The 69875-nt window shown below is 41.8% G+C and overlaps 1 protein-coding gene across 1 annotated transcript; it reads left to right on the forward strand.

Annotated features, from left to right (window-relative positions):
- The first annotated feature begins 29598 nt into the window (after positions 1 to 29598).
- On the forward strand, positions 29599 to 53303 carry synj2bp (synaptojanin 2 binding protein). The gene is made up of 4 exons (XM_078406258.1): positions 29599 to 29756; positions 41011 to 41147; positions 45796 to 45891; positions 48943 to 53303. Exons 1-4 carry the CDS (start codon positions 29696 to 29698, stop codon positions 49057 to 49059), a joined length of 411 nt encoding a protein of 136 aa, XP_078262384.1. The 5' UTR covers positions 29599 to 29695; the 3' UTR covers positions 49060 to 53303.
- The last annotated feature ends 16572 nt before the right edge of the window (positions 53304 to 69875 follow it).

Raw genomic sequence — 69875 nt, forward strand, 5'->3', positions numbered from 1 at the left:
CCTGAAGCCAATTCTACTGTGTGAAAAAGTCTGCAAGTGGAGGCTCGGTTTTAAATGTGACAGTGTGTAGACTGAGACTGCACATTGCTGAGGACAACTGGGCTAGGAATGCATTGTGAGCTTTGGCCCTTTAAATTGCTCCATTTCAGAAAGAATTGAGTCGGTCAAAGTTGATTCTTCTGTGTGAGCAAGGAATGTCATTTTGTACGCCACTGAGGTAATATAAAAGTGCCGAAATTGTACATTATATGAACAATGAGGTAATGTTGGGCGAGTTTTCCACCAGGAAAATGACAACCAGGAAAATGCTGTCGGGGAGGATTTAAACTAATGTGGCAGGGGGATGGGAGCAGGAGCAGAGAGACAGAGGGGTGTAAAACGAGGGTAGAAGCAACAGGTAGCAAGGTGAAAAGTAAAAGTGGTAAGCAGACAAATCCAGGGCAAAAATCAAAAAGGGCCACTTTTCAACATAATTGTAAAAGGGGTAAGAGAGTTGTAAAAACAAGCCTGAAGGCTTTGTGTCTCAATGCAAGGAGTATACGTAATAAGGTGGATGAATTAAATGTGGAGATAGTTATTAATGATTATGATATAGTTGGGATTACGGAGACATGGCTCCAGGGTGACCAAGGCTGGGAGCTCAACATCCAGGGATATTCTATATTCAGGCGGGATAGACAGAAAGGAAAAGGAGGTGGGGGTAGCGTTACTGGTTAGAGAGGAGATTAAAGCAGTGGAAAGGAAGGACATTAGCTTGGAGGAAGTGGAATCGATATGGGTAGAGCTACGAAACACTAAGGGGCAGAAAACGCTAGTGGGAGTTGTGTACAGGCCACCTAACAGCAGTAGTGAGGTTGGGGATGGCATCAAGCAGGAAATTAGAAATGCATGCACTAAAGGTGCAGCAGTTATAATGGGTGACTTCAATCTACATATAGATTGGGTGAACCAAACTGGCAGGGGTGCTGAGGAAGAGGATTTCTTGGAATGTTTGAGAGATGGTTTTCTAAACCAACATGTCGAGGAACCAACGAGAGAACAGGCCATTCTAGACTGGGTATTGAGTAATGAGGAAGGGTTAGTTAGCAGTCTTGTTGTGCGAGGCCCCTTGGGCAAGAGTGATCATAATATGGTAGAGTTCTTCATTAGGATGGAGAGTGACAAAGTCGATTCAGAAACAAGTGTTCTGAACTTAAAGAAAGGTAACTTTGAGGGTATGAGGCGTGAATTGTCCAAGATAGACTGGCGATTGATGCTGAAAGGGTTGACGGTGGACATGCAATGGAAGGCATTTAAAGGTCGCATGGTCAATAGTCAATAGTCGTTTATTTGTCACATACACATAAATGTGTAGTGAAATGAAACATTACCCGCAGTTGAACAATAAGACCAATAAGATTAATCAATAAAAATGCAATAACACATACAATCACAACTAACACCAAACAAAAAGAAACATCCATCAGTGAGTCTCCTCCAGTCCCTCCTCACTGTGATGGAAGGCCAGAATGTATTTTTCTCTTCCCCTGCCGTCTTGTCCCGCGGTCAGGCTGTTGGAGTTGCCACGTCGGGGCGGTCGGGGCTCCCGATATTGAAGCCCCCGCTGGGCGGTGAAAAATCCCGCGGCCTATTTCAGGCCGCGCCGGATGGTGAAAGGTCCGTGGCGGGCCGACCCAAGCCCCGCGATTCGGGGCGGGCGAACACGCTGCCTCTGCCGCTGCCGGAGCTCCCGATGTCGGCCCCCATCCAGGGGCCTGCGGGCTTCCGACGTCCACGCGGCCCGCGCCGGAGCCTCCGGAGACGAGTCGCAGCCGTTCCCGCAGCATCCGCAGGCAGCCAGCGCCGCAGGTGGTGAGTCCAGGCTGCGGGCTCTGCGAACCAGAGCCCCAGGTGGTCCCAGGTGCATGGCCGATGGTAGGCCGCAACGGGAACGGAGACACGACACAGAACAAAGGTCGCGTCTCCGTTCGGGAGAGAGAATGTTACAGTTCCCGTTCCCTCCCACCCCCCCCCCCCCCCCCAAAACATAACATACAACACTACACCATATTAAAAGTACAATTCAGACAAAAACAACAAAAAACACAAAAGACAGACGGACTGCAGGCAAGCCGCAGCTGCGACGGCAGCGCTGGCTCCTCCTCCTTGATGAACTACAACAAGTGTTCATCCCAGTTTGGCAAAAGAACAAACCAGGAAAGGTAGTGCATCCGTGGCTAACAAGGGAAATCAAGGATAGTATTAAAACAAAAGATGAAGCATACAGATTAGCCAGAAAAAGTAGCATACCAGAGGACTGGGAGAAATTCAGAGTCCAGCAGAGGAGGACAAAGGGCTTAATTAGGAAAGGGAAAATAGACTATGAGGGAAAACTGGCAAGGAACATAAAAACAGACTGCAAAAGCTTTTATAGATATGTCAAGAGAAAAAGATTAGTTAAGGCAAATGTAGGTCCCTTGCAGTCGGAAACAGGTGAATTGATCATAGGGAACAAGGAGATGGCAGACCAATTGAACAAATACTTTGGTTCTGTCTTCACTAAGGAGGACATAAACTGTCTGCCGGAAATAGCGGGGGTCCGGTGGTCTAATGAGATGGAGGAACTGAGGGAAATCCAGGTTAGTCGGGAAGTGGTGTTAGGTAAATTAAATGGATTAAAGGCAGATAAATCCCCAGGGCCAGATAGGATGCATCCCAGAATGCTTAAGGAAGTAGCCTCAGAAATAGTGGATGCATTAGTGATAATTTTTCAAAACTCTTTAGATTCTGGAGTAGTTCCTGAGGACTGGAGGGTAGCTAATGTAACCCCACTTTTTAAAAAGGGAGGGAGAGAGAAAACGGGGAATTATAGACCAGTTAGCCTAACATCGGTAGTGGGGAAAATCCTAGAGTCAGTTATTAAAGATGTGATAGCATCACATTTGGAAAATCATCGGACAAAGTCAGCATGGATTTACCAAAGGCAAATCATGTCTGACGAATCTTATAGAATTTTTCGAGGATGTAACTAGTAGAGTGGATAAGGGAGAACCAGTCGATGTGTTATATCTGGACTTTCAGAAGGCCTTCGACAAGGTCCCACATAGGAGATTGGTGTACAAACTTAAAGCACACGGTATTGAGGGTTCAGTTTTGAGGTGGATAGAAAATTGGTTGGCGGGCAGGAAGCAAAGAGTAGGAATAAACGGGTCCTTTTCGGAATGGCAGGCAGTGACTAGTGGGGTACCGCAAGGCTCAGTGCTGGGACCCCAGTTATTTACAGTGTATATTAATGATTTGGACGAGGGAATTGAATGCAACATCTCTAAGTTTGCGGATGACACGAAGCTGGGTGGCAGTGTTAGCTGCGAGGAGGATGCTAGGAGGCTGCAGAGTGACTTGGATAGATTAGGCGAGTGGGCAAATGCATGGCAGATACAATATAATGTGGATAAATGTGAGGTTATCCACTTTGGCGACAAGAACAGGAAAGCAGAGTATTACCTGAATGGTGACCGATTGGGAGAAGGGGAGATGCAACGTGACCTGGGTGTCATGGTGCACCAGTCATTGAAAGCAAGCATGCAGGTGCAGCAGGCAGTGAAGAAAGCGAATGGTATGTTGGCATTCATAGCAAGAGGATTTGAGTTTAGGAGCAGGGAGGGTCTGCTGCAGTTGTACAGGGCCTTGGTGAGACCGCACCTGGAGTATTTTGTGCAGTTTTGGTCTCCTAACCTGAGGAAAGACGTTCTTGCCTTAGAGGGAGTACAGAGAAGGTTCACCAGATTAATCCCTGGGATGGCGGGACTTGCATATAAGGAAAGACTGGATAGACTGGGCTTGTACTCGCTGGAATTTAGAAGACTGAGGGGGGATCTTATAGAAACATAAAAAATTCTTAAGGGGTTGGAGAGGCTAGATGCGGGAAGATTGTTCCCGATGTTGGGGGAGTCCAGAACCAGGGGTCACAGCTTAAGGATAAGGGGGAAGTCTTTTAGGACCGAGATGAGGAAACATTTCTTCACACAGAGAGTGGTGAGTCTGTGGAATTCTCTGCCACAGAAGGTAGTTGAGGCCAGTTCATTGGCTATATTTAAGAGGGAGTTAGATGTGGCCCTTGTGGCTAAAGGGATCAAGGGGTATGGGAGAAGGCAGGTACGGGATACTGAGTTGGATGATCAGCCATGATCATATTGAATGGCGGTGCAGGCTCGAAGGGCCGAATGGCCTACTCCTGCACCTATTTTCTATGTTTCTATGTAAGAGACCCAGAAACGAGCGCAATGCTGCTCTGCTCTGGAGCGAGCTGATGGTCACATGCACAGTGCGCACAATGTTTCCATGAGAGGTTGCCGTTCCTTGCAGTTATCTGGGGGAGCAATAAAGTCTGACACTGAACTCTCAGCTTATCTAGATAAGGGCCTCATACTTGTATCAGGCAACTCCCCGCAATTACAGCATTGTCAGGAGGCCAGCAGTCAAACCAACACTTACTAAATGGCTTGTTGGGGCTGTCACCAAAAAGATTAAAAATACAATTGCCTTACCAACATAATTAAGAGAGCTGATGTTTTTTGTTGTACAACATATCCCACCAAACTCCTTCCTCCATCTCCTCATTGTTGACCCATACTCCTCAACTCTCAGGGAGAGCAATACTGATGTTCTCCTGGTTTCTTATTGATGAATAGCACAACACCCCTTGAACACTCACCAAGACCTATTGGGCCCTCATGCAAATGCATTTTGCAATTGCCAGTAGGCCTCCATCCAAAGACCCCAAGAGCTGGAGTAACTCATGGGTCAGGCAGCACCTCTGGAGAATATGGACAGGTGATGTTTGGGGTGGGACCCTTCTTTGGACTGATTGTGGTGGAGGAGGAGGGGTGAAAGCTGGAAGAGAGGAGGGGCAGGACAAGCCACCGACTCCTCAGGTACTTTTCCCTGTAACCACAGGAGATGCAACATCTATCTCTGCACCTCCTCCCTCACATCCATCCAAGGACCTCAGTAGTCCTTCCAGGCAAGATAAAGGTTCACGTGCACATGATCTAGTGTCATTTACTGCATTTGCTGCTCTCAAAGAGGCCTCCTATACTTCAGCGAGACCATGCATAGACTCAGTGACCGTTTTGCTGAACAAAAACGCTCAATGACTATTGATTAATTCATGGAGGTCGCTGCAAATTTCTCAGCACCTACCATGGGAATGCACTCCAGAAACCTTATTGGGGTTACACCTGGTTCAGGAAGTAGGGGCGGCACAGTGGTGCAGCGGTAGGGTTGCTGCCTTACAGCTCCAGAGACCTAGGTTCAATCCTGACTACAGGTGCTGTCTGTACAGAGTTTGTACGTTCTCCCTGTAACCGCGTGCGTGGGGTTTCTACGAGTGCTCCGGTTTCCTCCAACTTCCGAAGACATACAGGTTTGTAGGTTAATTGACTTCTGTTAATTTGTAAATTATCTCTCGTGTGTAGGATAGTGCTTATGCACGGCGTTATCATTGGTCAGCATGGTCTCGGTGGGCTGAAGGGCCTGTTCCACGCTGTCTCTCTAAAGTCCACAGTTATCCTCCGTTGATATAACTGAAGGTGAGCAGTGGGATTAATATTTTCTTTTTTTTTAATTGAATTTATTTAAATTATGTTACTTTCTTTTAAGTGGTTAAAAGATTATTTAATCCCTAACATTTGCCTTTTTTAAAGTAATTTGATTTTAATTTTAAAAAAAGATCAGGAACATCAATAGTTTTCTCATGACTGACTAAACCAGGGGCAGTGACTGACCTGGCTGTTAGTGTTTCTGTGCATGGGGTTTTTGTTCTGGTTTCTGCCATGCGGGGGAGTTCTAAGTGTAGACTGCTGTACAGGGCCTGGGCTGTTCAAACCTGGGGCAAGCCCTCAGAAAAAGATTTGTGCTGACCACAAATTCTGGGCCTGATTTTCTAACTGTGTCGCAGATGATGAGAATTTAATTTACTGAATGTGATAATAAAATCTTTATATGTGGTCCATTTACACCAGTCAATTTGCCTGGTCACAAAACCTAAATATCCAACTGTGATGAATTAGGAATTGGGTTATCCATCTGTGTTGAGGTTGCAGCTATTCGTTATTTTTTTAATTATTTAGATGATATTGCATAATCACATATCCTTTTGTTGATAAATCAAGAATAGCCAGGGTTGAGAGCAAGGAAGCATTAAATCACAAAGAAGAGTGAGTAGATTAAACATGCAGGCAAAACAATGATAAAACGATTTCAATATAGATAAATGTGTGCTCATCCATTTCAGGCATTTCAGGCTGTTATCCAGGCTCATTTTTCATTACTAAATGTAAGACATGAAATGACTCTTATTTTGTTGCACGCCAATCAACTTTCTGCATTTATTTATTCTGTCATTTTTTTAGCCACCATCAAGGTGCAAACTATGGTCTTACGTGTAAATCCTTTTCAATTTATTACCTATTAAGTTTAGCTTAGTTTAGTTTAGAAATACAGCGTGGAAACAGGCCCTTCAGCCCACTGAGTCCGCGCCGATCAGCAATCACCCCCCCATACACTACTTCCTACACACTAGCCAATTACAGAAGCCAATTAACCTATAAATCGGCACATCTTTAGTGTGGGAGGAAACCGGAGTACCGGGTGAAAACCCAAGCGATCACAGGGAAAATGGACAAACTCTGTACAGACAACACCTGTAGTCAGGATCGAACCTGGGTCTCTGGCGCTATAATGCAGCAACTCTACCTCTGCACCATCGTGCTGCCCCAAGTCTGTACTGCCTGCTTAGTTATGTTGTAGCCTCTCTCAACACTAAAGTGTTGTTAATTGTAAATAATTGATTACTGAAGCTGTTCTTCCTTTGCTCACATTTCTCGAAATATTTCCAATGGAATTTATTTCCTGGTATAGTTCCTTGTTCTATGGTCTCGTGACAATGTTTCTTGGTTATTGTGGATAGAGAATCAATGTTGTAGCAGTGTATTGCAACGTTACTTTAATCCACCAGCATCGTATCAGTGGTCTTACCCAAGGAATTCTTACCGATAAATTGTCTAGGAACCCTGGTGATATTTGATGCAACCTCCTCATCACTGAGTGTTTCTACAAACTCAGCTTCTTTCCATAAGATCCATGCCAAAAGGATGTGACCATATCTACCGGACACAACAAACCTGTTCGCACTTTTATTTAGCAAATCAACATCAAACTCCAGGCAATCACTGTATTTGCCAAAATATTTAAAATATTTATTGAATTAACAACCAACATTAAAATACCGCTGATCTTTTTAGTTTAGTTTAGAGATGCAGCGTGGAAACAGGCCCTTTGACTGACCGAGTCCACGCCAACCAGTTATTCCTGTACACTAACACTATCCTACACTTCGGAACAAATGACAATTTTTACTGAAGCCAATTAACCTACAAAAGTGTACTTCTTTGGAGTCTGCAAGGAAACCTGGGGAAAACCCACGCAGTCACGGGAAGTACATCCAAACTCTGTACATGCAGCACCCGTAGTCAGGATCAAACCCAGGTCTCTGGTGCTGTAAGGCTGCAACTCTATTGCTGTGCCACCATGCTACCATCTATTTCTGTTTTCTCAGCAACCTTGTATTTTACAACATGATTAAAGGGCAAGAGTTCACAGTTCATTTAATGATTCAAAGAAACTGATACGTTCTACTCAGTATCATTCTCAAAAGCACGCATTGAGTGGGAGACCAAAACAACACACGTCTGGACACAAGATCACCATTTTAACTCCGTGTATTTTTGCAAATGCGCAGGCACAGCTTTACCATATTGTTGCATGTATACATCACAGAAACGACTTTTGCAGAGTAATTATTGTTGTAATTTCAGAAATGCACCAGCCAATCCAAACACTGCAAGCTCACACAAACATGTAATATTACTTTAATCCACAATTTCTTCAGCATTTTATCAGTGGTCTTATCCAAGAATTTCAATGTAATAACCAGTTATCAGTTCTAGTGATGTTCACCAAAGGGTAAATATCCCCCAAAGAATTCCAACAGGTTAGTCAGGCAAGATCTCCCTTTCATAATAGTAATAGCTATTGCACTAACTTCCACCCCCTGACGCTCTTGAATTTCAGGCACGTTGCTGGTGTCTTCCACTGTGAAGAATGATGCAAAAAAGTTATTCAACTCCTCTGCCATTTCTTTTTTCCCCATTATCACTTCTCCAGCATCATTTTCCAGTGGTCCAATGTCCACTCTTGCCTCTTTCTTATGCTTTATATATATCTGAAGAAACCTTTGCTATCCTCTTTTATATTATTGGTTAGCTTACTTTCGTATTTCATCTTTTCTCCCCGTATTGCCTTTTTAGTTAACTTCTGTTGTTTTTATAAAAGCTTCCTAATCCTCTGACTTCCCACTAATCTTTGCAATGTTATATACCAATGTTATAATGTTTAAACGCTACTACAGTGTTGCTGTTCCAAACGTTTGAGGCAGCTCTCTCAATTCTAAATTAATGTGTTCCGCTTAATCTTCTTGATCCCCATTTGTATAATTGGTACTGACAGTTCCTACGAAATGCGGAGATGGTCTGGGACTTCATCTTTCACGTGTGTTGATCAAATACTCACTATCACTGAAAGCAAAAGAAATTGCTATCCAACAACAAAACCTCTGGGAGATAAGTATAATCCTAAATTCCTCAAGGACAAATCATGTTTTTTTGCATCCTTCCTCTGCCATTTATATTCTTATTTTGGTATCAAACAGGAATCTTTGAGGATTTTACATCAAGGATTGAAAGTATTCTTGGTTTCTTCCCCCTCAGGACATTTATTCTGTTACAAGTTCCAAAGAACAAAACAAAAGAACTGGTACTTAGAAATTGTTTATGATATGAACACATGTATAATGCGCCTACCTTTCCGATGGGTGGAGCACTTCAAGGCAATTCAGGCGTTGCCACCACTCAGCTGTGTTTGCTTTCAATCCCGGAAATGGAGTTTCATCCTCCCAAACTAAACTTATTTAATATTCTGCACCAACATCTTTGCCCCAGAATGGAATGCCATATTCCTGGAAAATATTATTAACTATACCAAAGCCAAGGTTTGTGATTGCACAAATTTTCTCGACTGCAAAAAGTGGATGAAACCAAGTCTTGGCCTCTGCTTTCAGATAGTCAAGCGAACAAAGATAATGTAAATCTTGGTCCTGTTTGATTCAGAGATGATTTGAAGGGCAGGCAACAGTGCAATTTCAACAAGTGTGTCAGAATTTAGAATTTGGGGTTTCTGAGAAAGTACAAGCCAGTGTAATTCAGTGAGGACAGTGTCATTAGGATTTGATGCTGGATAAGTTAGGGACTGGAGAGTTTGGGGTGAGCTGGTTTATAGGATACGAAGGATGGAAAGACAGCGCTGCAGTGAAAAGGCGATGATGTGGTGGAAACATAAGGGAAAGTCTATGAATAGGGTGGAGGGCAGGGGAGCTGGAATAATGAACGTGGTGGTGAACCAATCTAAAAGGGTAATAGGATAAATGAATGAAATCACATTTCATTTGTCTTCTATTTACACCTTCCAGACTTATCTTTCGTTATTCAGCTTTATCACCCTATTTTTCTGCCATCACCACTAACACTTGATTCATTCAGTCTCTCCCTCCTTTCACTGACCATTCTGTCCACTTCACAATTTCCCCCCATATAAACACCTTAATTTTTTTTAAATCTCCAACTTGACTTCACTTATCTCCACATTCAGTTAGCTCCACTAAACGTTATTCCATTTATTAGTTTTCTGTACACAGTGGATGGCTCGATTGTAATCATGCATTGTCTTTCCTCTGACTATTTAGCACGCAACAAAAGCTTTTCACTGTATCTCGATATACATAACAATAAACTAATCTAAACTTTTCCCAGTTCTAATTAAGTTCATCGATGAAAAACGTAAACCATGCTTCCCTCTCCACACATGCTACCCGACCCACAGATTTTTTTTAGCTGCTTTTATTTTGTATTTCTTGTAGTATTTTACTTTTAAAGCACTGAACTATCTGTACAGAGGTATTAAGAGCCTAGAAATGGAGTGCAGCAACAAATTTTTTGAGGGAGGGTCACAGATATTGAAAGGCAGGAATACGGGATAGATAATTGCTTCAACCTTCCCCAAGATTAACCAGAAAAGTAATTTGATACTAATAATACATTTTATTCTGCTTCCTTGCTTTGAGATTATATTACTCATTGCTTGTACAAATCTCATGCAATAAAACTTCAGTCTTCTCTGATTTTGGTGCCTTCCTGGACCAACGAAACTAATGTTTGAAAATCATTAGAGAAGGAAAAATCAAACCTGCTCCCTACAGCTGTCCAGCATGACTCATACTGCTCAAAGATATTATTTTGATCAGGCTGTAGGAAATTAATGGTACTTCAATTACTGAATGGCGACTCCATTTTTATAGGTTTACTAGACCAAGTGGACCCGTTAGGCCCAAAGCTCTCTTGCATTGGTGCAGCACCCTCTCCTCCCCCCCCCCCCCCCCTCTCCCCCTTCCCCTCCCCTCTCCCCACTCCATCCCCCTCAACCCCCCATCCCCCCTCCTCCCCCACCCTCTCTCCCTCTCACCCCCCTTCCCCTCCCTTTCCCTTCCCCCTTCCCCTCCCCACACTCCATCCCCCTCAACCCTTCTCTCCTTCTTCCCCCCTTCCCTTCCCCCTCCCTCCCTAGGAGACAGATTTAAACTTTAAAAAGTGAATAACTTAAAAAATATAACACCGATTTCAATGAAACTTCTTCCATTAGCACCAAAGAGAAGATGGTGAGTAAGGTGGGCCTAAAATTGTTGTGCTATCGTGTACCATTTTGCTTGTAGTTCAGGAACAAACAAACAAGAGTTTTAGTATATAGATAATCAAGCTCCTCTGATCTGAATCTAGACACAAAGTGTTGGAGTAACTCCATGGGTCAGGCAGCATCTCTGGAGAAAAAGGATGGGTGACGTTTCGGGTCATCACCCATCCTTTTTCTCCAGAGATGCCGCTTGACCCGCTGAGTTATTCCAGCACTTTGTGTCTATCTACGGTATAAACCAGAATCTGCAGTTCCTTTCTACACTCTCCCCTGATCTGAAAATGTCCTCATTCTAATGCATTCAGTAAATTTCTAGATCTTTTTCCCTTAATGACAATCTTGGTCATCTTTGTCCTTAACTGGTGGGGCACAATTCATCAGTTTTTACATCTGATTAATATTAAGAACGTCATTATATTGTTATTCTTGTAACTTGTTCACAATCGAGAATATTTTGATCATCAACTTATCATTAAAGCAGTATCTTAAATTAATTGTTATTTATTTTACCTGATGAGACTGTCACTGTGACGTGATCAGCTAAAAAGTAATCCCCATCTTCAAACATCTCTCTGGCAGGAAACCGAAACCCATCCTCGGGTACAAAACTGCCATTCCACAGGATCTGTATTTCAGGTGTCCCCACCTACAGCTTCTCTTTCGGGATGACTTCTACCAGGTTTGAAATCAACTTGAGGAATACTCTGGAATAGGACAAGTTTTACTTGTCAGTAAATCCTTAACGAGAATGACACTACATCATTTGGCCATAATTTAAACTATTGCATGTATCCATCAGGCACATTAGAAATCATCCAAATAATTTGATGTTCTTCATTGAAAACTGCTCATTGAGAGTTATAAACTCCATTTAACACAATTAATTTTAGAAAAAATGAATGCTAGGTAATATCTAATTAATATAATGGGGCATATTTAGCAAATTCTCTCATGAAAACAGTCAATGTGATTCAGTATCTTAACTGGTAATTTTGGATTGTATATTTGTCTGATGATGGAATTCTAACTGAAGTTGAGTTCAGACAATGCAAAGTAAAACCAATTCCATCTCTAAAGGACTGCAATTATTTACGACACCTCTATCACACAAATGTCTCCTAACAGAGATTTTTAAATAATTGTGTTAAAATAAAGTAACATTTTCACACCCTAAGAATTTACATATATAGTGGTACATTATAGTAATGGTTCTGATTACTTACATCACTCATTAAAATAATTTTGCATTGGTTATTAAATGAAATAAACTATTAAAGACGAAGGGATCATTTAACTTCATCCACCCCATACGTATATTGAATATAATGGACATTAGTAGAGTTATACATTAAGTGTTATACTAATTAAAACATCTGTATGCAGTTTGATACCTTTTCACATCTCACCAAACTACTTGCTTCTGATCAGTCTACAATAATGATTTTCTTGTACATCATGTACAATAGAGTATCACAAGACAATATTCCACGCTTTGATATGATTGGATGTTCTGACTAGCCTCCTCCAGGGAGTTTACAGATTTTAATTTTGTGCCTGATTCAATCTGTTCTGACGCAATATGCCATGTGCATCCAATAATAAGGCATATGCCTTCCCGATTTACATTCTATCGGTAACGTGTGCCTACATTTTATAGTCTACGTTACAACAATTAATGGCTAAAGCTTTTAGATGATGCCAAGATGGTATTCAATTGTAAGTTGCAACTTAAATGTATGTCATACTGAAAGTAAGCGATTGACACCAGCAAGGTAATATTGAGTAGGAAAGCCGGGTGGAGGAAAGTGCAGAGTTAATGAAGAACGGTCAAGAGTGCTTTATGTCCAGAAACAGAACATTTTTTTTACTTGCAGCAGCATAACAGAACAAACATAGTACTCAGTACTCAGGCACGGTAGCGCAGCGGTAGAGTTGCTGCTTTACAGCGAATGCAGCGCCGGAGACTCAGGTTCGATCCTGACTACGGGTGCTGCACTGTAAGGAGTTTGTACGTTCTCCCCGTGACCTGCGTGGGTTTTCTCCGAGATCTTCGGTTTCCTCCCACACTCCAAAGACGTACAGGTATGTAGGTTAATTGGCGGGTAAATGTAAAAATTGTCCCTAGTGGGTGTAGGATAGTGTTAATGTACGGGGATCACTGGGCGGCACGGACTTGGAGGGCCGAAAAGGCCTGTTTCCGGCTGTATATATATGATATGATATGATATCAGTAGACATCATAATAAACACCAAAAAGTTGCTCTATAATAAAAAAGCTGTAGTGAAAAAACAAAAACTAAACCCCAAGTCCGTAGTGCAATCAAGGCAGTTCATAGACATAAATTGCTGTGGACTGCACACTTGGCAGTCAACAAGATGCATGGCAAAGCTAGAGAGTTTTACTTTCACTGATTCTTTGGAAAGGGTGTTTCTCTCCACTATCTATACTCTGACAGATGACAAGGCATTCACCACCACCAGCTCCTGTCAGTGAGCAATGCTATCTATCTAGTGAGAACCCATTCAATACAAAACTGGGTAACCATTTACTTAAAAAAGATACAAAGAGCTGGAGTAACTCAGTTGGGTCAGACAGCATCCCTGGAGAACATGAATAAGTGGCATTTTGGCTTTGTTTTTAAAGAAAAGTGTTATTTATGGACAATTTGATGTGGTCTGCCACCCCCATGGAGTGATCACAATATGTGCTCCAAGAATTATTTTGTTAAACTCTTAATTTTGATATTGATCTGGTAATGTCTACACATATGGAATGTTATTTATTTATTCACAAAATGCTGGAGTAACTCAGCAAGTCAGGCAGCATCTCGGGAGAGAAGGAATGGGTGACGTTTCGGGTCGAGACCCTTCTTCAGACTGATGTCAGGGGGGCGGGACAAAGGAAGGATATAGGTGGAGACAAGAAGATAGAGGGAGATCTGGGAAGGAGGAGGGGAAGGGAGGGACAGAGGAGCTATCTGAAGTTGGAGAAGTCGACGTTCATACCACCGGGCTGCAAACTGCCCAGGCGAAATATGAGGTGCTGCTCCTCCAATTTCCGGTGGGCCTCACTATGGCACTGGAGGAGGCCCATGACAGAAAGGTCAGACTGGGAATGGGAGGGGGAGTTAAAGTGCTCGGCCACCGGGAGATCAGTTTTGTTAATGCGGACCGAGCGCAGGTGTTCAGCGAAGCGATCGCCGAGCCTGCGCTTGGTTTCGCCGATGTAAATAAGTTGGCATCTAGAGCAGCGGATGCAATAGATGAGGTTGGAGGAGGTGCAGGTGAACCTTTGTCTCACCTGGAAAGACTGTTTGGGTCCTTGGATGGAGTTGAGGGGGGAGGTAAAGGGACAGGTGTTGCATCTCGTGCGGTTGCAGGGGAAAGTGCCCGGGGTTGGGGTGGTTTGGGTAGGAAGGGACGAGTGGACCAGGGAGTTAAGGAGGGAACGGTCTCTGCGGAACGCAGAGAGGGGAGGGGATGGGAAGATATGGCCGGTGGTGGGGTCCCGTTGTAGGTGACGGAAATGTTGGTGGATGATATGTTGGATCCGCTGGCTGGTGGGGTGGAAGGTGAGAACGAGGGGGATTCTGTCCTTGTTGCGAGTGGGGGGAGGGGGAGCAAGAGCAGAGCTGCGGGATGTAGAAGAGACCCTAGTGAGAGCCTCATCTATAATGGAGGAGGGGAAGCCCCGTTTTCTGAAGAACGAGGACATCTCGAAGCCCTAGTGTGAAACACCTCATCCCGGGAGCAGATGCGGCGTAGACGGAGGAATTGGGAGTAGGGGATAGACTTTTTGCAGGGTACCGGGTGGGAAGAAGTGTAGTCCAGATAGCTGTGTGAGTCGGTGGGTTTGTAGTAAATGTCCGTCACTAGTCTGTCTCCTGTGATGGAGATGGTGAGGTCCAGAAACGGGAGGGAGATGTCAGAGATAGTCCAGGTATATTTAAGGGCAGGATGGAAATTGGAGGTGAAGTGTATGAAGTCAGTGAGTTCTGCATGGGTGCAAGAGGTAGCACCAATGCAGTCGTCGATGTAGCGGAGGTAGAGTTCGGGGCTGGGGCCAGTGTACGTCTGGAACAGGGATTGTTCGACGTACCCGACAAAGAGGCAGGCATAGCTAGGGCCCATGCGAGTGCCCATAGCTACGCCTCTGGTTTGGAGGAAGTGGGAGGAGTCAAAGGAGAAGTTGTTGAGGGTAAGAACCAGCTCTGCTAGGCGGAGGAGAGTGTTGGTCGATGGGGATTGGCTGGTTCTACGGTCGAGGAAGAAACGGAGGGCTTCGAGACCATCCTTGTGGGGGATGGAAGTGTAGAGTGACTGGACATCCATGGTGAAGATGAGGGAGTGGGGGCCTGGGAACCGGAAGTTATCCAGGAGATGGAGAGCGTGTGAGGTGTCTTGGACGTAGGTGGGGAGGAATTTAACCAGGGGGGATAGGACGGAGTCGAGGTAGGTAGAGATAGGATTGATGGGGCTTTTGAGCAGGCAGAGACAATGGGTCTGCCGGGACAGTTGTGTTTGTGGATTTTGGGTAGGAGGTAGAATCGGGCCGTGCGGGGCTGGGGAACTATGAGATTGGAGGCACTGGGGGGTAGATCGCCGGAGATGATGAGGTCAGTGATGGTGCTGCTGATAAAGGTCTGGTGTTCATCGGTGGGGTCATTGTCCCGGGATAGGTAGGAAGAGGTGTCTGATAGTTGTCGTCTGGCCTCGGTCCGGTAGAGGTCAACACGCCAGACTACCACAGCCCCTCCCTTGTCAGCGGGTTTAATGATTAAGTCCGGGTTGTTGTGGAGTGAGTGGAGGGCTGCACGTTCAGGTAGGGAGAGGTTGGAGTTAGTCAGGGGAGTGGAGAATTTGAGGCGGCTGATGTCACGCCGGCAGTTTGAGATAAAAAGTTCTAGTGAGGGTAGTTGGCCACACGGGGGGTCCAAGAGGAGGGGGTCCATTGGAGAAGGGAGAAGGGGTCATCAGTGGGGGGACGGGACTCCTTACCATGGTAAAAGGCTCGGAGGCGGAGGCGGCGGAAGAAGAGCTCCACGTCATGGCGGACGCGGAACTCGTTGATGTGGGGGCGGAGGGGAACAAAGGTAAGGCCTCTGCTGGAATGTTATTTAGTTGTTCAAACGATGCTTTGATACAGTTGCACTTGTTAAATGTATATTTTCAATATAAACGATGCTGCTCAAAATATTGAGCAGCGGTAGAGTTGCTGCTTTACAGCGAATGCAGCGCCGGAGACTCAGGTTCGATCCTGACTACGGGTGCTGCACTGTAAGGAGTTTGTACGTTCTCCCCGTGATCTGCGTGGGTTTTCTCCGAGATCTTCGGTTTCCTCCCACACTCCAAAGACGTACAGGTATGTAGGTTAATTGGCTGGGTAAAATGTAAAAAAAATTTTTTTGTCCCTAGTGGGTGTAGGATAGTGTTAATGTGCGGGGATCGCTGGGCGGCACGGACTTGGTGGGCCGAAAAGGCCTGTTTCCGACTGTATATATATGATATGATATGATAAACTATGGAACTGTGCAATTTAGATGGAAAAGACAAATAAGGACAAGTGCAGATTTTTTTTAACTTACTCTGGAGAATTGCTGTCACCACCTTCAATATTTTCAGAACACTGAATTCCTACATCGACACATCATTGAGGCTTTGTGCAGCTTTAATGACGCATTCTTCCTTCATTAGCATTTCAAGCAGGCCCAGCTTCTGACGTCAGAGCCTAGTAGAGTCACCAGTTCAGTTTGCGATGAGGTTCTTTATTTATTCTAAGACGTCATCGCCGATGCTTTTAGATGGTGTGTATCGCTTCTGCTGAGAATGAAGGCAAGACCGCTAAAGTATAGATCTCGATAAATTCATCGTTTGTTCTACAAATGCAGAATCTAGCTGTTCCTGCATGTTGCTGAACACTGTCCATTCAAAGGCAGAGTTATTTTGTCCTTGCTGAAGAAGGCCACATTTTTTGGCCAGTTGAAAAATGGGATTCTTCATGCTTGCACCGTGGATGATCTGAGCTCCCTCATTAACAACAGATTTGCCTAAATGCAAAATGGAAATGAAGAATCTTTAGACTTTAAAGATACAGCACGGAAACAGGCCCTTCGGCCCACCGACTCCGCGCTGACCAACGATCCCCATATGCTATCCCTATCCTACACACTAGGGACAATTTAAAATGTCACCAAAACTAACTAACCTACAAACCTGTACATCTTTGTTTTGGAAAGAGATTAGATTTTCAAATGTTGTTGAGCCACAAATCAAATGGAATGTACAGCATTCCACACTGGAGCAGAAGAAATTATGAGGGAATGCAATTAGTATTGTTCAAAACTTGGAGTTAGGGAAATAGTTCAAGAGGAAATGTTCCATTGGTGAAGGGGTCAAGAACATAACATGAAGGGGATGAGTGAAAGGCCTGGATAGAGTGGATGCGGAGAGGGTGTTTCCACAAGTGGGAAAGTCTAGGTCCAGAGGCCATACCCTCAGAATAAAAGGACGAACTTTTAGAAAGGAGATGAGGAGGAATTTCTTTAGTCAGAGGGTAGTAAATCTGTGGAATTCATTGCCACAGACAGCTGTGGAGGCTGTCAATGGATATTCTTAAGGTGGAGATTGACAGATTCTTGATCAGTATGAGTGTCAGGGGGTTTGGGGAGAAGGCAGCAGAATGGGGTTGCGAGGAAAAGAGAGATCAGCCATGATTGAATGGCGGAGTAAACTTGATGGGCCAAATGACCTAATTCTTTTCCTAGAACCTATGAAAAGGACACGATGGAATTTTGTTTACAATAAGTGATTAAGATGTGGAATTGTCTGCCGGGATTTATGAAAGTAGATTCAATAATGGAACCCAAAAGAGACAGAATAAAAGCATGGAAAGCAAATAGTGAAGGCCTTTTGGGGAAGGCTATGGGAGTGGGGTAATTGGATTGGTAATAATGGTAATATTGCCATGAATAGAGCAATCAGCAAGCTCTTGGAGAAAAAGTCCTCTGGTACACTGTAATCTTTCTATGACTTTGAGTGGATGAAAACTCATGTAAAGCACAGTTCATCAGACCATTTGGCCTAATTCTGTGCTACAAATTCTATATGAGATCTTTCTATGGCCTTCAATGGCATTGGCACCCCCAAATCTACTACCATCAATATCCCAATTCCTGTTGACCAGAAATTCAAATAAGTCAGCCCTATGAATCCATTGCCTACAAAGTCAATCTTGAGGCTGAGTAACTGGCAAACTCGACTCCCTAAAATTTATTTACCATTCACAAGCCACCATCCTACTTCTCTGGATGACTGCAGATGTAACTAAAATCAATGCAATATTCAAGATATTGTACTGATTGGCGTGCCGACTTTCTTGGCCAATCTTCCCTTCATCGGTACTCAATGGTAATAATGCGTGCAATGTAGTAATGCGTGCATGCTATAGGAAAGATGGCGGTAAATCACCAAATGCTTGCTTCTTCTGCAGAATCTCTCCAGAAGGCCAAGAACAGCAGATGCATGGGATCCCATTCACCTCCAGCTTTCCCAAAGCCTCGCATCAATCCAACCTGGATATGAATCACTGCCCCATCAATGGTTTACAAGGTAAGTATCTTGTAACTCCCTACCTTACAAACTGTGGGAATGCATTCAGCAGATGGATTGCTGCAGCTAAAATAAATGGTCTTCCGCAATCTACTCAAGAGGAACGAGATATGGGCAATATAGCATGCATTAGCCAGCAGTACAATTTCCTTTTGAAAGAGTAAAGCATGGCATTTTAATCTTAATTTTGATTTGAATTCCCAGATCGAGGAATGGTAAATTACTCTCTCATCTACTGTTATTGCAATTATCTTGTAGAGGGGGAGCTGGAATCAGCTCCACTTGAGGTATCAATCATTTTCTCTGTTATAGTGGCAAATTACAGCTGGAATGTTAAGTGTCTACATAATGATCCATTCCTCTATTAACTTAATTTCAGTTTATAATTAAACTAATTTGCTTACTTGCATTTCAACAGGCTCCTTGCACATATTCTTAAAAAAGATGCTCAGAACTGAAAGAATGCATATTTTATTTATCGATACTTTTATGCCGATTTTTGTTATTTGTTATTGCTGAATGCTGCTTTGTGTGTTTGTGTAATAACTTGATTTAATTTTGAATTATGCCCTCCTATGTAATTTGTGCCTTCACCAGCAACATTCCTGTGTTGGGAAACCTTAAAGGGCTCATAGCAATTTCAAAAAATTTGATTGGGAATAAAATTCACAAAGTACCAATGCAAAGCAACCAACCAACATATGTAAAAAAACATTAAAAATGGGAGCACGGGTTAACCATATTGCCATTGAATTCCACTCCAGTGGCGCAGCAGTAGAGTGCTGCCTTACAGTGCCAGAAACACGGGTTCGATTGGGTGCTGTCTGCACTGAGTTTGTACGTTCTTGCTCTGACCACCTGGGTTTCCTCCAGGTGCTCCTGTTTCATAGAAACATAGAAAATAGGTGCAGGAGGAGGCAATTTTGCCCTTCGAGTCAGCACCGCCATTCATTGTAATTATGGCTGATCCACAATCAGTAACCCATGCCTGCCTTCTCCCCATATCTCTTGATTCCGCTAGCCCCTAGAGCTCCATCTAACTCTCTTTTAAATTTATCCAGCGTATTGGCCTCCACTGCCTTCCGTGGCAGAGAATTCCACAAATTCACAACTCTCGGGGTGAAAATGTTTTTTCTCATCTCAGTTTTAAATGGCCTCCCCTTTATTTTTTAGATTTTAGATTTTTAAATTTTAGAGATACAGCGCGGAAACAGGCCCTTCAGCCCACTGAGTCCGCGCCGCCCAGCGATCCCCGCACATTAACACTATCCTACACACACTAGGGACAATTTTTACATTTACCCAGTCAATTAACCTACATACCTGTACGTCTTTGTAAGGTAGGGAGTTATTCTTAGATTGTGGCTCCTGGTTTTGGACTCCCCCAACATTGGGAACATTTTTCCTGCATCTAGCTTGTCCAATCCTTTTATAATTTTACACATTTCTATAAAATCCCCTTTCATCCTTCTAAATTCCAGTGAATACAAGCCCAGTCTTTCCAATCTTTCCTCAGATGACAGTCCCGCCATCCCGGTGGTTAACCTCGTGAACCTACGCTGCACTGCCTCAATAGCAAGGATGTCCTTCCTCTAATTGGGGGACCAAAACTGCACACAATACTCCAGATGTGGTCTCACCAGGGCCCTGTACAACTGCAGAAGGACCTCTTTACTCCTATACTCAATTCCTCTCGTTATGAAGGCCAAAATGTCATTAGCTTTCTTCACTGCCTGCTCTACCTGTATGTTTACTTACAGTGACTGGTGTACAAGGACACCCAGGTCTCGTTGCACTTCCCTTTTTCCTAATCTGACACCATTGAGATAATAATCTGCCTCCTTGTTCTTGCCGCCAAAGTGGATAACCTCACATTTATCTACATTATACTACATCTGCCATGCATCTGCCCACTCACTCAACCTGTCCAAGTCACCCTGCAACCTCCTAGCATCCTCTTTGCAGTTCACACTGCCACCCAGCTTTGTGTCATCTGCAAATTTGCTAGTGTTACTTTTAATTCCATCATCTAAATCATTAATATATATTGTAAATAGTTGCGGCCCCAGTACCGAGCCTTGCGGCCTCCACTCGCCACTGCCTGCCATTCTGACAGGGACCTGTTTATTCCTACTCTTTGTTTCCTGTCTGCCAACCAATTCTATATCCATGTCAATCCATGTTTCCTCCCACATTGCAAAGATGTGCAGGTTGGTAGATTAATTAGCTTCTGTAAATTCTCCCTAGTGTGTAAGGTAGAACTAATGTACGGGTGATCGTGGTCGGCGTGGACTCGGTGGGCCAAAGGGCCTGTTTCCACGCTATATCTCTAAATTAAACTAAACTAAAGTCACGTCCAATATTTTATTTACCCTATCTTCATTGTACTTTTTAAAAAAATTTGATCCAAGAGGTAGTGACATCCCAAAATCATTCTCCATAGCTAGTAGTGGGAAGTCAGCATCTTGAAACGCCTCATCCATGTGATGATGGTACTACCATGCTAACATTATGTGGGGGGTTCCAAGTCATAGAGCTGTGCAGCATGAAGTGCTTTGAGAGGCTGGTTATGGAAAGCATTAAATCCAGTCTACTAAGCAACCTTGACCCACTGCAGTTAGCTACCGCCACAACAGATCCACAGCTGATGACATTTCCCTGGCCCTACACACATCCCTGGATAAAAGAGACACATTTGTCAGACATCTATTCATAGATTACAGTTGTGCTTTCAGAACTATTATCCCATCCAAGCTCCTCACCAAGCCCGTGGGACTGGGAGTCAGCACTCATCTCTGCAACTGGATCCTCGACATCCTAACCAACAGCCCACAATCAGTGAGGATAGGGGACAAATTATCCTCTACGATAATTCTCAACACTGGTGCTCCACAGGGATTCTCAGACTCCTTCGTTACTCCTTATAAGCCCAAGATGGTGCAGCCAAGTACAAATCCAACTCAATTTACAAATTCACGTACCACACAACCGTAGTGGGCTAGATATCAAATAATGACAAGATGGAGTACAGGAAGGAGATTAAGAACCTTGTAACCTGGTGTCAAGACAACAACTATTCCCTCAATGTCAACAAGACAAAGGGGAATTATGGACACAGCCCGGACCATCACTCAAATCAACCTCCCTTCCATTGACTCCATCTACATTACACACTGTCTCGGCAAGGTCACCATCATAATCAAGGATGTCTCACCCTGTCCACTCCCTGTTCTCCCCTCTCCCATCAAGCAAGAGGTACAAAAGTGTGAAAACGCCTACCTCCAGATTCAGGGACAGTTTCTTCCCTGCTGTTATCAGGCAACCGAACCATCCTATCATCAACTAGAGAGTGGTCCCGAGATACCATCTACCTCATTGCAGACCCTCGGACTATCTTTATTTGGACTTTATCTTGCACTAAACATTATTCCCTTTATCTTGTATCCTCCTGCACCCATCATCCTCCTGCTCTCCAAGGAATAAAGTCCTAGCCTGCCCAACCTCTCCCTTTAGCTCAGGCCCTCAAATCCTGGCAACATCTTCGTAAATCATCTCTGCACTCTTTAATCAGCTTGATCTACAAAACTTAGTGATTGTTTGCTCACTGAGCAATCGGCTTCTACTGATGCTGACTGGTCACGAACAGCTCTACTTATGAGGCTAATCCAGAGCAGCCAGACTGCTGCACATGCAAACCAACCTCCCTTCCACTGACTCTATCTATACTTCATGCTGCCTCAGCATAATCAACATAATCAAGGAGCAGTCTCACTGTGGTCACTCCCTTTTCTCCCCTCTCCCATCAGGCAAGAGGTACAGAAGTTTGAAAATGCTTACCTCCAAATTCAGGGACAGTTTCTTCCCAGCTGTTATCAGGCAACTGAATCGTCCTCTTTTAACTATCTTTAATCGGACTTAATCAGACTTTATCTTGGATGAATTGTTGTACCCTTTATCCTGTATCTGTGCAATGTGAACAACTTGATTGTAATTATGTATTGTCTTTTCTTTGACTGGATAGCACGCAAACAAATGCTTTTCACTGCACCTCAGTAAACGTGATAGTAATAAACAAAATTAAACTATACTAAATTAAATTAAATGATTTAATAAAGTCTATGAATTACTGTGGTAAAGTTGTTGACAGATCATTTGCATTCAATGATATAAGACTGCTCAAAAAGCATTGAGCTATCTGCTGACTGGCGGATATTGGAACTGAAGATAGACACAAAATGCTGGAGTAACTCAGCAGGACAGACAGCATTTCTGGATTGATGGAATTGGTGACATTAAGGGTCGAGACCCTTCTTCAGACGGAGCCAACTGATCCTGAATCACTGTGAAATGTTTAATAATTTAACTGGAGAGGAGGTGAAAAGAATAATTGCAATGCTATCTGAATTGATATTATGAAAAAGGTATTATTTTGGGAAGGGAAATGTTTTATCCACATTTCATTCATAATTGTTTGACGCTGATAAGTTCCGCTTTGTGAAAATAGAGAAATTGCAACCGTGTCCATCGATCAAACAAACAACTGTCCCATTGATCTTCCAAAGGATGGAGTCAACTATTCACCTCTTCATTTGGAATTTTTAGAAGAGTCTCACCTTGATGAATGGAAATTTGACTAATCATTGATCCAACAATTTAGTACACTGTGCTCAGGTTTCAAGGGATTAATAACGTCAGGGTACGGTAATTAGAATTTAACAAATTAACTAAGTTTATGATAATTGCTTACTCAATTAGGTTCAAGGAAAAATTAATGTAGCTAAACAATTTCTCAGTTCTTGCACCAAATTCCATTTCTCATCTACCTCGTTGTGTTCAAATTTAATGCTATTTTCTCGCATGGACCTATCAGTATCAATTAACTGGTAGATTTATTCATGTTTCACAAAACTATATGTAGCAAACAATAGTACATTAGATGTAACTTCACAAGTGCATTCATGTATTTTCTATCCCCTGGATTTGATTTACTACAAAACAGAATTGTATTTATATTTCACCAAATGCAGCATGAGTTTTCAGTCCCATAATGTAAATATAGAAAAATCGCACTTGTCAGGAGTAAATTCCATCTGCCATTCAATTTATCAGTGGATCAATGTTGTTCTGTAATTTAAGACTATTCTTTTCACTCTGTTTGGTTTCTGCTAACCACATGAAGCAAAACCTTACATGATAAGTGTGGTCTCATTCAAAAAAAAGCTTGAAACACAATATTCTTACATCTAGACACAAACGATCTAAAATAAAGATGTAATAATGTGTTTGATCTACTAAAACTTGTATTTCCCGGATTACGCAACAGAAGAGATTATGTATGATGTTTATATACTGAGGAAAAAGTCCACGGTTCAAGCTTTAAATTCAGTTAACAAACCCACAAAAGTTAATACACTTTAGGATATAGGTCTAAATTAATTGCAAGTTTCCAGTATTCATTGTCCACTTGCAATTCTCAAAAGTTCATAAATCATAGGAGCATAATTAGGCCATTTGGTCCATCGAGTCTTCTACTCCATTCAATTATAACTGGTCTATCTTTCCCTCTCAACCCCATTCTCCTGCCTTCTCCCAATAACCTTTGACATCCTTACCAGTTAAGAACCTGTCAATCTGCACATTAAAAATACCCAATGAATTAGCCCCCAGTCAACTGTGGCAATGAATTCCACAGATTCACCACCCACATCTGTTTTCTAAAGGCATGTCCCTTTATTCTGAGGCTTCCACTCACATAAGTGGAAACATTCTTTTCACATCCACCTTATCCAGGCCTTTCACAACTCAGTAATGCTCATACATTTGGGTGGGGAAAGGTGAACAGGAAAGGGAGAGCATGAAATCCAGCACATGAATAACAATTAAGAGGATGATAGAATCATCTTAGATGATAGAATTTTACAGCAGAGAAACAGGCCCTTTGGCCCAATAGGTCCCTGCCAACCAAGTTGGCACCAGAGCTAGTCTCATTTGTCTGCATTTAACCCATATCCCTCTACACTTTGTCTATCCTTGCACCGGTCCAAATGACTTTTAAATGTAATTACATTTAACTCTACTGATTCCACTGACAGTTTATACCACAGATCCACCATTCTCTGTAAAATGTTGCCCCTCAGATCCCTTTTAAATCTTCCCCTCTCACCTTATGTCTACGCAATCAATTTTTAGACCCAAACCCTAGGATAAAGGTTGTAACTATTCACCTTATCCAGGTCCCTCTTGATTTCATATAGCCTTATAAAGACACTACTTAACTTCCGATGCTCCAGGAAAAAGAATGATGTATGCTCTTTACATAACATGCCGATCATTCTAATTGATTTTTAGATGAGATTAGCCGGGCGTGGACCCGTTGATCCCAAACCTCTCCAGCAACCCTCCGTGCAAACCTCTCCGGCAACCCCAGTTGTGTTCAAACCTCTCCTGCGGGCCCGGCAACCCCCGTTGGGTCCAAACCTCTCCGGTGGGCCCGGCAACCCTCCCCCAACTGACGACCCGTGGACCCGTTGCCGGCCAGGGAGAGGGAGCCACTCACCCCGGCCCCGTGCGGCCAGCAACGGGAGAGCTCTCCTCACACCCCTCCCTTCATTAGCCGCCACTCCCGTAACTCGGGCGGGTTCCGCCCCCCTCCGAGTGGCAACCCTCCCCCAACTGCGCACGCGTGGATCCGGAGGCCATCTTACATAAGTATTACATCAACGGGCCCCAACTGCGTAGCCGCGGACCCGTTTGGTTCTCATTGTGACGTTGAACACGGCTGACGGGCAGGGCAAGTGGAAAAGGGATTTATTAAAGTTTAAAAAGTGATTTCTAGAGTTTAAAAAGTGAATAACTTTTAAAATATAACAACCATTTGAACCGATGGTGAGTAAGGTGGGCCTAATATTGTTGCGCTATCGTGTACTGTTTTAGCTGTATTTCGGGTAGGCACATATTTCAGGTATGCACAAACTGACAAACAAACACACAAGATGAGAGTTTTAGTAATATAATAATATAGATTTGGAGGCCTGTTTCAAGACTACAGCTGTCCCGTATAATTTTGAAGAAAATATTTAATTTTTTACATGCTATTTTTAATACAGATATTAGCCCATTGAAATGCTCTTGAAGAATAGACTGTGATAGAAAAATATGTCCTCTACTTAATATTTATATATTCTGCACACTATGATGGAGTTATCAGAACTTCCATGTTTTTGATCCTATCTTGGGAAGATTAACTTTACTGGCATTTCAGGATACTCTCCTCAAAGGAGAATAATGCATGGTGCATGCTATGAGTTTGTACAAGTGATCAACATTGCAGTGACACAAAGATACCAGTAGATAAAAAACTATAGAGGAATCCCAGAATTACTTGACCCTTCAAGCTTCTATGGCGACAGCTTTCAAATTGTTTATACTGCATACATTGAACCACAAAGGCTGATTAAACATTCTTTTTAACTCCCTCTGTGAGTCATTTGCCATCAACCTGCCATAATCACGGAATCTATTTGAACTATTGATATTAGATGGGGAGCATTTGCTACCTTTACTTTTTTTTTCAAATGAAGTTAGTTCCAAGTTGAGGCCCTCCTTGCTTTTGATGGGGAGAATGTAAAGTGTGCTGATGGAAGAAGGAAAAGATATAATAACATTTACAAAAAAGACAGAAATGCTGCCTGTCCTGTTGAGTTACTCCAGCATTTTGTTTCTTTCTTCGCTATGAATATTGATTTCTGTAACTTCAAATAACCCTTGCTTTCCCTCTCTCCGCATCCCTCCCCACCCTAGTTTTCTGACTAGTTTCACTGCCCACCTGATTAATTTTACTGTTTGTATGCCTCGTTGTCACCTTCCCCTCAGCCAACAATGAACCATTCTACATTTTCTTGATCATCCTCTGCATTGATCTGTCGTTTTTAGACTTTACCCTACCATAAATCCAGTTTCTCTCTCCCCTGACTCTCAGTCTGAAGAAGGGTCTCGACCCGAAACGTCATCCTTCTCTCCTGAGATGTTGCCTTTCCTGCTATTACTCCAGCAGTTTTTGTCTATCATTTTGTTGCTCGTTCAGAGTGTAGGGGTAACATTTATTGCCCATTCCTAACTGGCCTTAAAACAGAGCACAGAAACAAACCCTCCAGTTTACAACGCCAATTCAAGCTAATCCCATGTGCCTACACATCCCTCTATTCTCTTCCTGTTCATGTGCCTAAATACTTATTGAATGTTCTGCCTCTCTAAAAACCCTTACCTCAACACAATGGATACATTACAATATGGTGTTAAAATGGGAGAACTGTTTCTTCTGGGAGGATTGTACCATTTGGAAAACTGGAGTAACTCAATGGGTTCAGCAGGATCTCTGGAGAATACAAATAGGTAGCGTTTCGGGTCAGAACTCTTTTTAACTCTGAAAGAAGTGTTACTCCAGCACGCAGCATCTTCTATTGTACACTAGCATCTGCTGTTCCTTGTGTCTCCATTTGGAAGAACGTGTCGAATCTTAGAGACATAGAGACATGGAGTCATGCAAAATGTGTAGGAAGGAACTGCAGATGCTGGTTTAAACCAAACATAGACACAAAATGCTGGAGTTACTCAGCAGGACAGGCAGTATCTCTGGAGAGAAGGAATGGGTGACATTTAGGGTCTCAACCCGAAACATCACCCAGTCCTTCTATCCAGAAATGCTGCCTGTCCCGCTGAGTTACTCATAAAGTCATAAGGAATAGGAATAGAATCAGGCCATTCGGCACATCAAGTTTACTCCGCCATTCAATCATGGCTAATCTATCTCTCCCTCCTCAACCTCTGACATCTGTACTAATCAAGAATCTAGCTATCTCTGCCTTAGAAATATCCACTGACTTGGGCTCCACATCCTTCTGTGCCAAAGAATTCCACAGATTCACCACCGTCTGACTAAAGAAATTTCTCCTCATCTCCTTCCTAAAAGAACGTCCTTTAATTCTGAGGTTGTGGCCTCTAGTCCTAGACTCTCCCACTAGTGGAAACATCCTCTCTACATCCACTATCCAAGCCTTTCACTATTCTGTATGTTTCAATGAGCTCCCCCCTCATTCTTCTAAACTCCAGCGAGTAGAGGCCCAGTGCTGACAAACGCTCATCATAGGTTAACCTACTCATTCCTTGGATCATTCTTGTAAACCTCCTCTGGACCCTCTCCAGAGCCAGCACATCCTTCCTCAGATATAGTGACCAAAATTGCTCACAATATTCCAAATGCAGCCTTACCAATATTTTGCGTCTATCTTTGAGATATGGAGTCATACACCAGCATGGAAACAGGTCCTGCGGCCCAACTTGCCCATGCCGACCAAGATGTCCCATCAAGTGTACAGTAGGTCCTCCTGCTCGCGTTTGGCCCCTATCCCTCTAAATCTATCCTACCCATGCATGTACCTGTCCAAATGTCTTTAAATGTTGTTATGAATTTGTTCATTGTTGTTATAGATGTTGTTAAATGTTCTTTGTAATATTCTTTGTAATACTCTTTGTCGGGTACGTCGACCAATCCCTGTTCCAGACGTACACAGGCCCTATGCCCGAACTCTACCTCCGCTACATGGACGACTGTATTGGTGCTAACTTTTGTACCCATGCAGAACTCACTGACTTCATACATTTCACCACCAATTTCCATCCTGCTCCTAAATATACTTGGACCATTTCCGACCTCCCTACCATTTCTGGATCTCACCATCTCCATCACAGGAGACAGACTAATGACTGACATCTACTACAAACCTACTGACTCCCACAGCTATCTGTAATACACTTCTTCCCACCCTGTCTCCTGCAACAGTCTATCCCCTACTCCCAATTCCTCTGTCTATGCCGCATCTGCGCCCAGGATGAGGTGTTCCACACTAGGGCATCAGAGATGTCCACATTTTTCAGGAAACGGGGCTTCCCTTGTTCCATTATAGATGAGGCTCTCACATGGGCCTCCTCTATATCCCGCAGCTCCGCTTTTGCTCCCCCTCCTCCCACATTCGTAACAATGATAGAATCCCCCTTGTCCTCACCTTCCACCCCATCAGCCAGCGTATCCAACAAATCATCCTCCAACATTTCTGTCACCTCCAACGGGATCCCACTACTGGCCACATCTTCCCATCTCCTCCTCTTTCTGCGATCCGCAGAGACCGTTCCCTCTGTAACTCCTTGGTCCACTCGTCCCTTCCTACCCAAACCACCCTCTCCCCAGGCACTTTCCCCTGCAACCACAGGAGATGCAACACCTGTACCTTTACCTCCCTCCTCGACTCCATCCAAGGACCCAAACAGTCTTTCCAGGTAAGACGGAGGTTCACCTGCACCTCCTCCAACCTCATCTATTGTATCCGCTGTTCCAGATGTCAACTTTTTTACATCGGCGAGACCAAACGCAGGCGATCGTTTCGCTCAACACCTTCGCTCAGTCCGCCTTAACCAACCTGATCTCCAGGTGGCTGAGCACTTCAACTTCCTCTCCCACGCTGACCTTTCTGTCATGGGCCTCCTCCAGTGCCATAGTGAGGCCCACTGGAAATTGGAGGAACAGCACCTCATATTTCGCTTGGGCAGCTTGCAGCCCAGTGGTATGAACATTGACTTCTCTAACTTTAGATAGTTCCTCTGTCTTCCCCTTCTGACTTCTCTAACTTTAGATCCTTCCCCTTCCCCTTCCCCTTCCCCTTCCCCTTCCCCTTCCCCTTCCCCTTCCCCTTCCCCTTCCCCTTCCCCTTCCCCTTCCCCTTCCCCTTCCCCTTCCCCTTCCCCTTCCCCTTCCTCTTCCATCTTCCTGTCTCCACCTATATCCTTACTTTGTCCCGCCCCCCTGACATCAGTCTAAAGGGTCTCGACCCGAAACGTCACCCATTCCCTCTCTCCTCGATGCTGCCTGACCTGCTGAGTTACTCCCGCATTTGGTGATACCTTCGTAATATTCTTACACTCTTGTATGATTGTGCTTGTAATTTTCACTGAAATGTATGGGAAAAAAAAAGGGATTTGACTGTACCTGTGTTCATGACAATAAGGAACCATTGAACACACCTGGTGGGCGCTTGCCAGGGTTGTCACGTCACAGACTGCGCCTGCGCCGGGGCCCGGGCCGGTTGTGGGAGGGACGGCGACTGAGTGCGCATGCGCGAGGAGGCCGCGGGTTGACCCGAGGCCTGGGCTGCGACAACGGACCAGATCCGTCGGCGGCCGCTCTGCCCTGGTCGGCATGAGTTGCGCGGCTGTCGCCAACCTGACGGATGAGATCTGTCTGAAGAGAGGCGTTGCAGGTACTCGGAAGTGTTGGGTTAGAGAGGGGAGGGGAGGGGAGGGGAGGGGAGGGGAGGGGAGGGGAGGGGAGATGAGATGAGATGAGATGAGATGAGATGAGATGAGATGAGATGAGATGAGATGAGATGAGATGAGATGAGATGAGATGAGATGAGATGAGATGAGGGGAGATGAGATGAGATGAGGGGAGATCCCCTGCCAGGGTGCTGGGCACCCGGCGTGGAGGTGAATGTGTATGTCCTCTTGTCAGTGGGGCAGACGGAGAGGCACATAACGGGGAACCATGATGGATGCCGCTGTAAAGGCCACCGTGCGAGCAGAGCCTTGGGATACCTGCAGACAGAGGGGTGGGATGCCCGTAGACAGATGGGTGGGATGCCCGTAGACAGATGGGTGGGATGCCTGTAGACAGATGGGTGGGATGCCTGTAGACAGATGGGTGGGATGCCCGTGGACAGATGGGTGGGATGCCCGTGGACAGATGGGTGGGATGCCCGTAGACAGATGGGTGGGATGCCTGTAGACAGATGGGTGGGATGCCCGTGGACAGATGGGTGGGATGCCCGTGGACAGATGGGTGGGATGCCCGTGGACAGATGGGTGGGATGCCCGTAGACAGATGGGTGGGATGCCCGTAGACAGATGGGTGGGATGCCTGTAGACAGATGGGTGGGATGCCTGTAGACAGATGGGTGGGATGCCTGTAGACAGATGGGTGGGATGCCCGTGGACAGATGGGTGGGATGCCCGTGGACAGATGGGTGGGATGCCTGTGGACAGATGGGTGGGATGCCTGTAGACAGATGGGTGGGATGCCTGTAGACAGGTGGGTGGGATGCCCGTAGACAGATGGGTGGGATGCCTGTGGACAGATGGGTGGGATGCCTGTGGACAGATGGGTGGGATGCCTGTAGACGGATGGGTGGGATTTCTGTGGACGGATGGGTGGGATGCCTGTGGACAGATGGGTGGGATGCCTGTCGACAGATGGGTGGGATGCCTGTAGACAGATGGGTGGGATGCCTGTAGACAGATGGGTGGGATGCCTGTGGACAGATGGGTGGGATGCCTCTGGACGGGACCTGGGCATGTGAACAAGGGCATGGTGCACCCTGAGCTCGAATTTAGTTTATTGTCACTTGTACTGAGGTACAGTGAAAAGCTTTTGTTGCATGCTAACCAATCAGTGGACTGGTTTACAATTTCTGTTGTGCCATTGCAAGTAAGAATTTCATTGTTCTATCTGGGACATGACAATAAAACTCTCTTGACTCATGAAAGGTAATACATGATTACAATCGAGCCATCCACAGTGGACAGATACATGTTAAGGGGAATAACATTCAGTGCAAGATAAAGCCAATAAAGTCCGAGCAAAGATAGTCTGAGGATCTAAAATGAGGTAAATAGTGGGTAGACACAAAATGCTGGAGTAACTCAGCGGGTCATGCAGCATTTCGGGACAGAAAGAATGGGTGACGTTTCAGATCAAGACCCTTCTTCAGACTGATGTCAGGGGAGGGGGCGGGATAAAGATAGAATGCAGTCGGAGACAGACTAGTGGGAGAACTGGGAAGGGGGAGAGGATAGAGAAGGAAAGCAAGGACTATCTGAAGTTAGAGAAGTCAATATTCATATCGCTGGGGTAAACTACCCAAGCGAAATATGGTGTAGATAGTAGTTCAGGACTGCTCTCTAGTTACTCCAGCACTTTGTCCTTTTGGGAAAAGCATCAGAATTTGTTTTGGAATATTTGCAAATGTTTCTGTTATGTCAAACGTAAGAGCGCCTCTCCCCTTTCTGCATCTCTTTATCTCTATCTTTGGTGACAAACTATCCGGTGACATTTAATATAAACCTATTGACTCCCATCGTGTCGCTTTCTGCTGCGTTTCAGTTCATGAAATTAGACTTTCCACTCCAAGACCTCTCCTGCAGTTGATGGACCCCTTGCTTGTATTTCCGTCACTTTTGCTCCCTGCCTTCCCCAAGGTGTAACAGAGGTGAAGCATCACCAATGGTCAACCAAATTTCTGTTAAAACCAGTAGTGCATTGTATCAGGTTTAACATAAGGCACTATCAATGGGTTTATCTATTTATATAATTACATGGAGACAAAACTGGAGGAGTAGGTTTTCTTTTCAAAGCACTTTGCTACCAATGAAGTACTGATGTATCGTCATTGTTATAGGGCAGATTATCTGCTGGTTAATTGCTGGTGATTGTCCAGTGGTAATTTGAGTTTTTATGATGCATTCAGACCATGAGCTAGCACATTGTGGTATCCATGAATCCATTGAAGAAGTTAGGATAACCATAACTCCTTTATTTCAAATATTAAAACTTGTGTAGACTTGATGTAACTGGATATAATTCTTTTGCTGGAGCAATACATGCCACAGCAGCTTCACATATCTCTTCGACTGACCACAAGAATATATGTGTGATGAGAAGCAAACCACTTAGTCCTTCGAGCTTTGTCTGCTGTTCATGAGGATCCAAGTTCTACCAATAACTCTTAGTTCTCTTAATATCCATAAATCTATTGTTCTCTGTACAGCACAAATACAATGACTAAGCTACCACAGCCTTGTGGGTTGAAAACTCCAAAGGTTTATCAAACTGAATAAAGGCATTTCTTCTTCCCTCAGTCTTTAATATTGTTTATTCCAAAAAAAAGGGCAAAGTGTTGGTGCAACTCAGTGGGTCAGGCAGACCTGACAACTCAGTGGGTCAGTCAGCATCTCTGGAGAACGTGGATAGATGACGTTCCAAGCACAAAATAACACCTATCCATGTTCTCCAGAGATGCTGCGTACCCTCTAAGTTACTCAAGTACTGTGTGTATTTTTTTTGTTGCTAACCAGCATCTGCAGTTCCTTTTGACTCTATTGTTTATTCTGATGATAACTATTTTTCTCCTTCGATGGCAAGTATGAACTGTATTTGGTTAGGAGACCTAAAGTTTACATGCTACTCCAAGATGTATCCTACTAATAATGCCTTCTAAAATTACAATAAGATGTCTTATTCCTAAATTCCAATTCAATTGTAATAACGACTAATGTACCATGTCCCTCTTAATCACTTGCTGCACCTACATTTTGGCTTTGGGTGGCTTATATGCAACCACACCTGGGTTCATTTGAACATCACTACAAAATCTCTTTACATTTAACAAAACTCCACTTTTGTGTTATGTGCAACAAAGTGGTAACTTCTCATTTTTCCACGCTATTCCATCAATTACGTTCTCGTCTACTCCCTCGGTTTATCCACATTCCCTTGAAATCTTCTTATATTCTTTGGTGTACACTTAATCCTACCTGGAATTTACAGCAGCAAATTTAGCATACAACACTCAGTCGTTTAAGCCAATGAATGGCATAATGTAGACTGCAAAACTGGAGACCAAGCGTAGATTCCTTCTGGTACTCCACGAGCCACAACCTGCTCACCTGAGAATTATTTATTTAATCCTACTCTTTGTTATCTCTAGGAAAACCAATTTTCAGTATATTACCTCCAATTCTGCCCTAACATTGTGCATCCTCATAAACCACCTGGAAATCCTGGTGTACCACATTTGTTTCCTCCTTATTTATTCCATCCGTCAAATCTGCAAAGCATATGAGTTGATTAATCAAAACATTGTTTTCCTTTCAGAAATCCTCAATTCCAATATTCTTCATAAGATTTTCTGTTATTATATCTTTTATTAAGGATTCCAACATTTTCCCTAAATTGATGCTAGCCCAAAAGATAGTTTCCTATTTTTTCTGTGCTTCCCTTGTTAAAATTATGCAATAATAACTGGTATCTTGCAATCCGCAAGCACTATTCCAGAGAGCCAAGAGGGCTAGAGCATTTTGGTAGATAACCAGAGCATTCACTATTTCAAAAGCCGCTTTTCTCAAGGCTCTGTAATGTATCTGTCAGCCCTCAAATTTGCCAACATGATGAGTACCATTATTTCCTTTTTCCTCATTTTCATAAGTGTCTTTGTTCTCTAATGCATTGGGCAGGTTTTGCAGTTTTCTTCTTTGAAGGTAGACAAAATGAAGTTGTTTAATTTATTTATCATTTCCCATTATAAATTCTTCCCCCACTCTTTTTATAAGGGGCCCAATTAGTCATTTTCTTTTGTTTGTAACGATAAACTCTCTTACCAATGAGTTTTTAATTTTTCTTGCCGATCTAATCTCGTATTCTATTCTAACATAGTTAATGTTTTTCCAAAGTGATTCCAATCTTCAAGTGCACTGCTGTTGTTGATAATGTTATGAGCATCTTTCTTGCATTTAACACAATTTTTAACTTCTCTTCAGTCATAAATAAATTTCTTCTGTTGAGTTTGTGGCACCTCAAAGGATTAAAAAAAACTTGTGCAGTTTAAAAAAAAATTCTAACCATTGTGTGTCCAACATATCTCAATGAATTCTCCCTGTCAACCACAGCTCTCGCGCTTTAATTATTTTCTTTATAGAGATTTGTGATTTTTTTGTTCTGCATTGAACTATATCAATTGCAGCTCAATGGTAGATTCTATCATATTTATGTTCACTTTTTTCCAAAGATTCATTGGCAAAATGATACTAACTTTCTCATTATACCAAACGTTCCAAAATAGCCTCTTGCTTAGTTTGTTGCTCGGTATTGATCTAGAAAAGCACCTCATCTACATTCCATGAATTTGTCCTCCACCTTATTACAGTAAATTTGATTCATACAGTTGATAAGTGGGTTAAATTCTCCCATGATTACTGTATTACCTCATTGCACTCATTTCTAATTTCCTGCTTCATGACGCACCCAATGTTAGGACGACTATATAGTGGTCAAAAGATAAATTGCCAGTGTTTCCTGGCAAAAGTGTTTGCCAATGTTGCTGTTGCTTGGTTCAATCCAAATTAATGTTAATTGCGTGTTAATGCTCTGTCAAGCCAATTTCATTTTGCACCACTGTGCAATTTCATTTTGCACCACAATTGCTATTCCATCCCCTGTTTGAGACTCATTTTCCTTATCCTTCTGAAATGTTAAATGCCTTGAATATTCAGTTTTTACGATTTGGTCACCCTGAAGCCATGTTTTCTACACAGCAATGAGATTATACCTGTTTCCTTCTCATCGTCATTGAGTTATGTACTTTTTTCCCAACCATAAGTCTCGTAAACCATAGGTACAATCCTACCCATAACCCAACTTCAGCACCAAACAACTATGGACATTGTTTAATGGTCGCACTACGTATTTTGGCTTGCATGAGCCAAACTTTGGTCTGGGTTCCTCGTATAACTGATTTTTTTTTGTATTGTTTATCGTATATTTGTTGTGTTAATATGCCTGTAAGGGCTGCAGCAGGTAGGAATTTCATTGTTCTGTTTCTGATGCTTGTGATTAAACTGTCTTGAAATGTTGAGTAACTAGCAGAGATTTTTCCATGTTCAGTTATAAGGAACAGTTAAAAGGTATTCTTAGTCAGTGTACAGTACCTCGAAAGGTATCAATGGACATTGATCTTGACGCTGGAAATGAGGTGGGTGTTAAATGGGGTGTTAAATAAAATGGGGTGTTAAATAAAAGTAAAAATTCTAAATTTGAAACAATACTTATTTAGTGCCCCTTACTGCACGTGCACTCAAAGAGAACAGATTTTTCTAACTTGATTGAGATGGATGTGGTGGAAAAGCTCTGATTAATGAACCTTCAGCTTCATTCAGTCTGCATAAGCTAAATATTTTTTTTAAATGTTGGCACAGTGATAATGAAATGTTTTGCTCTTATTCAATTTGGACATTGCATTGAAAGATTATTCTTATATTCCCTGTTTTTTCAGTAAGAAGACAAGCTTGTTTATATGCACTTTTAGAATTATATTTCTACATTTCCCAATTTACTGTTAATTCTACACTACATGCAGTGTTCCTTGGATTCTATTGTTCACTCACACTTCTTTGATACTACTACAACTGATCTTACTCAATTCATAAACTGCATCAGCGTTGAAATTAATCTATCTGGCTAATTATTTGAGCTGAAATGGATTTTTTCCATATTTGCTTTCATTTTCCACCAAGCTTCCTTATTCTCAATTTTGCATTTTCTAATCAAACCTTTTCCTTGTTGATCTTTGTTTGTAATGCCTGTGAATGAAAATGCACTCTGTAAAGCTTTTTGAGGCAGATTCTACAGTAAAAACATTGACGTTTCAGTGGGGACCTTTTAGTTTGTTAATGATATTGAAAGGTCAGCAGATCAGAAGGTCATTCAGTGAACAACTGTAAACAGGAACAGAAGAGTGGGGTTTTTAAAAGTCAGCAACCACTTAATGCCAGCAGATAAGTTTTGCAGCTGAATGCAGTTAGCATGCATTTAGCTTCCTGGTGGGTGTATAAAAAGGAAGACAGACACCAGTGAATCGGTAGAGCGGCTGATGATGGGATAAGTGTGGCCTGAGTTTTTCCTTTCATAAATCTTCTTTGTCTAGTGCAATAGGGCAGTGGAATGCTCCTCCTGTAGGATGTGGACAGTTAGGGAGGCTTCCAGTGTCCCTGAGCACTACACCACTTGTGTGAGGTGTGTCCAGCTGCAGCTCCTTACAAACTGCAGGTACTGGAGCAATACTTGGATTACATCCGGAGGCAACGGATTTTATAGATAGGAGTTACAGTGATGTGGTCATGCCCAGGGTATGGGCAGAAGGTGGATGGATGACCACCAGGAAAGGGAGCAGGCAGATTGTGCAGTAGTCCTGCTCTATCTCTCCAAATACTTGTGTATTTTCATATCCAAATGGATAATATTAGGGAGGACTAGACAAAGTGGACCCGTTGGGCCCAAACCTCTCCTGCATTGGTGCAGCATCCTGTTCCCCCCCCTTCCCTCTCTCCTCAACCCCCCCTCCCCTCCCCTCTCCCTACTCCCCCACTCCCCCCTCCCTCCTCCCCTCCCCCTCCCCCTCTCCTTTTAAACTAAAATGTGAATAACTTAAAAAATATAACACCAATTTCAATAAAACTACTCGCATTATCACTAAAGTGACAATGGTGAGTAGGGTGGGCCTAAAATTGTTGCGCTATCGTGTACCGTTTTGGCTGAAGTTCAGTCACGAACAAGATAACAAACGAGATTTTTAGTAGATAGATGACTGGTCAGGTCTGGCTCCAAGGCACAGCAAGAAAAGGTGAAGACAAACAGAGCCAAAGTGATAGGAGACCCATTAGTTAGAGGGACAGGCAGGAGAGTCTGCGCAGTAATCAGGACTCCAGGATTCAGGATAACTCAGAGCAGCTCCTAAACATTCTCAAAGGAGAGGGCGCACGGCCAGAAGATGTGCATATTGGTACAAATTATATGGTTAGGAAAAGGGAAAGGAAAAGGCTAAGTCTGAAAGTCCTGCCCGGAAACATCACCTGTCCATATTCTCCAGAGATGCAGCCTGACCCGCTGAGGTACTCCAGCACTGTCTTTTTTTACCTAACATCTGTGGTAGGTAAACTACTGGAGAGGAATCTGAGCTTTAGGGAGAGGTCGGACAGCTAGGACTCTATTCCTTGGAGTGCAGGAAGCTGAGGGATGATCTTGGAGAGATATATAAAATCACGAGGGGAATAGATGAGGCAAATGCACAGATGGGGCGAGTGGATTAGCTTCGATGGGGCATCTTGGTTGTCATGGTCAATTTGGGCTGAAAGACCTGTTTCCATGGCGTGTAACTAATGGATGGGGTTTGTTGCAGAACTTTGTTTCATGGTTAACTGAATTAAACTTTTAGATTGTTTGCTGCATATTACTGCTCCAATTTTCTGACAGCAGAGATGAATATTGTGCACTTTCTTGATGTTGGAAAAGCACCAGACAGTCCAAGCTGAATTGCACCCAGAAGGGTCTTGTCCAATTTCCCAATGCATAGGGCTTCTGGCAGAAATGCAACAAACACAAAATGACTTTCATATGTAATTTGCATCTAGAAAGTTGATATAGCTGCCATTTAAGTATATTTTAACATTCTTTCTTGCCACCCCTTTTCTCCTGCATCTCGGACCTTCTCATCTGTCCACATCAATTTTAATTGTGAATAGATTATGTAGATTTGGATTATTCTTTATAATAGACAAGGCTGAAGGGAGATTTAAGTGAGGTAGATAAAATTATGAGGGGATAGAATAAATAGGAGACCAATTTTTAGATAAGTGCTTTGTACTTGCTACGTCTGCCTCAAAAATAAACAATTCAGATTGTATTGAGGACTTCTTCCTTCAACTTTCAGAATTAGTACACTGATTGCTATTTGCAGCATGTTCAGGAAAGAAAAGGAAAATATGGTTCACAAATTGAGATAATATACTAAGAGAGATGCTGCCTGACACGATGAGTTACTCCAGCACTACGTGTCGTTTTTTAATTGTATTGAACTGATAGCACTTGTTTTTATTGTAATGGAGCAACAGATAAATTGTTCGACTGCAATCGAATGTAGATTCCATTCAACAGAAATACATTTGTATAATGAAGCTCGGAGAGATATTTGTTTAATCTGACATCCTATTTGGTAAATGCTTTGTTAATTGTCATTTTTATTTTTCGAAAGACTGATGTATATATATTATACAAAAACCACACTGAATCTTCAAATGGATAATTGACGTGGCCTCTTCAAAAACTGATCTGACAATCCTATTGTCCAATTTCATTTGTGCATTGTTCCTGCTTATTGCACCTACCACTGTTTGTTGCTTAGGCCTTTGGCTCTATTGTCTGTAAACAATAACCTCTAATCTGTCACTATCTTTGGACTTTTAACTGATTTCTTTATTACCTTTCATGTCCAATAGCACAAGATGCAAACTCAACTCTGCCGAACTACCTGGATTGGAAACTATCAATTGGTGCAAGGGTGAATATGGATTATTATCTTTGGAAAAGGGAAGACTTCATTGAGATGTATAAACTTATGAGAAGCTTAGTGTAAGAGGCAGTTCCAGGAGTGGAAAACAGTCATTGGTTTATAATAACTATGAAGAATATTAAAAAGATGGGGATTTTTTCAAATAGAGTGTGTGGGGTTTAGGACTTGATGTTAAAAAGGGTGTTAGAGGCAGAAACTCTTGCTACTCTTAACAAAGTGTTGAATGTACACTTAGTCACGCTCCTCAAGGAGACACAATAAGGCTTCAGCTTGAGTAGTTCTTTCAACAGGCATAGACATATTTGGTGGAAGGTCTGTATTTTGAGTTGTAAAGTATCTGACTCTTTTCCATGATTTTGACCGGTACGGTGGCACAGCGGTAGAGTTGCTACCTTACAGCTCTTACAACACCGGAGACCTCAACTACGGGTGCTGTCTTTACGGAGTTTGTACGTTCTCCCTGTGACCGCACGGGTTTTCTCCGAGATCTTCGGTTTCCTCCCACACTCCAAAGACGTACAGATTTGCATGTTAATTGGCTTGGTGTAAATGTAAAATGGTTCCTAGTGGTCCTACAGGGATCGCTGGTTGGCGCAGACCCGGTGGCCGAAGGCCTGTTTCCATGCTGTATCTCTAAAACCATACTTCCTCAGAAGTTTGAGATTCCGCATGTCACTGAATGCTCTATTAAACTTCTACAGGTGTACAGTAGAGAGCATAATAATGATGCATCACAACCTGATTCAGTAACCTGAACACACAAGAGCAAAAGAGGCTTTAGTAAGTGGTGGATATTGCCCTGTCCATCAAAGGTTTTGATCTCCTCACCATTGAAGGGATCTACAGGAAGCACTCACCGCCTCAAAGGCATCTACCATCATCAAAGGCTCATACGTTTGATATATGAGCTAGTTAAACTACCTTTTGACCTCTCTCTCATCTCGCTGCTACCATTGGGAAGAAGCTAAAGGAGCTTAAACTACACCTTCCAGGTTCAAGAACAGCTTCTTCCTATCAACTTGTTATATAACACATTAGCGAGGACACATTTGGATTATTGTGTTCAGTTTTGATCACACTACTATAGGAAGAATATCATTAAGCTGGAAAGAGTGAAGATTTCTGAGGATGATGCAAGGACTTGAGGGCTTAAGCTACAGGTAGAGGTTGAGCAGGGTAGGACTTTATTCCTCAGAGAGCAGGAGGCTGAGAGATTATTTTACAGAAGGTAAAATAATAATATATAATCATGAGGTGGATAGGGTGAATGTGCTGAGTAGGGGATTCAAGAACCAGAGGACATGGGTGGGAGGGGACAGATTTAATAGGAACCTGAGGGGCAAGGCTTCACATTGAGGGTAGTGGGTATGTGGAGCAAGGTGCTAGAAGAGGTAGTCAAGGCAGGTACTATAAACCAAATTTTAAATATTTTTGGGTAGGTGCATGGATAGGAAAGGTTTAGAGGGATATATGGGCCAAACACAGGCAGGTGGGTCTCGCATAGATGGGCCATCTTGGTTGGCATGAACAAGTTTGGCCAAAAGGCCTGTTTCCGTGCTTATTAACTCTGACTAACCATCAGGCTCTTAAACCATACTGCACAACCCTAACTACACCCTACCACAGCAACTATGTACTATTGCCTTTGTTTAGTTTGCACTACGTACTTTGGTTTGCACTAATGTGGTATGATCTGGTCACCTAGTATAATGGATAATTTATTGTATTTTTGATTATTATATATTTATTTGATGTGTTATTGCGTTAATATGCCTGTAATGCTGCAGCAAATACGAATTTAATTGTTCATGGTACACATGACAATTAAACACACTTGACACAAAAACATCCCAGGATTATTATCAAAAGAAAAAAATATCTGCAAGAGACCTTTCAGTGCAGGTGTCCAAGTTCGAGATTCCAAAGAAAATCTTAAAGGAGGAGAATGCAAGAAAGAGTAGTGGATAATTGAGGATGGAATTTTGGCGGTTAGGTTGAAGGATGCTAAAATCACATCTGGCAATGGTGGAGCATTTAACATCAGGGCCACACAGGCTAGACATAAATAACTTAGAAATCCTATGGGCCCATACTTGACGCTTGTCCTAATTCAAATTAGTCACAAGGATGTTTTAAGTTCTTAAAATTCAGCCTAATCACACATTATAAATGTCCTGTTTCATGGTGCTATTAAAAACTACTGCTGGTTAGCATTTATTGAAGAATGCAGCAGATTATAAAGGTTTGTATTATTTGAGAACATTTATGATGTGTCAGCCAATTTTGATACAGGATTTTTAGTACAGTAACAGAGTTTATTTACGGCTTTCCTTATTTGTAGGGTTGGGGTTCAATATTATTGGAGGAACTGATTACCAGCCCAATTGTAAGGACGGTGCAATCTATGTGAGCAAAATAAAAGATGATGGACCAGCAGCTCTTGATGGACGGTTAAAGGAGCAAGACCAAATCTTAGCAGTAAGACATCTAAGTTGTTTACTTTGAATACTGAGTATGAAATTAATTTTGGACATGTCAGATTCTCCAGCATTAGCATGTTGTCAAATCCTCTCCTTGGAGCTATTCTGGCAAATCTCCCTGGTATCTTCACATGTTTCTTGATGTATTGTAACCAGAGCACATTGCAACATTCTTGTCATGGTTTGGCATTCACAATACCTCTATTTCCAAAGCCCAAGATTCCACATGCTTTGCTAATACTTTTAAAATATGTACCGCCAACTTCAAATGTTTATACATTTGAGGCACTGGATCCTTTTGACCTTGCACACTCTTTAGAACTATGACATTTTCCGTTATAACCTGGCATCATGTCAGCCCAAATGCATCAACTCGTACTTCCTTGTATTCTATTTTCCATTTATATGTCCATTTTATTGGTTTATGCCCTCTTGCACTTATTCTTTCCCACACCTCAGTTAGCAAATGTTGATATTTTTGTTCTAACCATCTCATGTATGTGTATCAGAAAAGGATTATTCATGTTCATAAGTCATTCGAGCATAATTAGGCCATTTGGCCCATCAAGTCTACTCTGCCATTCAATCATGGCTGATCTACCTTTCTCACTTAACTCCATTCTCCTGCCTTCTTCCCATAACCTTTAACCCCCTTACAAATCAAGAACCTGTCAATCCCCGCTGTAAAAATACCCGATGTCGGCCTCCACAGCGTCTGTGGCAATGAATTCCACAGATTCACCATCCTCTGACTAAAGAAATTCCTCCTCATCTCCTTTCTAAAGTTATGCCTTTTTATTCTGAGGCTGTGCCCTGTGGTTCTAGACTCTCCGACTAGTTGAAACATTCTCTCCTCATCCACTCTATCCAGGCCTTTTACTATTCGGTAAGTTTTATCCTTCTAAACTCCAGTGAGTACAGGCACAGAGCCGTAAAACGCTCTTGTCCTGCAATCAGCAATGGGAATACCGCTGTCTACCATCCTCCACTTTGGAACAAAAGTTACCATTAAAAAAAGTGGAATCTGTAAAGCCTTTTTAAAATCCAAACAGTCACTGATGTTTCTATTCCATTAGGCTGTTTTGATAATCACCTTTTTAGGCTGTACGATGCTTCGACTTGCGATATTTCGACTTTACGATGGTGCAAACGTTGGGCAAAGGCAGCGAGCTGCAGCTCGCTTCCGGCCAAATGATCAGGTGTATTAAATGCATTTCGACTTACGATATTTTCGGTGCCCTCTGAGGATGTTACATTTGCCACTTTCACATTATCTAGTACCACCTTCTTATCAAGGGAAATTGCAACATTTTGAAGAGCAGAATTCGAATCCCCCCATATACAGTGCATTCAGAAAGTATTCGGACCCGTTCATTTTTTCCACATTTTGTTGCGTTACAGCCTTATTTTAAAATGGATTAAATTCATTTTTTTATCATCAATCTACACACAATGCCCCAGAATGAAGAAGCGAAAACAAGTGTTTAGAAATTTTTGCAAAGTAATTCAAAATAAATAACTGAAATATCACATTTACATAAGTACTTTACCCTTTACTCAGTACTTATGTAAATGTGATATTTCAGTTATTTCTTTTTAATTACTTTGCAAAAATTTCTAAATGCCTGTTTTCGCTTTTTTATTATGGGGTATTGTGTAAATAAGGCTGTAACGTAACAAAATGTGGAAAAGGTGAAGGGGTCTGAATACTTTCTGAATGCACTGTAGAGTTTAAATCCAGTTAATAATCTGGAATTTGATGAAAAGCACCAACTAGTCTTGGTAATGATTTGTTTCTCGATAGCTTGTGGGCTAAATCACATTGGCTGTACCTTAGTAAACATCAACATCTTCATTAAGTGTGCTCGTCTTTCCTTATGGCTTGGAGCATATATAATTTTAAATTCCGCTCTGCATCTCACTCCTCACTTCTAACCTGCGTGCCATTAGAAGATTTTTGTATTTTCTCATACATTAACTGTTGATCTATTCTTTCTATTCTCTCTTTGCCAGTCTTATTTTCCTCTTCACTCCCCTCCAACATTTCCATTTGGTCTTTGGAGAATTCACCTCGAATACATTGAACACCCACTTAATCTGTTTCTTGGATTCTCTATTTCCCTTGTCATCCAAAGAGCCCTGGATTTGCCCCTTCAACATTTCTTCTAGTGTGAATATACAAGCCTCACATCAGAAGTAAGGGATCTGCAAGCATGTATTATGAAGGGTGGGATAACAGGACATTTCAAAAAAATCCGCAGGGTTAAACCAAGCAACATGGATTTATGAAAGGGAAATAGTATTTGCCAAGCCCTACTAGAGTCTTTTGAGAGTATAACGACAATGACAATCATTTGGATGATGGAACCATGTGTAATATTTCTAAATTTATCTGTGACATTAATCTGGATGAAATCACGTTATGCGTAGGACAGAAAGAAGCTTAGTGGGCAAATGCATGGAATGCAGTGAAGTTTCAAAGTTATCCACGTCAGTGGCGCAAACAGGAAGGCAGTATACACCGATCAGCCAAAACATTATACCGTACCGTGGCGGCACGGTAGCGCAGCGGTAGAGTTGCTGCTTTACAGCGAATGTAGTGCCGGAGACTCAGGTTCGATCCTGACTACGGGTGCTGCACTGTAAGGAGTTTGTACGTTCTCCCCGTGACCTGCGTGGGTTTTCTCCGAGATCTTCGGTTTCCTCCCACACTCCAAAGACGTACAGGTATGTAGGTTAATTGGCTGGGTAAATGTAAGAAATTGTCCCTAGTGGGTGTAGGATAGTGTTAATGTGCGGGGATCGCTGGGCGGCACGGACTTGGAGGGCCGAGGGGGCCTGTTTCCGGCTGTATATATATGATGATATGATATGATATGATTATGACCTGATGACCCAAAACATTATGACCACCTGCCTAAAGTGCTGTTGGTCCTCCGTGTGCAGCCCCATACGCAGCAGGGTGTGATGCACTGTGTATTGTAACACATTCCTCCCGTGACCACCATTAAAATTTTCTGTGACATGTGCCACAGTAGACCTTCTGTCAGTTCGGAACAGACGGGATAGCCTTCGTTGCCCTCGCGCATCAATGAGCCTTGGGCGCCCAACACCCTGTCACCGGTTTGTGGTTTGTCCCTCCCCGGAACACTGTCGGTAGGTACTCACCACTGCTGACCGGGAGCACCCCACAAGCCTTGCCTTTACAGAGATGCTCTGACCAAGTCGTCTGGCCGTAACAATTTGGCCCTTGTCAAAGTCGCTCAGGTCTTTACTCCTGCCCATTTCTCCTGCATCCACTACGTCAACTTCAAGAACTGACTGTTCTCTTGCTGCTGAATATATCCCACCCCTTGACAGGTGCCTTGTAATAAGATTATCAATGTTATTCACTTCACCTGTCAGTGGTCATAATATTTTGGCTGACCGGTGTATTTAAATAATGTTAGATTGGGAAGATTTGGTATAGAACAGAATCTAGTTTCCTCGTGTACATTATTCACTGGAAGCAAATGTGCGGGTGAAACAAACCAATAAGGAGGCAAATGATATGTTGGAATTCATGGTGAGAGGTTTTGAGTCCAGAAACAAAGGTGTCCTGCAACTGTGCATGACCATGGTAAGGGTGTCAGAGGTTATGGGGAGAAGGCAGGAGAATGGGGTTGAGAAGGAGAGATAGATCAACCATTATTGAATGGCGGAGTTGACTTGATGGGCTGAATGGCCTAAATATGCTCCTAACACTTATGAAGATCGCACTTTGAGGAGTACGTTATTGCTATTATTTTGAAGTAGGGATACTTGCTATAGAGGAATTCCAGCAACAATTCACCGCACTAATTCCTGTGATGGGGGACTATAAAAATGTTTTGACTCAGCCTGTATTCACTAGAGTTTGGAGGAATTATTAAAACATATAAAACTCAAGACAGGACTGGAGAAACTAGATACAGAGATGCTGTTTTACTTTGCTGGAGGGTGACAGAGGGGAGGGTAGTATTGACAGCCAGTGGGCCCAGGGTACATGGCAATAACTTAGGACTGGGATGAAGAGAAATTTCTCAATTCAATTCAAAGAGAGATGAAGCTCTGGAATCCTTCACCATGTTACTAAAGGTATAAATCATCAATGTGGAGAGAGTGGTAATATGGTGTTGACCATAGTTCAACCCTGATTGTGTTCAATGACGGTGCAGCTACGTAGGTTTGAATGCCCTATTTGTATCCTATTTTCCCACGTCAGCCCTCTTCCAATTTAGATGTTGTACTTTAAATGCTTTCTTGCCCTTCTCTGTTAATTTTTTTAACCTTACAATGACCATTCTTCAGGTGTTTATCCATTAGCATTTAGTCTACTGTATTCCCATCACCAGATTCAGTAGTGCTGCTTACACAGTTAAACTTGCAACATACTGGTTAAAAAAAAATCCTGAAAATATTTCAGAAAGTCACCCCCTTTGTGTACCTTTTAATCTTATCCCATTTGATATTTGGTGAATTACCACCTTACTGTACTTGCACATCTCTTTAATTTCCCAGCGAAATTGGTTAGTTGTCTTAACCCTTTTATCACATCACTGCTTAGATTATATAAAATATGTTCTTCATTGGTAACATCTAAAACTAAATTTTCTTTCACCAATTAGATCAATGGGCGAAAGCTTGATAATGTTACGCATCAGGAAGCAGTGGAAATATTTAGAAATTCCGGCAATGTGGTGACACTATTGGTTTTAAAAAAGGTAAAGTTTGTAAGTTTGTTATTTAGTCATCTCTTTTCCAATTTTATCAAAGTCACCGGTGCTTAATTTTAACAGGAAGCCTGAGCGCTTCTTTGTTGAGGTTTGTAAAGGTGAGGATATTGCTTTGAAGTTTCCACCTCCAAACAGCAATTTGTCTAAAGTAATGTTGTGCGAAAAAGACTCGCTTAGCTATTTAGTCAGTCTTCGCTCGGTGGTGGTACTCGTGCTTCTGAGTCAGAAGTTCATAGGTTCAAATCACACTCCAGAAGACATTTAAATACTTTAATCTGGATTGATACCAGTGTGGGACAGATTAAGGTGTGAAACGGAAATAACTATACTTGGCAGATCAGGCAACATTAATGCCGAGAGTAAACAGTTAATGTTTCAGCCTTATGAACCTTTATTGGTTCCAATCTGAGATCATTGATCATAAACTGTGCTTATTTCTCCACCGATGCTGCCTGAGCTGCAGGGTATTGTCAACATTTTCCTTTGAATATGGGAGGAAACTGGAGCACCTGGAAGAAATCCACGTGGTGCAAACTCTACACAGACAACGTCCTAGATCAGGATCGAGTCCAGGACTCCAGCACTGTGAGGCCGCTGCTCTATCAGCTGTGCCACTCAGATTTCCAGTATTTGCCGTTGTCTGCCTTTTAATATTTGGAATGTCTTGTCCAGTATTTATTTCCTCAACCAAGTTACCAAAACAGATTGTCAAGTCACTATCACATTGCTGTTTCTGTGATTGTGCTGTACTCAAGTTGGCTGCTGTGCCTAGAATGGAAATTGCATTTCAGAATTGATTTATAGAGTTTGGAACATCCTAATGTCATGAAATTTACTATTTGAATGCAAATTCTTTGGTTTCAGTCTGGGGGAGGGATATATTTCATCACTGACACTGTGCATTCTGACTCTTGCAAAGACGCTATTCCCTACTCTCAATTCCTCCGTCTCCGCTGCGTCTGCTTCCAAGATGAGGCTTTCCATTCTAGGACATCCAAGATGTCCTCATTCTTTTATTACCCCTCTGCCATAGATAGATCCCTCACCAGCGTTTCCTATTGTCCCATAGTTCCCTCACGCTGCCCCTCCCCCCTCCTCACCATTTCACCCCACCAGCCTCCGCATCTATCACATCATCCTTTGACAATTCCTTCATCTCAAGTGATACCACCACCAGTCACATCTTCCCCTTTCCACCTTCACAGAGACTGTATCCTCCACAACTCCTTGGTTCACTTATCCCATCCTACCCAAATGAATGCCTCCTGGTACTTTCCCCAGCAACCACAGGAGATGTAACACCTTTCCCTAGACCTCCTCCCTCACCTTCATCCAGGGAACTTAACAGTCCTTCCAGGTGAGACAGAGATTCATGTGCACCTCTAACCTCATTTGCTGCATCCGCTGCTCCCAGTGGAGCCTCCTGTACATCAGTAGGACCAAGCGCAGACCCTGCAACTGTTTTGCCGAACATTTGTGCTTGGTCTACCCAGACTTACTGGAACCCCTGGTTGATAACAATTTTAACACCCTTTCCCATTCCCATACTGACCTTTCTGGTCTGGGCCTCCTCCATTGCCAGAGCGAGGCCACAAGCAAATTGGCGGAACAGAACCTAATATTCTGCTTCACAATTTGCAACTCTTCGATCTTTTGGTTCCCACATTCTGCTTTAATCTCTGGCCTTTTACCCACCCATCTGCCCATCAAACTCCTCTCTCACCTATGTTCACCTATTACTTACCACATTTTGTTCTACACCTCCTCTCTCCCAGCTTTCTTTCACCTCCCCTACAATCAGTCTGAAGAAGGGAACTGACCTAAAATGTCACCCATCCATGTTTTCCAGAGATGCTAAGTTACTCCAGCATTTTGTCCTTTTTTTGTAGTTTTTTTGCAGTTCCTTGTTTATCTATCCTTTGTAGCAGCATGACAGGTGAATCTGCAGAATTTAGTCTGTTTTATTCTGGTTCTTTTATACTCCTGATTCATAATTACAAATATATTATTAAATTCAAATGGAAAATTCCATTCAAAACAAGATAATTTGGTTTGTACATCATTGAAGAAAATAAAAATTGTACCTATATTTAAAATTAGGACAAATTAAAATTGTGGATTTGTTGCTTTAATTTAACCAACAATTATTTTGGTCAACCTTGACAAACAGTCTCTATTTGGTTTCAGTGTTTTGCATTATCTTGGTGACTAGATCAGAAAAGTTACACTCAATATATTTTAGTTCTCAAGACAACATTGTCTCAGTCTTTTGAGTAGGCAGGAATGATGAACTACAGCTGATTGCAGATTCGTACAGCCATAAATGCCCCATATATTGCACTGCAGTTGGGAAATTGTTAGCAGTCAAACTGACTGAGGTTCTTGCACATGCCTGGCAATAAATTCCCAACAGATTTTCAGCAACTGAAAGCAAAACAATTATATCTGATCTATTAACTTGGAATACTTAAGTCCACTGAGGGAAATATGTTTACCAGCAAAAGTATCTCAAGTGTATCCTGTGCCTCTTGGGAAAATCATTGACTGCATTCAGGAATTGTGCTAGGCTTTTCATTAAATGTTCTTAGTTAATGCATTTGCCGCTGAAATCCAATGTCCCAGATTTGTCGTTGACAGCGTTTGCATGTTCTCCCTGTGACTGCAGTGGGCTTCCAGTGGGTGCTCTGGTTTCATCCTACATTCAAAAGACATGCTAGTTAGTTAATTCAAAATCGCCCATAGTTAAGTGCAGGAGAGTTGAGGCATGACGGGAAGGGGTGTACTCAGTATGTATGAAGGATTAGACTGTAGAGATGCATGCTTCGGAATGGGACTGATGGAAGTGATTTGAATAGATTCAATGAGTTGAATAGTGACCCCCCCCATGGGGAAATGGGAGGCAACTAGCAGTAATTGATATGTTCACATCGTAATGGTAACTAAATTAAACGTTAGGATACACAGATCAATATTTGAAGCTAAAATATAGTTTGGTGAGCTTTTAGAGTCCACTAATCACTTTATTTTATTTTCTTTCAGATAAGAATCGAGAATAATCAAAACAACAAGGCATCTGTATCACAACTAGTAATAGCAGTTCTGGGTATAACAGTGTTGGCAATGTGTGTATATGTGAAATATCGCCGCAGGTTATGAAGATAGAAAATTTCCTTGTCTTTTAATGTGGGCCAAAATGCTAATGTCCACATAGGCCTACTTATCAGTGTGCCTAGCCAAATGTTGACTTTGAAATTAGATCTATTATAGATCTTAAAGGGAATGTACACATTTGTAGAATACCTGAATCATTTATATGCCACTTAAAACTACTTCCATTGTATGTATAAAAACTGTAATCATTGATTTTGAAATAAGAAGGTGCAGTTGTGTAATCAAGTACTGTTTTCTATTAGAGCAGTGCACAGCAGATAGGCACTTTGTGCATGTGATCTGGAGGGAGCTGATCACTATTTTTACCGACTATGATTGGTTCCTCAATATGCACATGCATGTAAATGTATTTGAAAAAAACCGTGAATGAAGTAATGGGGCTAACCTGGTGAGTTTGTGGATCCAAATTGGCAGAAAACGAGGGCTGAATGTTTTTATTATTTTAAAAGACCACTTAAAGAAGATTCAGCAAGTGATCAAACAAGGAAAGATTTCTAAGCTAAAAGACTGTATAAAATGATAAAACGTTTAAGTGATATGTTCAAATTCAGTGTGTGATCGCGACATACCAGGAGAATCCTTTATAAAATTTCATTTCCTATATTTTTGGTAGGAAACATTTTCCAGTCGATTTTTTTAAAGCAGTTGAAACACTTACATTCAAGCACTTGCAAATGTGTATTATTCATTATATCATTTGCAACAGTGTATTAGGATAAAATCTAATTTCTCCATATCTAGTAGTTAATATATTTTAAAACACTAAGCAAGGACCAAAAAGTGATACGCTTCTCTCAAACAAATCCACAGTATAATTTATGAATGTAATTTTTTTACTGTTATTTTGCATGTAAACCATTTGACAATTGTTACTTGTTTTAAGAGCTTTCACTTTCATAAATGTTGCTAAAGTGGTTTTATCTAAATTATGTAATTTCTTTTTTGTGTAATTATTTTATCATCAATTATTGTGGAATGCGGATCTACTTGTATGTTCCATATGAAAGTTTTTCTAAAAATTCAGTGATATTTACATTTGTAAGTCTGCGTTGGATGCAATCCTTTTTAATCCTGTAATGATCTTTTAAAAATCAAAGAATCATATATGGAATTTAGCAAGACACTAATCAAGTCCTTGTATTAGCAAAAGATTTTAATGAGAGTTAAATATTGCATCCATAGCTTAAATAGTTTCCACAAGTAGATGGCAAATCGAAGCATTAGAAGACAATTTAATATTATTTTGTTTGTCACACTTGCTAAATACTAATGTGTAGGAAAGAACTGCAGATGCTGGTTTAAATCGAAGGTAGACACAAAATGCTGGAGTAACTCAGCGGGACTGGCAGCATCTCTGGAGAAGATGTAAAGGGTGACGTTTCGGTCTAGACCCTGCTTCAGACTCAATACTAATTGATACTAAATTAATACTAAACAGTAATGTTGGCCTCCTCCCTAGAAATCAAGTTCTGCACATGAACATTCCCAAATCACATTGGTGTTTTAGTGCTCTGGGATAACATGAAGCAAATTCTGATTGCAGAACAATTACCAATAATTAGCTTGACATTTAAGACTTCAGCTCAGCACTTTGGGTACCTCCCTTGGATATATGCCGAAGTTAGCAATAGGCTGGTTGAATTAACAAGTTTGCTGTCATAATTCCATCTCAGTTGGCTGCCACCAAGCAGTGATGAGACGATGAATGATATTCATGACCATGATTGCTGTTTCAGTTGCAAAAGGCTGGCTTAATGTTAACAAGCATACAGATTTTCTTTTTGCACAGTATCCAGCTGTATTATATATGAATTTATTACATGATGAAACTCCTGAGAAATATTGTACTCCTACTTACAGAAAATATTATCCTTTTAGAACTGTCTATTCCTTTTAAAATTTTGCATTTTCAGAATTAATTATGTCTCACATGTTAGCAGTGTATATTAATTATGAGTTAAAATAATATTTGAAAAAATAACAAATCAACACACTCGCTGTGGTAACTGACAAACATTTCAGCACAGTGCACAAATGTTTTCAGATGTGCTGTGCAATCTCTGCCCTTTGTTATCCTTAATATGCCCGGCAGGGTAGTGTGTTTCTACCTTTTCTGATGGTAATTGTCATTCAATGTTGGGAGGATGGCCAGCATGAATGATTCTGTTTTCCCCTGTTATTGTCACACGCAGGGAAGAGCGCATTGAAAAAACTACAATGCGCTACTTTTCCGATACTCTTTGGCCTAAAATGGTAGGCAGCAGACTATTCTATTATGGCATTTTTCTATTAGTGCTATTAGATGTTATGAACTCATGGAAATATGCTGGAAAATACACTCTAGTTCAAAAGTCCCTTTCAATGTGTTTAAAAGAATATTTAAACATAGTGCCAAATATTAATTAGCAGTATGATTTATAACATCGCCTTCCTATGCACTCAAATCAGATGGATAGACTAGAACCCCACAACATGAAAATATCTGGGATTGTACTTGCATAATGCAAAAAATAATGCACATTTAATTGGTTATGATGTAGAAATTTTGATCCATCCCCATGTCTGGCATTTTTGGTCCATGTAGTTTGAGTAGCAATTAGTATTTATTACCGTTAAGGTAAATTGCATGAATTCCTGATGGAATGTTATAAGCCTTTTCAATAACAGCACCACGGAGTTTGCATATACCTTCTCAACAATAATGTTTCCGGTTCTGTTAAGATATAGAAATTTTCACCCATCTCCATGTGTGGCTCTTTTGGAACATGTAGTTTGAATAACAGTTAGTATTTATTTCATTTAAGGTAAATTGCATTAATTCCTGATGGAATTTATAAAACTTTTTCAATAACAGCACCAAGGATTTTGCATAAACCTTTTCAAGCATAATATGTCCAGATCTGTGGTGTTTGAATATACATTTTCTCGAACACTGATTTCAGATCTAAATGTGAAGTATAATAGTAGCTACAATCCTTTCTGTACAAGCCAGTTGTAGATTTGAATAGGTGCTTTAGACATAAGTAACAACCTACTGAAAGCAACAGTAACTGAATACTGATTTTGTTATAAAATCTTGAACTTTAATTGATATTTCTATATCAATCAGGTTTCTGATTACTGTTCCAATACAGAATTGTGAAATACAATGCCAGTAGTGAACATTGTAGGCAGTTATATCCCTGTATTTGTTCTTTATAAAATGGTTCCAAAGTTTCAATACTGTGTAAACGTGAGACAATAAACATAATATCATTACCCCCTCTATTCATGTAGTTACACTATGCTGTTTGCCTGGTAAAAAAATGACTTTTCTTATTTGATATTGGTGCCTTTGCTGTTCTATATTGGCAAACTTAATGTGATTCATTCTTGGCACCAGTGCTTACTGTGGGAATTATGAAAATTGTTGCCTTTATTAGGGAAGTTACTTTATTTATAAATGAGGTTTTATATCTATTTCAATATAAGTTCACTTTTCCTATAAAAGTGAAAATAAAACTGCCAGAGCCGTCTGTTTTAATTCACGTGGGCAATCAATGTTGATGAAACCACATCCTTTTTGTCAATGTGTTGCCTTGATTCATAATTAAAATTTCCTTTTTGATCGTAAAGATTGATTATTATATATATGGAGTAGGTGTGGGATGAAGTGCTGCTAATTAACTGAAAATTGCATAATGATTCAAAAATAAAATTGTGACTGGTAATGTTAATGGACATGCTGTGAAAGTCTGATCCACATTTGCTACCAGTGCAGCAAAGGCATTTAGACCAAAGTGCATGCAAATTTTGTTTGTGGCAAAAGAAATGTATCCAGATGAAATTAAGTTATTTATGCATAATTTTGTAAAATCAATGTCTGAAATGGAATGGTTCATAAAGTTACTTGCCAAATTTGCATTTTTTAAAAGATTATATTTTGTGACTTATTTACTCGTGTTCAACATTGGAAGTGAAGTATACCATTATTCTATTCCCACTCTTGGAGAACTCATACAATCCATATGGGTTACCCCAATGGTTCTATATTGTGAAAAACATCTTGCTGGCTATTACATCTATTTACCCGACTGTGCATAAAATTAAACCAATTAAATTAACCGTATTAAGATGAGAGCATATAAAATAAGTCGATATTTGGATGTATTGATTTTGTGATGTGCATTAATGCTTAAGTATTATGTTGGCTGGGATAAAATTACCGAATGCAAGGCTGTTTAAATCAACTGGATCTATTAAAAAATCATTTTAAACTGCATAATGAAACATGTGACTCGATGCTGCCAAGCAGCATGTTTCTTTGCTGCTGTATCCTAAAAGTGCCTTCAGCTGGTCATATTTTTGACATGCAGTTACTTGCTTATTTCTACCTTCAAAGTATATTAATATGAGGTGATTTATGCATTTTTGAGATAAACAATGGCCCAAATTTTCTGCGTACCAACATGTGGCTACTGCTGAAGTATCACTTGCAGGATAAGTTTGTTCTCGCTTTGAGTAGATGCCCTGCTGTGAACTTCCTTAGTGGAGCCAGCTGGGTCTAATCGCTAAGGCACTGCAAGTCCTGCACAGAAATGCCATGACCCTGGCTAACCCATGTCCAAAGCTTACCAGCTATGAAAGAGCTATTCATTCGTGTATTGTGGCTGGCAAAAGGAATGACAATATTGACAATAATGCCTCCAATAATGTTCATTTCTGGGAATAAATTAGAAGTGGTGAAAGTAAAGTCCAAGGTTTAAAGGCTCTGTTCATCTCTTGTTTCCTATTATTCATGAAATGTTGCTTTTTTGTTTTTACCATTCCAAGCTTTGGTGCAATTCAATAATTGGGCAGAATGCACTTGCCAACAATCTGTGGCCATTAATAACTGCATGTAAAATGAAGGAGCAATGAGTGGCAGATAAGTAGGTGCATTACACGATAAAATAAGACTGCTATACAAGTAACCAATGTTCACTCGGAGAAAATGAGCACTGAGCTTTCAAAGAGCAGGCAGTTCAGATAAGGACTGGAGGTGCTATAATAACGAGAGAGGTGTATTGCTAGAAGCAAGAGTTTCTAAACTCAAAGCAGGGGGAAAAACACTCATGGTAATTGTAATTGGGCTTATAATTTGATTGTTGCTAAATTTGCTGGTGACACAAGGTAGGAAAGTTGTGAAGAGGACAAGGAGATTGCAAGGCGATGTGAATAATTGGGAAGAAATAATGTTCATTATGGTAGGAAGACTTGACAAATAACTAAAAGGTGAGAGAATCACTAAAGAAGATTAAATGCCAACACATAGTACATACCTTTTTTTTGAAAATTTGTAAAGTTAAAAAAAGGGGGTGTAATGCATATAGCTCCTTTTATTATTAATTGTTTTGTTATATACTTAAGACAATTAGGGGCTGGTATGGTGGAGTCATTTATGTTTATTGTTGGCATATATTATTTTTGCTTAGATATATCGTGCAGTATTATTTTGGACACTTGGGGGTGGTCATTAGATGCACAGGGTGGTGTATATGTAGGGGCATAGCTGACAGAAAAGGGCAGGCACAGGTAGAGGGAGGGCATACAGACCAGGGGCAGAGCAACCAGCTACAACTTGCATGCAGAATTAGGAAAACCTGGTATGTTCATCTCTTGGTTTGAACAACTACCTCAATAAACAACCAACTAAACTGGAAGATCTATTCAATTGGGTCTGCGTAAGATCACTCCTACTGTACTTGTGTATTAATGGCAACTGGAAAAGAGGACACTGGAAAAGTTGCCATTACACATGGAACAGTGCAGTTTTGGATCTGGACCCTTCAGACTGAAGCATCCTGATCTGAAACTTCACCTATCTAGGATCTCCAAATGCCTGATCCGCTGAGATATTCAATCGCTTTGTATCTTTTTGTAAACCAGCAAATGCAGTTCCTTGTGTCTCAATTTAAAGTAGTGATAATCCTTTGGTTTGTAGAGTGTAAATGAGGCTACTTCTAGTGTACTGTATGCAGTATTAAGGGCCTGTCCCACTTTAGGCGATTTTAACTGACAGTCCGCCGGGTGTCGCGGGCATGATCGTGAGGAGAATCCAAGAATCGTAGTGGATCTCAGCGTGTCGCTGAGAAATCATCCGGAGTGAAATTTCTTGGCGACAGCTGGCTTGTCGCCAGGTATCGTTGCTTATTGCGGGCGCTGTCGCCTGCTGTCCCCAGGTTTGCTAGGTTCTCTTAAATTAGATGCATTTAGAAGCACATAATATTAAAATAAGTAAAGTCATTTCAAAATACCATAAAATGCTTGTGTTTAACCAATTTATTTACCGTCAGGACATTTGACAGGAAGATTGGAGGCGACAGTTTGACAGTCAGGTAAGCGTGGGAATTACTGGAAGTAAATCCAGTTTATGCCTTGTTACAGTGAAGCTTGGTTTTTAAGTAACCCATCCAAGATGTTATAGTTCAAAACTCTCAAGTACTTACCGACTTGTCCATAATTTCAGCGAAAATTAAGACGCCGGAGAAGCATTGAGAGCATGGGAATTTTGCGATGTTTCCGAAGACGTTGTAATCTCGACCTGACTCGGCATTGTCGTGGTCATTGTCGTCGGGTAAAACAAAAGTTCGGCGATCTGCTATGACTTTGACAGTCGCCGGCAGTCGTCTTAAAATCACCTAAAGTGGGACAGACCCTTTAGTTTCTGAAGGAGGGATGTTAGTACTTTGCAAACCGTTCAGCCAATGCTTACTAGACAGCATACAGAAACCTAGGTTAAGCTGAAGCCTTTTCCAAAAAAAAGTTAAACTTCTCAAGACATGTACAGTCCAAGATTACTTTCACATTCTATAGGTTTGCAAAACAGTGTTGGAAAATTGGATATACTGCTCAACAGAACAGTCAGACATTGTCCATTCCCGAATATCAATTCATGTCTAGCACTACTTAATGAGCAACTCCTTTTATGAATGAGGAAGTTTCATTATAACTAGAAGAAGCAGTAAGAAGTTTCTTCAAAAATGAATCGGTTCTGTGATATCTTAGACTTTAGACATACAGTGTGGAAATAGGCGTTTCGGCCCACCAAGTCCACATTGACCAATGATCACCCCCGTACACTTGCACTATTAAAAACACTGGAGACAATTTGCTATTTTTACTAAAGCCAATTAACCCACAAACTTAGAAACATAGAAACATAGAAAATAGGTGCAGAAGGAGGCCATTCGGCCCTTCGAGCCAGCACAGCCATTCATTGTGATCATGGCTGATCGTTCCCAATCAATAACCCGTGCCTGCCTTCTCCCCATATCCCTTGATTCCGCTAGCCCCTAGAGCTCTATCTAACTCTCTCTTAAATCCATCCAGTGATTTGGCCTTCACTGCCCTCTGTGGCAGAGAATTCCACAAATTCACAACTCTGGGTGAAAAAGTTCCTTCTCACCTCAGTTTTAAATGGCCTCCCCTTTATTCTAAGACTGTGGCCCCTGGTTCTGGACTTGCCCAACATTGGGAACATTTTTCCTGCATCTAGCTTGACCAGTTCTTTTGAATTTTATATGTTTCTATAAGATCCCCTCTTATCCTTCTAAACTCCAGTGAATGCAAGCCTAGTCTTTTCAATCTTTCCTCATATGACAGTCCCGCCATCCCAGGGATCAATCACGTGAACCTACGCTGCACTGCCTCAATTACAAGGATGTCCTTCCTCAAATTACGAGACCAAAACTGCACACAATACTCCAGATGTGGTCTTACCAGGGCCCTATACAACTGCAGAAGAACCTCTTTACTCTTATACTGAAATCCTCTTGTTATGAAGGCCAACATTCCATTAGCTTTCTTCACTGCCTGCTGTACCTGCACCCTAACTTTCAGTGACTGGTGTACAAGACCATCCAGGTCTTGCTGCACCTCCCCCTTACCTAACATAACTCCATTGAGATAATAATCTGCCTCCTTGTTTTTGCCACCAAAGTGGATAACCTCACATTTATCTATATTATACTGCATCTGCCACGCATCTGCCCACTCGCTCAACCTGTCCAGGTCACCCTGCAACCTCCTAACATCCTCTTCACAGTTTACACTGCCACCCAGCTTTGTGTTATCCGCAAACTTGCTAGTGTTGCTTCTAATTCCATCTTCCAAATCATTAATATATATGGTAAATTGTTGCGGCCCCAACACCGAGCCTTGCGGCACTCCACTCGCCACTGCCTGCCATTCTGGAAAGGACCCATTTACTCCTACCCTTTGCTTCCTGTCTGCCAACCAATTTTCTATCCATGTCAACACCTTACCCCCAATACCATGTGCTATAATTTTAGTCGCCAATCTCCGGTGCGGGACCTTATCAAAGGCTTTCTGAAAGTCTAGATACTCTACATCCACTGGCTCCCTTTCATCCATTTTACTTGTCATATCCTCAAAAAATTCCAGAAGATTAGTCAAGCATGATTTCCCTTTCATAAATCCATCCTGACTTGGACTTATCCTTTTACTGCTATCCAAATGCGCCGTTATTACCTCTTTAATAATTGACTCCAGCACCTTTCCCACAATCGGTCAGGCTAACTGGTCTGTAATTCCCCGTTTTCTCTCTCGATCCTTTTTGAAAAGTGGGATAACATTAGCCATCCTCCAATCCCCAGGAACTGATCCTCAATCTATTGAACATTGGAAAATGATCACCAATGCGTCCACTATTTCTAGAGCCACCTCCCTGAGGACCCTGGAATGCAGACCATCAGGCCCGGGGGCCTTGTATGTCTTTGGAGTGTGGTAGGCAAATGTAGCACCAGGAGAAAAACCCTATGTGGCAATGGAGAACATAAAACTCTGTGCAGCTATCACCCGTAGTCAGGATCGAACCCGGGGTCTCTGGTGTGGTAAGGCAGCAACTCTACTGCTGTGCCACCTCTTAAGCAACGGCTTAACTGGTGAATGGGCATAAACCAAATACTTTGAACCAATGCACTCTGAAGACTGATGGAAATGAAGAGATAAGTCCTGTGTCTATAGTGAAACAAGACGCCTTCTGGACAATCAACAATGAGAGGTAAGAGAAATTCGGGGCCATGCTGGGAGTGTACAGGTCAAAAGCGAATGGTGCAGTAAGGTTTATGGATTTTATAGGAGTTTTCAAGTCAAGTAACTTGATCTTACGTCTGGCGCTGTAAGGCAGCAATCCTACCATGTCTCCATTTCTACCCCTGCTATGTCAGTATCTGAGCAGCAAGCTGCAAATGGGGAATTGAGGGACAGTATGTCTACATCATCACTCTTGCTGTTCTTGCATTGTTTCACTGGTTGGCATTTGTAGTGAAAAAGGGACGAGGGAAAAGTAACATTGAGGATTAACAAAGAAATAATAGGTGTAAGCTTACCTTGAATATCGGAAGGATGTGAGAAGGAGGATTACCTATGATGATATTTTCCACTGTACTTAACCCACTCTGTGACCAGTTGTGTGCTTACTACAATAATCATTCCAGTTGCATGAGTATTTTATGTGAGCTATAGTCAGTTCGCCATTTGAGGACAATGATTCTTAAACATTTGAGCAATATATGTGGCTGACCTATCTTCAACAATAACTCAACAATGCCCAAAACACTTCCCATATTCCAACTTGCCTAACATATCCTGAATTGATTTTAAATGCATTGGTAGCTGCAGAATTAATTTTTTATATTGAATATAATCTGCATACTGTGTTTTAATTATTAATGAAGCAATCATTTCCATCTATCATCCTTTCCCTGTTCTTTCTCTCCTACTTATTAATTTCTTTGCTCTGTTTTGACTTGCGCCTATTGCACCATCATTGGTTTTTTTTCCATTTTGGATGAGGAAATGGTGTTCAACATAAAATTAAAGGCAAGGCAATTAGTGTTGTTGCTCTATATCCCGTTTAATATCTTAATGCACGAGGAGTTGCTGCTGGTGCAATGATAAACACCTGCTGTTTGAAAATAGTTACTGCCAAGTATATACTTCCTAGCTTCTACAATGGATAATTTTCTTATCATTCTTGTTCACGATTGCAAATGCATCTTTGATTGCAAGTTTTTACATAATATGTATGTAGACTGTTGCATATATCCCTTTAAAGCTGCAGTACATGGAAATGTTAATGTCTGTGAGCTCATTGCTATATAAAAAGCATTACATACCAGCATCTGTAGTTCCTCCCTACACATACAGTCTAATGCTCATTTCTCCTGTAGAAAATTAGATCCCTGCATTGTATTAATTATTCATGTATTGCTTCAATGTCAATCAGATAGAAATAATTTGCAGCCTAAAATATATACTTATTATAAGAAAAGGTTTAAATTTACACTGGAAGCTATAGGTTTATTCTTGGCAGCATTTCTTTGTAAGTGTATTCCAGTTTTATGCAAGTTTGATATTTGTAGTATTATGAGTTTAATGATTGGTTACGATAAGTGGAAGATTGGATGCGAGTGTTTAGCATTTGTTAGAGTGAATTAATCGGCTGTAATTTCCATTATTTAGTGGATACTGGTAGCATAGATGGTGAGAGCAGGTATTGAGGGGGGTTGTTCTGGGACGCCAGAACTAACTGTTGTGCCTTCCCGAGTTATTGTGGGCCAAACACAGCAAAACACCGGTGAAGGGAGGTGCCCACTTGATAACCCAAGTGATATACTTGCATCTACATCAGCAGTTTTTTTAATGTGCTTGTTAACATATAGGTAGCTGTTTATTGCATATGGAGCTAGTTATTGTCCTAAGCTTCAGTTGGTATAATCAGTTTAGATAGTACTTTGACTCTGGGCTTGTTTTTTTTGGTTGAGCGCTTAATAGTAATTTTTTGGTTGAGTGTTTTAATAGTAATTTTTGGTTGACTGTTTTAATAGTAATTTATAGGAATGGGTCCTTGGTCTCATCGGTTTCCACTTGTCTGATGTATTATAGATGTACACATTTTTATCACTTACCAGAAAGACACAGTGTGGAAAAAAAAGTAACATTCTTTGGAAAATAGAACTGGCTTCAGTCAACAAGCAAATTTTAAATTGTTTTTTGTGGTGATACAAAAGAAAATATTGGTGGGTGAGATGATTAATCACAAATAAATTAGAGAACAGTATGGGGCACTATGAAGCAGGCAGTGAAAATGTACTTGGGCTTTTTCCATTGTTGCTTATGGAAACAATGACAAAGCTTTTTATAAAAGAATGGTTCTGACTGGACATTGCAATTTTTAAGTTACTGTTGCACTGGATTGAGGGAGATGATCAAAAACAAGGATGTTCAATATAACTGTTGAACTAAGGGATGCTAGTTTCTCCATGATTTGAACCATTAAGGATTAACATTCCAACACAATTTTGAGAATGATACATTGCTACTCCTATGTTAAATTGTTGGAATGTTTGTTTAACAAGGAACTGGAGATTAGCGTTGTCGACAATCTTTTGCCACACACAGAGATTAACTGGTCATTTGCCCAAATGGAGTTTTGTACAAAATGTAATGAACACATTTGAATAACGTACAGCATTTGCTTTTGGGAAACCCAATTAGATAATTAACGATGTGCCAAATGTTTTGCGATATTTGAGAATCAGGCTTAGGTAATTTTTTTAAAGTTATGATAGCATCAAAATAATAGGTGCATCTTATTCATTTATATTTTCTTGAAGCTGTAGACTCGCTGTGCAGCTGCTTTGACAGATGGTATTGTAGGCTTTGTGTTGCTAGATCCTTGGCAGGAACACTGAGTTCAATTTTATTCTCAGTTTACAGAGGGATTCCTTCTCAACTTCTTACTGACAGCAAATTAACATGTTTGTCATTGCTACAGAACCACACAGTTGACATCATTCAGGGCAATTGTTATTCAGACTCCTGAAGCCATGATAGTTTTCAATTTCTCTGATTCCCTGCTTTCTTCACTTTTATGGCAAGATTTAATGTTTTTTTTTGTCAACTATAGGCCACTTATCCAAACGACCAGATTTGAAAGCTGAGCAAACATCAGCAGGCTCTGTAACCAAGAGCAGAATTAATAGTTGAGTTCAATCCTCACATACCTGACATTCACTTACACTGGGCTGACTTTGGCATCTATTCCAGCAACACTGGTTTGTTCTTTCTTCCTGACAGCAACTAGCTATAAGTATAGACTGCACAATGATACCAAGACTGTGTTTTGTATGGAACACCTGGTACAAACTTTCAGTACGAGCAAGAACAAGCATAGGGGAGTGGGGGAATATTCATGTTAGTTCCGTTGTTTATGTTAATCTATGGTGACTTCCTCATCAATAAATTACATACTATTTGCAATGCATATTTATTTTGGTGTGTGTTTAAAGTAAAGGTTAATGGCTCTATAAGAGGATTTTATTTATTCATTCTTGTGCTTGGAATTAATTTTGAGACTCAATGACGACCCCAACCATCAAAATTTGTTTCGAAACCAGGAACTGTAAATGTTGGTTAATATACAAAAGGACACAAAAGGATGTTTCAGGTCGGGAGCCATCACCTATCCATGTTCCCCAAAGACGCTGCATGACCTGCTGAGTTACTCTGGCACTTGTTGTCTATCAAAATTAGTTTAATTGTGTAAGAGTATCCAAAATGAGAAGCGCATCCTTTAAAGGACCGCTATACGTAAGAGCTACCTTTTGAACTGCAATGCCTCTGTTTCTTCTACAACCCCTGACTGTGACATGCACGGGTTAGAGAGTGGGTTATTGCTATTCCTTTGGTAAGGCATTGGAACATCGGCTTCACAAGGGATCTGAGAGTCATCATGGAAAACATTCTTTTATCAACATTTTGTTTAGTGCGCTTCTTCAAATTTAGATACCTGTGCATGCCTGGAGTGAGGGACAGCGCAGATTAGTGAGGAAGATTTGCACAGTGCCATTTTAAGCCACCACACCTTTTCATTGCTTTTTTGCAGCAAAATGGTGGGCAGGAGTATTGATGTATGCAGTTGATTACTAAGGCATTCTTGTGCTGTCAATAGTTGCCCTGACAACATTTTTCAGCTATCCTTTGTTATGTATTTAATAGATCAGAAATTGTTATATTTGGTGCCATTATTTTACTCTGGCGTTCCTGGAATAGTTGTGTGGACACTGCCATTTCCCCAGCATCTCACTTGAGTGTTTGCCTCTGGTGGTAAATGCACGTGGTTGTTTATCCCTAGAAAGCTTTAGAGGTGGTATTCATGTGGCCACTCTTGTAAACTTCCCCGTAAATCACTGAAAATTGAGCAACATCAACATCTTAAAAGAAATACGCATCACACAAAATGATTGGGGGGTTTTTAACCTTTGTCGTTTACTTGCATTCTTAGCTGCTGGATTTGCGTGTGCACATAATCTCAGGATAGGCTAAACTGTACACTACTTGGACATATTTGGACCACTACTTGGAGAGTGGTGAATCTGTGGAATTCTCTGCCACAGAAGGTAGTTGAGGCCAGTTCATTGGCTATATTTAAGAGGGAGTTAGATGTGGCCCTTGTGACTAAAGGGATCAGGGGGTATGGAGAGAAGGCAGGTACAGGATACTGAGTTGGATGATCAGCCATGATCATATTGAATGGCGGTGCAGGCTCGAAAGGCCGAATGGCCTACCCCTGCACCTATTTTCTATGTTTCTATGTTTCTATATGAGCTGGCAAGTAAGAAATACTTTTCTCTGTTCCCTCCAGGGACTGATCTTTTGCACTCACTAATGCTCTTTACACAATATTCTACCTCAAATACATTCCTGCCCCATGTTTCATGATTTAGAATGCGTTGAATAAACCCTGTTTTACGTGGGAGCATTTGGAGTGGTACTTGGTTTAATGCATGCGCCTTCAAGGGTAATTTGCAATATTAATCTGTTAGCGGCATACTAGAAGCAGCCACAAGATGCTAAGCAATGCAGTATTGAAATCACTAGAGTATGAAGATAGGTCAGTTATTGTTGAATCAATCTGAAGAAGGGTCTCGACCCGAAAACGTCACCCATTCCTTCTCTCCAAAGATGCTGCCTGTCCCGCTGAGTTACTCCAGCATTTTGTGTCTACCTTCGAGTTAAACTGCAGTTCTTTCCTACACTGAAGTCACTAGGTTGATTGATGCTCTAACTGAAGTGTTTGAAATGAAGTGCAGATTTTACAGACCACACATGAACATGATTAGTCCATTCTGCCTTCCTCTATTCTGTTTTCTAAGATCATAATTAATGCATACACCAATCAGCCAAAACATTATGACCTGATGAGGCAAAACATTATGACCACCTGCCTAATATGCTGTTGGTCCTCCATGTGCAGCCCCATACGCAGTAGGGTGCGATGCATTGTGACACATTCCTCCCGTGACCACCATTAGAATTTTCTGTGTCTTGTGCCACAGTAGACAGGATAGCTTTCGTTGCCCTCGTGCATCGATGAGCCTTGGGTGCCCAACACCCCTTCCCTGGTTTGTGGTTTGTCCCTCCTCGGACCACTGTCAGTAGGTACTCACCACTGCTGACTGAGAACATCCCACAAGCCTTGCCATTTCAGAGATGCACTAACCCAGTCGTCTGTCAAAACAATTTGGCCCTTGTTAAAGTCGCTCAGGTCTTTACTCCTGCTCATTTCTCCGCATCCAACACATCAACTTCAAGAACTGACTGTTCACTTGCTGCCTAATATATCCCACCCCTTGTCAGGTGCCATTGTAACAAGATAATCAATGTTATTCACTTTGCCTGTCAGTGGTCATAATGTTTGGCTTATCGGCGTATATCAACTCTGTGTTACCCATCTGTAATCTTTAATAGTTTTTCTCAGTTTTGACATTTTCATTCTTCCATCAACAGTAGTTTTTGGAGAGATGTCCCAGATTTCTCTCATCTTTACATGAAGGAAAGCTGGATAAGGTCACCTGTTGTATGACCAAGTTTTGAGCTTTTTAGTTTGCCCTTTGATCTGGGCTTCCCCCATTAATATTCTGACCAAATACTTTTTAAAATCCTCAGTTCGTTTAGCTTTTGTTTCATATTGAAAAGAACACATTTTTTAGGCTACGCAACCTGATTTAACCCATTTTACCCTGGTAGTTTTCTGGTATGTCCCTTCCAAGGTCAGTTGTAAATCTTACATTTTCTCTAACTTTGCCGATTATCCAAAGGGTTGAGAAATGATAGGTAGTTTATTGGTTTATTGAGGAGCAATGGTCACAGCATAAATTGTTACAATAAAGTGTTACAATAAGACGGAGAGCTGACTGAGCACAAACACCTCACCTGTCTTTTCTTTATCTCTATCCATCTCCCCCTCACTCATGGCCAGTTCATTCTGTTCAAATATCTTCAGGGGTTAAGCCAGAGTTCAAAGCCACCACCCACTCCCCTCCTTTAGTTCATTTTCATAATCATAATCATACTTTATGAGCCACGTATGTTTTGCAACATATGGGGAATTTAATTTGCCATACAGTCGTACCAATAAAAAGCAACAGAACACACAAACATTTTAACATAACCATCCACTACAGTGACTCCTCTGCATTCCTCACTGTGATGGAAGGCGAAAAAAATGTCAATCTTCTTCCCTTCGAGCCTTCTGTTGACGGGATGATCTTACTCCTGTAGCCGGCGGCGTTTGGGCCCTCGCATCAGGGCGATCAACCTGCATCGGGGGCTGATCTCAACTCCCCCGTGACGGGCGATCGTATCCCGGGTTGAGGCTGGTCGAAAACTTCTGCATCGTTTGGAGCTCCTGACATTGGCCTCTACCCGAGACAGCGAGCTCCTCAATGTTGAAGTCCGCAGGCTGCAGTTGGAGCGTCGATCCCAAGCAAGCGATCGCATGCTCAGATGGTAAGTCCACGTCCTCGCGGTGGGGCTCAAAGTCAGTCCCAAGCAAGGCCTCCAGCTCCACGATGTTAGGCTGCAGAGCTACGATCCGGAAATCAATCGCATCTCCAGTAAGGTAAGAGATTGAAAAAAAGTTCCCCTGACTCCCCTGCCCCCCCCTCCACATTAAACAAACCAGAGAACATTAACACAAACTTTTAAAACACAGTAAGAATAACAAAAAGGAACAGACAGACTGTAGGCGAGGCTGCCACCGCGGCGCCATCCGGTGGAATTTCTCATTTTGTTAATCAACTCTGGACCACTATTCTCGAAATGCATGGTTCAATTGTTGAACCAAGTCCTTGCATCAATCATTACCTTAATTATACAGTCCCACTTAGCTGTTCAATGGCAGGGGAGAGGTGTACAAAGTGAATTAATACACTTCTAGTAAACTCTAGAAGTTCACGAGAACCCAGATATCAGTTACTGTTGAATTAGTCTGAAGAAAGGTCTCGACCCAGCCTTTCCCGCTGAGTTACTCAGCATTTTGTGTCTATTGTCAGGTAATTATCCTTCTGTTTATCTTTATGTTTTCATACACAGAGCAAGTAGCTAAGTTGACATTCCTATTTTTTATTTGGTTCACATACAGACCTTTTGCTAGGAATTATGTTTTTGACTGGTTTGTCTGAACATACAAGAGTTAAGCGTTATCTCATTGAGATAAAGACCAATGTTCCATTTGCCTTTTAATTTTTTTTAACTTGTTCACTTTTTAGTGATAATTGACCTTGGGTGCCTAAATCTCTCTGCTCCTCCATAGTTCTTATCTCTCGCAGTTTGGAAACTACATTGAAATTTAAGTCTTAAGTCTTACATTCTTCAGTGTTGAACTCTCTTGACCACAGTTCTGCCTAAGTTATTGATACCGCTAGGTTTATGAAAGTATAAGGACATCCTTTAGCATCATGCTGCTTTCAGATAGAACCAGCTGGTACCATGAGCATAACAAAAACAGAAACTACTGGTAGCAGTCTGACCTAACGAACTGAAAATGTGTTGAATAGATGAACGGAAAACGTATGTGCAGTCACCAAGAGTGAGAAAGATGATATTATGTAAGGACTTGTATTGAACTCTGCAGCTGGGGATTGCACTCTTGTTCCATGTTTGGAACTCCAGTCAGGTGAAGGCAAATTACAACAGATTGCTGTGACTGCCAACACTGTTAATGCAATCGATCAGGGGAGAATGGTTAGGCACTGAATCATTGAGCAGATTCAGCACATCCTGCGGTCCAGTGCCAAAGTACATTGTTTTGTGCCGTGAATGCAATACATGGAATGAAACTTTAACGAGTGGAGTTGAAACCAAGATACAAGGACTGCAGATACTGGTTTATCGGTTCATTTTCTTCCTTGAAAGTGGCGTCACAGTTTAAATTTGGCAACCAAATTTGCCTAATTGCCCAACTAACAACTTAAAGGACAAAGCTTGTAAAATTGTCGACAGGTTTATTATGCCTGGAGAGTGAGAGGATTTTAAAATTGAGCAATTAGAAGGATATGGCTACAATAAACGAACTTAGATGGGGCATCTTGGTTGGCATGGATGAGTTGGGCCAAAGGGCTTGTTTCCATGCTGGATGACTCTATGACTTTATTGGGCCTTGTCATCTGGAATAAAGCCTCCAGATTCAGGACCAGTTTTGTCCTATTTGTCATCAGGCAACTGAATGGTCCTCTCATCGGCTAGAATGCGGTTCTGATCTCCCATCTACTTCAATGGAGACTTTTCAACTATCTTTAATCAGACTTTATCGGACTTTATCTTGTCCTTTACCCATTATCTGCACACTGTGGATGCCTTGATTATAATCATGCATAATCTTTTCTTTGACTGGGTAACACGCAAACAAAAGATTTTCACTGTATCTGTGACAATATGTGACAATAATAAACTAAATTAAACTAAACTAAAATATTGTGTACACCTTAATAAATCAAGTTAACTAAATTACAATCAAAGCATACCATAAGTGGCTGAAATTACAAATATTTTTATGGGTAGCTATGAACTTGCAAGATTAACTATTTAATTTACTTGATAAATATCGAATTCCCCCTTCCAAAGTATGGATGTTCTAATTCTGTGATATTGCAAGGCAAATGGAAATATCCAGCAATTCTATTCAACCAATCTTCAAACCATGCCCCATAAGCAGAATGGATGTAAATCTGGAATTTTGAGATTAATTTATTTTGCTGCGTGTTATTGATTTATTCTACTGAAACATGTAGTGTCAGGCTGCACCAGAGCTTTATAGCTGGTATAATTGATATCTATTTGTATCACGGAGCTTTGATCAGAAAACCAAATGAATCATCCATGTGAGATAAGATTTTCCCCGAGCACATCTGTAGTGCTGAGATTCCAATATAATTTTCTTCTAAATGAAATCAACTGAAACTCGCTTACACTGTGGGAATTATCCTTCTAAAATGAATAAAGCTTCATTGAATTATTACCTTTCACTGATCCAAATATGTGCTTATAGGGGCACAAAAAATAATCATGGGTATTCAAATAAATAAGTTATTGGTTCATCAGACTGTGATAACTAAAAGGAAGATATAATTTGCTCGCAGCTCAAGAGACATCACAAAGCGGGAATTTACAATCCTAAGAACACTAGAGAAAACAGGTTGGTTTCAGGTTGCAGAGAGGGAGTCATACAGCATGAAAACTGGCCCTTCAGCCCAATTTGCCCACACCTAGTCCCACCTGCCTGCGTTTGGTCCATATCCCTCCAAACCTGTCCTATCATGAACCTGTCTAACTGTTTCTTAAACTTTGAGATAGTCAAGATCAAGATCAAGATAGCTTTATTTGTCATCCAATATTGGACGAAATTCGGTCACCCACAGTCCAACAATAAAAGCATTAAATAGGCATTCAAATTACACAACCCCAAAACCCCCAAAACACAGTCCAACAATAAAAGCATTAAATAGGCATTAAAATTACACAACCCCAAAACCCCCAAAACACAGTCCAACAATAAAAGCATTAAATAGGCATTAAAATTACCCAACCCCAAAAACACACAAAAAAAGAAACATCCATCAAAGAAACATCCATCACAGTGAGTCTCCTCCAGTCCTCTCCTCACTGTGATGGAAGGCCACAATGTCTTTCCCTTCTCCTGCTGTCCTCGCCCGCAGTCAGGTTGTTGTGGTTGCAGGCCGCACCGGACGGTCCGCAGCGGCCCGAGCCTAAGGCGCGTCGCGTCGCAGCCGCTCCCGCAGCCTCCGAAAACGGCCGGCTCCGCCGATGACAAGTCCGATCCGGGGCGGGCGAACACGCTGCTGCTGCCGCTGTTGCTGCACGTCGGAGCGGTCGTGGCTCCCGACATTGAAGCCCCCGCCCAGCAGAGAAATATCCCGCGGCATATCTTAGGCCGCGCCGGACGGTGAAATGTCCGCGACCCAAGCCCCGTGATCCGGGGCGGGCGAACACGCTGCCGCTGCTGGAGCTCCCGATGTCGGCATCCACGCGGCCCGAGCCTAAGGCGAGTCGCAGCTGCTCCCGCAGCCTCCGAGGACGGCCGGCTCCGGTGGTGGTAAGTCCGATCCGCGGGCTCTGCGAACCAGAGCCCTGGAGGCCGCCAGCTCCAGGAGTTGGGCCGATGGTAGGCCGCAGATGGAACGGAGACACGGCCCAGAACACAAAGGTCGGGTCTCCGTTCGGAAGGGATACATATTTACATATTTACAATGTTACAGTTCCCCCCCTCCCCCCCACATACACACATAGTACACAACACAAAAACACCACATCACAACTACAATTAAGACAAAAAAAACCCAACAAAAACACAAGACAAATGGACCGCAGGTGTAGCCGCAGCTGCTAGGGCAGCCTCAACTACCTCCTCTGGCAGTGTGTTCCATACTCCCACCACCCTTTGTGTGAAAGAGAAGGAAGATTGATCAAACGGGGTATCTCTAATTGGAGGGGTATGTCTGAAGAGGAGAATAGCTATCTGTTTGCAACATTGAATGCAACAAAAGGTAAAGCAGAGCTGTGGGTCATAAACTGCTTTGAAGTAGAGTGTGGGTTGGTGGTGCTGCAGAGAGAGAGAAATAAGAACTCGCAGGTACCGATGCCATTAACTGTGCACCTCAGAATGCAATGAGAACAGTGTCTCAAGAAATACTGGGTGGTTTAAATGTGCCTGTGGATTCCTGAAAAAATGATTTTCACTCCACAGATTTGGAAAATAAAGCTTACTTATAAGGGTCTGAATCCATCCTAGAGATACAAAGGTATGTGCCTAATATGTGGGTAACACTATAATTGAGATGCAGCTGCTGCCAAACTGATTTAGGCTTTTTTTTCCCAGTAAAATTTGTAATTTCTAGAAAGCTACATCAAAACATGTTTATAGACTTCACATGAGTGATTTTCAACCAGAATCGTAAAGGCATATGATTGAGGTAATCGAACCAATGATGAAAAGATTGGCCAAAAGTTTCAAGGAGCGTAAAAGTTGGAGAGATTTAGCGAGTGGACTGTAGAGTCCATTGCCCAGGCAGCTGGAGGCATGGTAGAATGCAGAATGATTACAGCACAGATCGAGGTCATGCTGCCCTCAGTTTCACCCTGGTTCTCCGGAGAAACCGACCACTGAGCCCCTCTCCCCTCAGCCCTGCAAATTCTTTCCTATCAGATATGTATCGGCAATATTTTAGCCATTGATCTGCCCTTCCTGCTTCTCCAGTAAGTTCATTCCAGACATAGAACATGGAACAAACAGTACAGCACAGACACAGGCCCTTTGTCTCACTGTGTCTGTGCTGAACATTTTACCAAGTTGAACTAAAATCCTCTGCTTGCAACTGATCCATATCCCTCCATTCCCTGCTAACTCAAGTGTCCACATAACACCCTCTTAAATGCTACTATCATACCTGCCTCCA

The sequence above is a fragment of the Rhinoraja longicauda genome, chromosome 10, assembly GCF_053455715.1.
Source record: "Rhinoraja longicauda isolate Sanriku21f chromosome 10, sRhiLon1.1, whole genome shotgun sequence".
Taxonomy (NCBI): Eukaryota; Metazoa; Chordata; class Chondrichthyes; order Rajiformes; family Arhynchobatidae; genus Rhinoraja; species Rhinoraja longicauda.

Bases quoted from the DNA above. Each gene is read 5' to 3' on its own strand.
- synj2bp (XM_078406258.1), top strand. From the start codon at position 29,696: ATGAGTTGCGCGGCTGTCGCCAACCTGACGGATGAGATCTGTCTGAAG. The intron at 29,757-41,010 runs GTACTCGGAAGT...CCTTATTTGTAG, and splicing joins TCTGAAGAGAGGCGTTGCAG to GGTTGGGGTTCAATATTATT. The intron at 41,148-45,795 runs GTAAGACATCTA...TTCACCAATTAG, and splicing joins AGCAAGACCAAATCTTAGCA to ATCAATGGGCGAAAGCTTGA.